We start from the raw sequence: 72089 nt of genomic DNA, 5'->3' as shown, positions 1-72089 counted from the left end.
ATTTCCATAAGAAGACAATTTGAAAATAGGATAAAAGGTAATTTTCAAACAAGAAAAATCTTTATACACATGAAGTCTTATTAAAACCAAAAGTCTAACCATATACTAAGGCTTTGCGTATAAACTCAAAATCCTCCCTAGGAATCACAATTCTATCCAAGGGTTTATAATCTCTAATCAGCCTGTATTATGCTAAAGTACATGGTTTAGGGTCAAGATAGTGTATAATACTAACAATTATAAGCCACATAAGTACCATCGTCAGAGAGGTTTTCCCAGAATCTTGATGTCACACTTCAATAATTATAATACCATAGGAAGCATTGATGTTTAGGAGTTAGAAAGAATTGGTTTATGCAATGGCGCATCAAGGTGGGTCAAGAGTGCAGATCCCATGAGAGAAGATGTTCAAAAGAGTCAGCGAGATGACCATGTCAAGTTCCTTTATGATCTCTGGTAATTCTTGAAGTTCTTTTTTCTCATCTCATATAAATCCACATTCCCTTAATCACTCATTCCTTAGATTCTGTGACTAGGTTAGAAACCACCCAACCACTTAATCATATAATGTGAGTATTAGATATTTTGGTTTAGGCTGTGACTACTCAACTCAAGCCCCCTAGCCCGCACTAGGTAGTCATGCAAGAAGAGAGGCACACTAAACTTCTTGAAAGAATAATAATTTACTTCAAGAATAATTCTTATTATTCTTAAAAGAATAATAATATATAGCATTTACTTTTAAAAAATGAAAGAATAATTATCACAATCATAAACAATCCACTGATCTAACTAGTTCCACAAAAGCTATTAGATGCACTGGGCTTTCACCCCATTATCCAATCTGCGGATAATCCTTCTAAGGTATCTTAACCACACATAGCACACAAAATTTTGGTCTCAGATCTCTAGGAAGGGTATATCTGGTATACGTGCTCTAAATACCCAGAGTCTCATAACCTCGGTGGTGCTTGTAAAAAGAAAGGCCCAAAGATAATTCTTTGCACTAGAATTGCCCAAGAAATCTATAGACCCCTCTACACTGGCTCAATATCACCTAGGGATTTGACAAACCCCTACACTGGCTAAACAACTATAACACAGATCCCCATCCTTCTGAGTTGAGTCAAGACTCAAAGGACCTTCGTATGAACTCCCAGTGGATATAACAAACCAATATAACTGCCTGTGAGGTACCATCACAAGGGATATCTGTGCACCATGGCATTGTATCATAAGAAATAACACAGAAAATAATGCAACATGATTCAAGTAACTTCATAAAATGCATCTAATCTTTAGCTAAAATGATAAACCAATCCAACTCAGATAAGACACTTTGCCTTTTTCTGGTGGTTTCTCTTATCCAATCCAATATCTTTCCCATTAGGGTTTTCACTGATTTCTGGTCAATAATTTCTCATATCATTAGACTATCCTTTCATTTTAGTCAATATGGATTTAAACATGTAAATTCTTGATTCCTCCTTTAACAGTTTTCCAAATTAGGCCTAACCTCTCAATACTAAGCCTTGATCTTTTACCTCGTTTATCAAGGGTCATCCATCCTTAATCATAAAATACTGTAAATTGTTCTCGGATCTTTTCATTTATCATCTCTCTAGATTATCCTTTCAAAAAATCTAATCATCTTCTATCTCTAAAACCTTTGAGGATTATAATGAATCTAAAAGGGAATTCTTATGATCATAAATAATTCTCTTTAATTACGATTAATCCATAATTAAATCATTAAACCTATGTCTTTCTTATTTCACCTCAAAACTAGGTCAATCCTACTTTCTCTCACTACCGTGTCAATCGTCATACTCCTTAGAATTTAATTTTAAGGGTCATCTTTTTATATTTTTGCGTGTAAATTTTCTTAATATTACCAAACAATTTCACTTATGCATAACCTTAATCTTGATTTATGTAATTTAATTTATGTACATCTAGGCATAATAGATTACTTTAATCTATGTATCCCCACCAGTCTATAGACTGATCCTTTTTACATGTACAGATGTCGACCTCAGACCCAGAAGCCGCAGAGACCCCCACTGATAACACAGGGTAGTGCTACTACGGGCTCCCCGATGAGCTAGAAGAAGAGGCCAACACGGGGACCAAAGATGAACTACTTGGGCCCATATGCCCAAGCCTTCCATGGTTCCATCATCAGCAACAAAGGAGATCCATGGTTCCATGGTTCCATCATCAGCAAGGAGATCCATGGTTCCATGGTTCCATCATCAGCAAGGAGATCCATATACGGCACATGGAAAGGTGGCGCTACAATACCACACGCCAGAGTGCCTCCAGATTCTGGAAGAGTCAGAAGTAAAGGACAAGCTGGTGAAGGTGGGCCTCGGCAGAATGGCACAAGTGCTTTCCAAGAATATGGACACGGGGCTTTGTGCCAAATACATAAAGACATATGACAAAGCCACCAAGCAGGGAACAATAACGAAAGCCGATGGCACCACAGAGCATCACTGAAGATCTAATTGGTGAAGCTCTGTAGCTCCCACCACCAATCAAGATACACGCCCATGACTTTGACAAGATGCCTCTCGATGCTATGTTGAAGAAGAGCTCCTACAACTCTAATGGAGTTGAATATGAGAACATCAGAGATGAAGCAACAAAGAAGGCATGCAGGGCAATGTCTTTAATCATGCAAGTGAAGCCAGTGGACCGATACAACAGGGTACCACTGAACAGAATTGTGAAAGTCCATGAAGAGAAGGAGGAAGACTGGGCATACTACATACATCGAGAAACGGAGAACTACCTCAAAGCCCATCAATCCAAGATATGCAACCCATACCTCATGATACAAGTCCTGAACCATGTGGCTCAGAGAACCCTTCTAACCAAAACCAGAAGAGCAAATGCAATTGGTACTCATTCCAGAGTAACCATCACTGACTACTTTATACAGATGCAAGAGAGGCAAGCTGTCCTCGTGGAAACAAAAGCTATAATGAAGGAGATCAAGAAAGGAAGAAAAAAGAAGACAGAAAGAAAGATGAGGGGCATCATTCCAGATGTGGCTGAGAAAACCCAACGGATTGAGGTTGAGCTCGCACAAGAGATCAAATCGTACCAAGAAGTACTTGAACAGCAAGAAGCCACTATCAATGAGGCCACACAAGAAGAAACATAGCAGATGACACCTCCTCAAAGCCCAGCTCAGCTAATAATCAAAAACCTATCTTCGCTCAAGGATGTTTGGAGCCAGAGACTGGAGCAGAAGCAATGCCAAGCTGAAGAACCCCGAGAGAGCTTGAAGCAGCAACATCGTTCCCGATGAAAGATCCAGCAGTGCCACTGGATACAGGTAAAAGACCAAGAGATGAAGATACACCCAGTCCAAGCAAAAGAAGGCGTTTGGAGGACGAAGAAAGAATCCTAGAGTTATCATTCCTACACAAAATAGACTATGAACAATTCTTGTAGGAAAGTGTGGAAGGCTTGGATGGGCTACTGAATCTACTGCATGCTAGACTGGAAGGGGCAACGGACACAAGTACAGTACTTTGGGAGCATGAGCAACGAGTATGGTGGTGCCACCTCCTTACAACACATATGCATCATGATCGTAATGCTGCACTCTGGAAGCTGTTGAAATATACAAGTGAATAGGGTGTGTGCGGGAAGAACAAGCCCTTAGCAAGAGGCTATAAAAGAGAATCTAGGGGTTTTCAAGGGTTCTCTACAAGGTGGTGAAGACAGTATTTAATTTCATCAAGTCTAAAGTGAGATCCAAGCTCTGCATCAAATTTGCAGGTGACTTTGGTAAAACAGAGATTAAGCATTCAATGTTTGATTAAATCTTGTGTTTCTTGGCTTAATCCTCTACTAGACTAACTGCTATTGATGCCTTTGAAAGGAGTTGAGCTCAGTTGAACTCTAAGGCCCCAGATCTACACTCTCGCATACTCTGTTTTCTGCACACAAAATAGAGGATTATTTTGCTAATCAGTGATTAATCAACACTATTTATTATTTTTTGGTGCAATTGAGGGTTCAAATTAACCATTGGGTATCTGATACAGATCCCTATAACTTCACATTGCAATTCGGAGATGGTTTGATACTCCAACCATTCAGTACAGATTTGTTACCCTTGGTTTTATGTAATTTCTGGTGAATTTATGCTGATAAATTTATTGTAATCATCACCTAAATACCAGATTGAGTTGTAAAAGGGTAGACACTGCCCTTGAATCTTGAAATCATATCAAGAGGTAAGACCCCTTCACATCATCATGAGCACGGCATAAGAGATAGTCAAATTTAATGGGGAGCAGTTTTATACATGGCAAACAAAAACCATGTATCTGCTCATGAGGAAAAATCTGTGGGGGCTAGTTGAGGGAAGAGATGAATGCCCAAAGGTGAGTGGGAAAAATGAGTGAAAGAGCAAGAATGAGAAAGCATTAGAACTTATCGCACTCAGTTTAAATGATGAAATCATTCATCACATCACAGGGATACAATGGATAAAAGATGCATGGGATGAACTCAATAAATTATTTGACACTTAAGCAAAAAATTCAAAGATAAATCTGTTAATGCAATTCTACAAACTGGATATGAAAAAAAGTGAACCTTTAATCACACTTGAACAAATACAAAAGCATTAAGCAACAAATACACTTGAACAAATACAAAAGCATTAAGCAACAACTGGTAGCCATTGGCAGCAAAAAGGAAGAAGATGATGAGGCACTAGCAGTGCTTCTGAAGAGTGTGGACAAAGGTGAATATGAAAACATTGTAGCAACCTTAAAGAATGTACCTGAATTGAAGCTGCACGAGATAGAAGGAGCTCTACTACAGTAAGAGACCAAGGTCAAAGAGAAGAAATGGCTGGGCTCAACAGCTAGAGAGGAAAAAGCATTCTTCACCCGAGGAGGATTCTCACGAGGACAAGGACGAGGACGAGGAAGAGGCAGAGTAGGAGGAATAACCTTCACTTGCGACAACTGTGGGAAGTCAGGACGACACATGGCAAGAGACTGCTACAGCAAACCCAGTGGAGAAGGAACGACATCAGCAAACTTCATGAAGGCTCCTAATAAGGAAGTGGAGTCAGATTATCTCTTCTGAGAGAGAGAGAGAGAGAGAGAGAGAGAGAGAGAAACCCCACAACCCAATGTAACCTGCCCCAATAGAGTAAAACCACCTCTGAGCCACCGATGATGTAGGCCATGTGGTAGATGTATATGTGAGCACTTTAGTCAAGGTCACGACGGATACTTGTAGTAGCCTTGGACACATAGAGAGAGAGAGTGTCAAGGACTATCAGTTTAGGGACTTGAGGCACTAGTCGCGGACTACCAAGTAAGAGGGAAACTTGGTATAGAGTCCAGGTGTGCTAGGAGTATTCACTTGAGGGGAGGTGTTAAAATATACAAGTGAATAGGGTGTGTGCGAGAACTGTAAAAGAGAATCTGTAAATGAGTGAGAAGCTGTGAAAAGGTGAGATGTATCTACTAGGAGAGAATAAAGGGTAGCATGAGAAGATTTATGATGTGTGGAGATATTCTGGGAAGAGCTGGAGAGAATCAAGCAAAAGAGGTGGAGTGAATCAAGGAGAGATCAGTGGGATTAGATGCTTGGATGTAAACTCTATAAATTGAGACATTGGCCTAATGAGAATTTGTTGATTTTTGATTATCCATGCCTACATTAAGCTATCAGTTAATTTCTCACTAATCTCATCTTAATCATCGTTTAATCTCTTTGTTTATGATATTGATTCTAGCATTTGATCCACCATAGCTTATCACATTGCTGCAAATTTAACAGAAGCAAGTTCAAGAGTCCAACACACAAGTACATACCTTAAAACAACACATGACAGCAGTAGAGGCCACACATCAAGATGTGATCATGAAGAGTTTAAAGGCCACCGAGGAGCAAGAGGCCAGGTACAATGCGCTGGAAAACAATAATTTGGTTCTCAGCTAAACTATTGTCCAAAGAATTAAAGAGAATACGGATCTTAAGGCGCAGCTGAAGCAGGCAAAAGAGCAACTTCAGAAAGAAGTTACCCACAACCATGAGCTAACAACAATTCATGCCCAACAAGTATACAAGAGCTCCAGCATACCTCCCAAGCCAAAGAAGAGGAGCTACAAATCCAGATCCAGATGTTATTCTGAAGTCTAAAGGAAGCAAAAAGCAAAGCTACCCGCTTGCAAAACAAGAAAGGGAACAGACAAACAAGGCACATGCAGAGAAGGTGAGAGCCCTTAATGATACCATTAGTGCCAATTAAGTTGAGATGTAGAGAATCGTGATTGCACACCAAGAGAAAATGGTGCAAGTCACCCAATAGTTATAAGACAGTCAAAGACTCGCTGCCGAAAGACTTCAAAGAATCACAAAAGCTTAGGAAAGGGAGGCTACTGCCAGACGTGCGTAGGAGGAAGTAACAAGACGCTTCAAGGAGTTGGATGCTACTCGGATGGTTCGAGAAACAGCCATATCAAACCTCCTCAAGACCAATGACTCCCATCTACAAGAATTGGAAAGACAACTGGTCATACAAAATCGAAGTCAAAGACAAGATCCTACAGATGAAATGCGCCTACTCCTTGAGTGAGACTCGAAGATAGGTCAGTTATCAATAACTCCTCGGGTCCCTCCTCAACCTCTTACTCTATTTTTGTCTACACTAACCCTCTCATTTCTTCAATATGATATAAATCTTTCTGAGGACCTAAGCCTAGGTGAACTAACCCTCATTAAGCAAAATACTAAGCATGATGCTGATCCCACTATCATTATGGGAATTTTGTGGGGGGATGTAGTATTAACTAATCCACAGGATATTTACTTTTATCCATTGCATTCTATTGTGTTAAATCTTTATAGTTGGTGTCGAGTACTCTAAAACTCTGAAATCCTAGACAAATGTGTCAAAAAATTAGACTTGTTTGTTCCAAATGATATTCTTGAAACACCGGCCAACTACGAGGTGGTAGCACAAAGTTATCAATGGATTATAAGCCATGGGTGGCTGGAAGTCCACAATACTCACCAGCACTTAAACTTATGTGAGTCTTCTTTATGTCACCCTTTCGGTATTCTAAAACTATACCATAATATCTACAAACATTTAGAATCCATGTTAACCAGTGTTCTTTACACTTTTGATAACACCCATATTAAATATCCTAACATAAGTCCTGAGGATATCACTGAGCTTCAAGATTTTATGAAATCCCACAAACCTAGCCACCCACCCCCAGCTCAAACCATGGTCAGGAAGAGACACCAACTTTATCATCCATCTCCACTTACGTAGTATATTCTAATGTAGCTAGTAAACTACTTAATCCATATCCTAATGCACTGCCTACTAACAAGTCTCAAGCCGACTACATTTTTTCTACTCACTTATCAACATATAGAATTTTCCACTAACCCTCTCGCCCCCAAGGAGATACCAGCACTTGACCCATCTCCCCCACGGCAAACTCAGGAGGTACAACATACTCTCTCCCAAGACAATATTAAAGCTTTTACTGATGATACCATTTTGGAGTCATTGTTTGGTGCAGAGTATGAAGGCTTCATATACGAGCCGAAAATCCTCTACTAAAGCCAAAGCTAATGTTCAAGGTGTTAATGCAAATAACAGCATTTGAGCCAACTCAAAGGATTCTACCAGAGGCCTACTCCGATGTCACGCCAACAAAACAACATTATGTATCGTACCCTCTACGAGCACCTCGCCCAGATTTAGGAGAACTACTACCTTTGGCTGGAGAGGGTACCTTGTGGTCTAACGTCGCACGGCAGACCAAATTAGCCAATCCACAATTGGCCGACCTGCTAGAAATCTGAGTGGTTCTATTTATGATCATATATTTCTTCTACAGTTGGAGGAAAGCTCACCTAGTCCATACACGAGGGGGGTATGCAACAATCATCATAGATGATGCACACCCCAAGCTAGAAGATTTTGGAATATAGCCAGAATGGAGAAAGGAATTCCTCACAGTTCTAGAATATAGCCATTTATATATGTGTGCGCCACCAACTCAACGAGTTGATCCCTTGTACATGCCACTAAAGAGAAGATGGACTTCACTGGAGTTTCAAGAGGCCAAGCAGTGAGCCTCGCATGTCTGTTATAACTTCCCAATCTTTATGCCAGCAACATTTATAGACATAAGGGAGCAAAGAAAATAGACACTGACTTGGATACAAGCATGGCGGCGTATCCCGACTCAGTAATAGTGGCCAGTGTTAGATTCTTAAAATTGCTCATAGTCTTGATTGATCAACCCAAGGAACCATATGATGGATATGAAGCTGAACAACTGCAATTCGACATGAATCAAGGTCCATCTAACAAGGGCATGATGTTGTACTATCATCACCTAAGATTTCTTCCTGCCTACATGCATGTCACATTCGAGGACATGGTGGACACAAGGTTCTGGACATCACACTCAGCATTTAGAAGAACCCTCAAAAGCTTCAATCACACCAAAACTTTTACCGTCATGAGTTTGGTGACTAGGTCTTTCGACCTCAGTAACAGGTTCTAAGGATAGAACCTACATCAGGTAGGAGGGATGTTAATCCCATTTTGGATTAACAAGTATGCTCCTCCAATAGAGGACATTAATAAGTGTCATGTAAAGGCACTATGAAAGTTGGACATTATGAGATATTGGCCACCCAAGGCACTATGAAAGTTGGACATTATGAGATATTGGCCACCCAAGGCCTTAGTCAAGTAAGTTTTGGGCGCCCAAGTGTGAATAAGGACCAAATGTATATAAGGCATTTTCTCATAATGAAGAGACACAATCCCCCTTTGTGCTATTGAGAGCTCTTCTTTGTGTCTTGAGAGAGATTGAGAGAGATAATTCTAGCATTTGTGACTCTTCTATGCTTGTATGTTTCATGCTTGTGTGGGAGAGTGAGAAAGAGTGATTGCCTTATGTGACGGTGCGAGCGACTCTACGGTGACAACGTGGAGGTAAAGCTTAGAGGTTTGGAGCTTAACAAGTGAGCTTGGAGGCCTCAAGGGACTCAAGCTCGAAGCATTGGTAAGTGCCCTATGACAGTTGGGTTCTATTGCTCTTCCTTTAGGTGAATACATTGAGTTCTTTCTTGGGGGTGTGGTAGCCCATAACACTATCCCCTTTCCTTGTGTGTCCAGCTATTGTATTTGGGCAGTCTAGAGACTTCTTCTACCTATCCTCAAGTTAATCGCTTTCCTGCATAAAAGCTAGGCTATTTGTGAGAATTTTTCCCTTGAGCTACTCCATTAAGTTGAAAGTTTATAGATGCTATAACCCCATTACTATGAGATGCAAGTGAGTAGAGATGTTGCTTTTGATGAGATGAATAGCTAGTATACTCTAGTGAAGGATTCCATATAAGCTAATGTAGCGAGAGAAATGGAAAGCATCAATCACATGTACTTAGTGGAGCTAGAGAGGCCTCTAGTAGTGGGTCTATTGTGTTAGACCTTGTTCGGAAAGGTTGAGGTAGAGAATGAAGCAACAAAAATCAACCCCAACAGTTACTTTGTCGAGTACAAAGGTAGATTATAATGGTGCTTCTATGGTAGCATGTGAAGTCGCTTAGTTATAGAAGTTACTTGGGTGAGCCCATGAATAGGGTTATTGTCATAGTATTATAACAACATGAGGAGCATACACAGTTGGCAAGTAGCCCAATGTATCATGCTAGGATGAAGCACATTGAGATGCCTTATCACTTTGTGAGAAAGAAGGTTTTAGCAACTGATGTGGGTTTGGTGTATGTTGTTGGCCCACATTGCACGTCCCATAGAGCCACCTCAAACATGATGGAAGGCCCTCCTCAATCTCCAATCCCATGGACACCACACACCCATAAAGGGTGGTGGAGGGATGAAAGGGACCTTAGAGTATTCATATTATATACAAATTTTCACACATGGATTGGATTAGTATATGGGATAAACCAACGCAACTATGCTCACATCATTGGAAGAAGAGCCACATGGTAGTTGTAGACACAATCAACACAACTATGCTCACATCATTAGAGGAAGAGCCACGTGGTAGCTGTAGGCGCAATTAACATCTCCCTGATGGTAGATTGTAGCGATACTTGTGACACGGGGCCTCAGAGGTATGAGGCAATAGATAGTCATGCTACCCGCCGTGACACTATGTAGACAAGCAGTTACACTCGAACACAAACAAACTTGTCCACTTCATAGTAGTCGACTTATAACTTTTAGTGCCAACCACCAAAGGAGCATAGCAACCAGCATGTAGCACATACAACAACCTCCACAAGCTCTAATACCACTATTGGCACACTAAAGGAGCACGACAGCCAGCATGTAGCACACATAATAGCCTCCATAAGCTCTAGTACCATTGTTGGCCCATGTTGTGCATGTCCCACATAGCCGTTTCAGACACGGTAGAAGGCCCCTCTCAACAGCTAATCCCATGCACACCACACACACCCCTAAAGAGTGGTGAAGGGATGAGTGGGACCTTAGACCGTTTATATTATATATATTTTTTCACACACAAATTGGATCAACATATGGGATAAACTAGCACAACCATGCTACATTATTAGAGGAAGAGCCACGTGGCAACTATAGGCGCATCCAACATATGTCAGCATAGAGGATTAGGCAACTAACATCTTCACAAGGCATTGGATATAGAGAATCTCCACAAGTTCAAGAGCTTAGGGCACGGTTTGGACTTGAGCTCAAGGAGGAGTGTTGAGATAGCAAGCTCAACAATTAGTGTGGATAAAGGGTGAAATGCTACATAAAAGATCCTTTTACAAAAAAGGATTGCTGGAGACTTATCAATAAAAATGCAAGTTAAACCCATGGATAGGTACTCCTGTGTGGTACACCACAAACAACAAAAGGTACTTACACCAAACGACTGGGCATATTATATCTGCAAAGATATGAACAACTATCTCCATGCCCACTAAAGCAAAGGGGTAAATCCATACCTACTCACAATTTTAATCAATCATGTAAGTGATATCCCTCTACCCCATAGAACGAGTGGAAAATGATGGTTCAACATTACGGGATCACGAGCCTCATGAAGAGAAAATTCAAGAGCCAGCTATTCTTATTGCCAGCACCCAAGATATTTTAGAGAAACTGGGTGTAAAGATCAAGTTTAAAAGAGGAGGGTAAAGAAGGCACCATGAGGCCAAAGACACCAAATCCCCAAGAAGCACCAACTCCGAAAAAGAAGAGGAAGCAGAGGTAGCATAAGCAAGTGTTTTTGACAAACACTATCTCCCCCCTCTACTTCAATGCAATGCTTTAATGAAAGACTACAGCATGGAGGTCACCATAAAGGTTGACCATCAACAAATAGGTATAGAGAATATAGCCTTATAGCTAGAGCTTATCACTGGCACAAGATGCAATTGGTGCACAATAAGAAACTGAACAAAGAAAAGTAAATACAGTGCCCAAGGTAGGTTTGCAAGCAATGAGAGTATGCCAATACATTTACCTCAAACAGCATGCATGCCCATCATACAGGCCAATGAAGTAACTATAAGGGTGCCTATACGTATGCCCATCATCAAATGAAGTAACTATAAGTGTGCGTAGAGTCCAATGAAGTAACTATAAGTGTGCCTGTATGTATGTTAATGCACATAGATGTTCTAAAGGTCACAGTGTAGATGCAAGTATGTATGCCATCATCACAAGAAGTGAATGTTAATGAGTTACCATATAAGTTAATACATGCCTTAACAATTAATGTAACCAAGGAACATATGCAACCCACATTACTCATACCGACTCCCATCATGTTCATGGATGCAAAGTATATCACAAACATATGACAAAGATGGAGCTTGGAGAGACCAACCATTTGAGACCTGGTAGATCGTCGTAGGCGAGGGATCTGCACACATGTTTTAACTCCGTGACATGCTTCTCCTAGACGAGCCCTTCCTTCAAAGAGGAAGAAACGGCCTTTAATCGTCAATATCATCTTCCAACGCCTGGGCCAAGCTAGAGGAGCTTTTATCATCAGAAGTACAATAGAAACGTAAGGCGCTATTCTCTAGAGAGGTTGATGGGAAGCTTAAAGAAACTGGCGCATGAGAAAAATTTATTTATCAGGGGCATAGCAACAATAATGCTTATTCTTATTCTTTTGATTGTCCCCAATATACATAGCCGTTTACACTCGGTATTAGCTTTTGGTCGGAGGGGCCAAAAAGGAGGGGGGATTCATTAAGCCTCCGTCCCCAAGTGTTGTAGGCTTGGCCACCTATCCATTCTTTCTGCCCAATCAAAGGGATCTATGGGTATTCTTCCTTTCACCCGTACAAGTTTTTTTCCATCCTATTTCCTATTCATGCTTTGAGTAGTTTCGTCTATCCGCCTCTCCAGACACAGTATCTTAAGTATCGATGATGGTGAACGTAAAGTCGAGTCCTTGTTTGTAAATAGGCAGAGCGAGGTTAGCTCGGATGATGAAGAAGATGCTAGAAGAAGGAAGATATTCAATTCAAATCTCAAAAGCGATGGCGTTGAATCTACAACCCAAATGCCGAGAACGTCAAAGGCCATAGGCAAAATGCCAAATGCCAAATGTCAAATGTGAAAGGCCAAATGCTGAAAGCCGACTGTTAAATAAAAAAAGTTGGTCTTTAAAAGCCAACTGCTGAATGCGAAAAGTTGAAGGCAAAAAGCTGACTGCTGAATGTGGAAAGCTGAAGGCTGAAAGTTGACTGCTGTTGAATGCAAAAAGCTGATGCCAAGCTGAATTTTTAAATGCCTAAGCCGGATGCTGAATGCAAAAAGCCAAACGCTGAATGATTGATTGGGCAAAGCCGACAGACACACTTCTTTGACTTATGTAGACAAGCTGCCCCATAGAAGTCACACAAGGTTTGATGACCTCAATGTTAGAAGGTATTAAGCACTAAATAACATCCTCTTATGAAAACATGATGAATATTCATGGATCAAAATCAAGCACTACACAAACAGATGATCAACTTTATGGATTCCTTCAAAGAAAAAGACTTGAAACCCATAAAGGCAAACGAGGAGAAGACATTAGCATAAGCCTAAGCAATGGAACTCCAAGACCAAGCCCAAGAAATTAAAGCTATATCTTTCTGATCTACACCTTTCTAATCCTACTATATGTCTATATTCCATGTTGGTCTACACCTTTTTGATCTATACCTTGTTGCTGATCCCACAATAGTTATGACTATATTCCATGATGATCTATACCTTTTTGATTTTATTACTATCTTAATTTTCAATAGTGCTTCATTTTCAATCTTGGTGTAGAGTACTATAGAACTCCACCTTTGGATGATAGAGAAGATTTCTTGGAATTATCTATTCCAAATAACCTTCCATCTATGCCTTCAATATTAGATATTATTCAAGTTAGTCTAGATAAATTCTAAACACAAGGGTGGCTAGAAGCATATGGTAATCACTTGTTTCTTAAGCTTCATGAAAGTACTCTCTACCCCCCACATGGCATTATAAAATTGTAGCAATACGTTTACACAACCATGCATACTTTGTTAGTAAATGATTTATTTTTTTTGGAATATAAAATATGTACAGTTTCTAAATCAAAATGAGTGGACACAACAATTAGAAAGCTTTTTTGACTTCAAAAAGCGGCCACCACCACCTAGAGATGAGGAGGGGAGAGAACCCAGAGGACATGCTTGAATACACTTACCAGCATGCTACTTAGCAAGTTGCCATAGGTTAAGGTGATGTATAAAGTTTTTCCTCTTATAGATTATGAAAGAGGTGATGCACTGTCAAAGCTAAAGTTATTGTATAAAGCTCTCATGGAGATTACACCATTTAGTCTACCGATAAGGATGTATCCAGACTTATAGAGACAATCCACCAAAGAAGCAGCCATGGATGCCATATCCCATCAAAGTAAGGATGTATTCAGAGGCTTATAGAGACAATCCAAAGAAGCAGCCATGGATGCCATATCCCATCAAAGCACATAGGCCAGAGAGGATAGAGATAATGCCAATGGCAAGTGACGGGACTTTATGGAAGAGAATGTGGCGAAGCACACGAGGTTAGCCAATTCGCTAACTGCATGACTTGTTGGAGAATTTTTTCGTCACATATATAATTATGTATAGCTATAGACGATGGAAGCGTATGCATCTTGTACATATACAAGGAGACTATGTAAGCATTGTGGATATGATGGCGTATCACCCACCTATTAAGGCTTTTAGATTATAGCTAGCATGGACAAAATAGTTCCTTTACATAGAGGAATTTGCTTGGATTTATATGCATGCAATACCAATACTCTTAAGGGTTGATCCCACATATATGCCCATGAAGATCATCTCCCCCTTGGTGAATTAAAACGCAAGTTGGAATGCATTTTCTCCACATCGACGACTCCTACACAGCTTGGACTCCAATTTTCATACAAATCACCAAGAACCAAGGCAATCCTAGCCTAGTTATATCCAACAAACAATGGTACATAGTATACCTAGAAAAATAGATGACACTGCTTATAAATTAAAGCTTCCACAAGGTAGATAAGATTGCTTTTACAAACTAAAGGAGGCAAATGCATTCATTTTAGGTCCTTGAAGAAGAGAAAGTTGCTTACAAATTAAAGTATATAAAATATATCAATTTTTCTATGTGGGTCGTTGAAGAGAGCTAGACAACAACGATAATCTAGTAGATAACAAAACTCTTGTTAAGTCTATAAAGCCACCTAGACTTCCACATTAACCATACAAGATTTTTGATGTGAGCAAGACATACTCAACATGCTAAGTACTTAAATATCTGGTAAAAAATAAAAGAAGGGCCATAGAAAAGCTCAAACGATGAGCAAGTAAATCAAACATGAGATTCCATTATGTTATTTCCAAGCACATGATTATTCATAAGGAGGAATAAGTGTTACACTCACAGAATTTCCGACAGATAGATGCATAAATAAGAAGTCTACAAGGCTAAACTAGCAATTGAGATGGCCAACGTGAGTAGGAAAGGCCCAAGGGTTGCCCAAAGGTATTTGACTGAGGTGACAAGAAGGGCATCCCAACAAGGGTTTATGCCCTGGGAGGAATGGCCACAAGGCAAGATATGCAGAAGACATGAATAAAGAAAATACTCAGATGGGAAGTTTGAGACTAGAGCAGTGCAAAAAAGATCATTCTATTATTGGATGGTGAAATGAAGAGAAGAGCCCTCAATCAATGTTAATATTACTGTTGATTAAAGGTAATCCACTAACTAGGTCGTGAAAAGCTGATTTGAGTTAATTGATTGCATGTGTGTGAAGAGATGATGCTCAACGTATTACTTTGGACTAATTGACCTACCTGGCCTACCTTGATGGTACCTTGAGCTAGGGTTTGCAAAATTGCTCAATGACATCTCTAACCCAAAACTCACTTATGGGTCAAATATTTCTATGTGCCACACACATTAGTAGGTGCAAGAGACATCCCCTCTTGCTTACCTTGTTGATGTGAGTTGCACGGCCTCCACAGTTCATCATTAATGTTAGGTACTCCAGAAAGAACTCATCAAGCCATTCTACATGGGCTAATGCAAGACTTCAAACTACTGGTTGGACCACTCTTGTGAGAATGTCGGGGATACTCACTTTATGTAAATATTACTGTTGATTAAAGGTAATCCACTAACTAGGTCGTGAAAAGCTGATTTGAGTTAATTGATTGCATGTGTGTGAAGAGATGATGCTCAACGTATTACTTTGCACTAATTGACCTACCTGGCCTACCTTGATGGTACCTTGAGCTAGGGTTTGCAAAATTGCTCAATGACATCTCTAACCCAAAACTCACTTATGGGTCAAATATTTCTATGTGCCACACACATTAGTAGGTGCAAGAGACATCCCCTCTTGCTTACCTTGTTGATGTGAGTTGCACGGCCTCCACAGTTCATCATTAATGTTAGGTACTCCAGAAAGAACTCATCAAGCCATTCTACATGGGCTAATGCAAGACTTCAAACTACTGGTTGGACCACTCTTGTGAGAATGTCGGGGATACTCACTTTATGTAAATATAGGTTCCATCTTATTTCCCAAACTCAACAAAAACCGAAGGGCAATCTTAACGCCATGATAAGTCTACTCACAAAGACTGAAAACATTAATGCTTTAAATCATGGACTCCATCATGCATAGCTTGGACAATATTCTATGATGTCCCCACATATGTATGTCATCAGCATCAAACACTCTCCTTGTGAATGAATCCCCTTATAAAGCATACATAAATCAGGGCGCTATTCATATGGCTTTATGCATTCGGCACCCCTGCCCAGACCTGTCTAGCCTGTCCAAACCTATCCAGACGGGCTGCCCAGCTGTCTGGCTTGTTCATCTTGGTTGCCCGGCCATTTGGCTTAACTGCTGACTGTCCACATACGTGTCTGGCACCACCTGGCTTTCAGCCTAACACACTGCCTGGACAGTTGTGCACACTACAGCTCCAGGCGAGTTTACAAATCTTCACCCTGCCTTACTCTGCAAGACTTCACACTGACCTATCCTGGCCTACCATCATGGCAACACACTGCTCAGTGCACATCTCTAGCCCAAAACTCGACGGATGTGTCCACATGCCACCCAAGTACAGTGGGTGCACATGACGTCATCTCCCGTTAAGACGCTTTAAACTACATTCAGAAGGCAGATAGTATTACGAAGCTATATGGACTTTGTAAACGCATGCTGAGACAGCTGAAAGAACTTCAAGTCTACAAAATAGGAAGAATACCCAGCTTACTGGTCCTTCAATTTCCAGCTTCAGATAGCTTCGCCTGCAAAAAGATTCAGTTCTCTGTGAGAAGTTTTTTATTTGCATGCAATTAAAATACAAACAGCAGTTTCTTAAGAGGATAAAAGCCAACTCAACAAGTTGAACCAGAAAACATGTCGATTTACCACCTGAAGTTTGCACACCGATTGCTTCCATGCAAAGCAGAGTTCTTACTCAAGATATGTGCTGAAGCCTCCCAGCGACCACCTTTTGAAACACTGTAAAGCAATAAAAGTACATGAGAGAAATCTCACAATGCATATTACATTCATATTCATATAAACAGTACACAATTTAGCTCTGCAACAAGAACACCCACTACAGTTCTGGAATAGAGTTTCTTCATTTGTTAGAAGTTTCCTTGTTACCGTGTTCTTCAGAACTGTTCTTAAACCCAAATGACAACAGAACTTAAGTTCGCCTTATACCTTCCTGTACGACTTGAATGCATATTTGTGACAGAAATTGGAATCATTGCAAAGGGACCTGGAGAATGGCCTACATGGGATTAGAGGAAGCTAAAATCTGAGATATCAAAAGACTCCTAGGCTTACAGGAGTAAGAAGCCTAAAGCCACAGAAACATCCACAAGGCCCATAATGTAGCCTTATACCTTACTGTAAGATACTTGAAAAACAAAAAGCATTGCAAAGGGGCCTAAGGGACTGCCTACAGGGAATTAGAGGAAGATAGAATGACCATATTTTCAAGTCTGCGTCATCGAAAGACTTTAGGGTGACAGGAATAAGATGCCTAAAGCCACAGAAACATCCACAACTTGGCAAAAAGTCACAAATGAAAATAAAAGCAGTGCTGGTACTAAAAGACTAACAGGTGATGATGGTTGGTCAACAATGGAGATCGATGCATCTCAGAGGACTTTAAAGATGACCACTAAGCCTGAAGTCTTCCATGCCACCAACTAAGCCCTTCACCTCTGTGCCCACCTGTATGAGCCAAAAGCTGTTCCATTATAGGCAGTGGCATCATTAAAAACTGGGCATACAAAAATACGTGGTGTCAGTTCTCAGACCTAAAAGCCATGTAGAACAGTTTGCCCAGAAATGTAAATGTATGGAATGAAAGATTCTTTCTAGTTTGTTGCCAGCTGCTCAAGTAAAGTCAACAGGTGATGAGCATGCAAGCTAGCATGAGCAGGGCATAAGACTACGATAAAGAGGGATACGAAGAAGGGCATCAGACGTGATTCACATGAGGTTAAGAAGCTACTGTGATTTTCTTTGCAAATAGAACGGAAGGAAAGGCACCCCTTCAGGGCAGGAATATACAGGACAAGAAAATAAAAGAGTGTTCTGCCAGTTGGAAAAGCCCACAAATGCAGCCTTTAGGTGACAAGGAAAAATGCGACCATCTGACAAAGTCAAGTTGTGGCAGATTCGTGGCCTTTTCTCTACCTTTCTCCAGATAACAAACACATTCAGCACAACTATATGGCATAGCCCACTCATAGCTTAGGTTGGTGTAAGAGCCCTTATCAACACAGGCAGCACAAACAGAACCTCATCTACCCACTCATAGCTTAGGTTGGTGTAAGAGCCCTTATCAACACAGGCAGCACAAACAGAACCTCATCTAGGAGCAACACATTACCACAATTGTACTTACATTATAGCAGAACCTCATCTAGGAGCAACACATTACCACAATTGTACTTACATTATAGCAAAATAAAGTCAAAAAAAGAACTAGTCAACCTTGGAGTTATCCCTAACCTGTGAAAATAGCAATCTATGTTTTCTCTTAAAGCTGAGGGAAAATCTTACATGAAGTCATCCTTGAACTGCACCTTTCAGCTCCCCGAGCTTGAGATTGCTTCAGACAGCTGCACTATAGCATGTACAAGTTGTAGGCAAGCCTAGAAGATCATATGATGCAGAAATGATTGCAATATAAGAGCCTGCCCAATATATGGCATGGTAATCCATTAAGATGACCACAGGTTTGTTCAAGGTAAAAGCAACAGAAAGAGTCTGGTGTCACTCTCTAGTCCCGTAGGTGGGCCATAGAAGCAGAGTCTACTGTAATTGAAAGGCTAGCTGACATGCTTATAGAGATACCCTCGCTTGAACCTCCTAACTTTACCACTTTATTACAAGAATTCAAATAAGTTATGCCCAGGAGCATGTATCTGATTGTAATTGACTCAATTCCTATACAACATAGGCTGGAACAAGCTTGAAAGGTACCAAGGCTCTAGCTTTAATTTAAATTTAGGCAGCAAATGGCAGGTGCTTTACAAGCTGTTCAACTAACATGGGGACTACTAAACCATTTTCAAATCTGTATTGCTGAGTCGGACCTCAATATCTGTGCTGCAAATGCGTGCAGCAAAAGGTTATGGCCCTTGTTTGACTGCATAAAGAGCTAGGACTGTATCACAAGTGTACAATTTAAAATGTCGGCCTGCAACCGTGAACTTAAACTAGTTCAGGTGCATGACATGTGAGATAAGCCACAAGAAGTCCAACCACATAGAAGGCAATCAAGGTAAGCCTAACACACGTAATGAGCTGTGATAGCTGATGTACACCATGCAATGTTTCAAAACAGCCCAGCAAAGAAACTCAAGGCTTTAGATGACTCCTCAATCAAATGTGCAAGGACACAGAACATTTGGCATTTTAAAACACCAATAAACCATAAAAGTACCTCTGAATATTTCTCAACTGCTTTTGAAACTCAACTTTGGAGTATGTCACTCTTTCCCACAAGCTGATGTCCTTCCGTAGCCTTGACAGTGAGAAACTCAATCACTTACACTTTTAATCATTCTAAAACCTAAACAACGCATTCTCAGTGTAAACTCAATCTGAAGCACACGTGCACAGGGCTGCAAGCTGGATGCTAACTTTGCTGGCATAGCATAATTGCTTCAATGCATAAGAAGACAAGGGGCTTTGAAAGCTAGAAGAGCTCTAATAATATCTCCACTTTTGGCTGCCATGAACCTCACTAGCTCCATATCTCAGTGTTCCAACTCTACGCCAAGAAGTTTTCAGCCTGCAGGGTGACCACGTAGCGTAGCCTTTCTATAGAAGCTGAACTGATGCTGCTCACACTTAGAAGTTCAGATTATTAAGAAATATCAGTCAGAAAGAGCCAGGGACATTTAACACTGAAGACATTGATATCTCTATGCTTCGCTTTCCCTACTCATGAATCACTGGCTCCATATCCCAGATCACATCTGGAATATAGCAACTCTACACCAAAAAGTCTTCAGCTTGCATGGGTGACCACATAAGCCTTCGAATGGAAGCTGTATTGATCCTGCTCCCACTCACAGTACAGATGGTTGTGGAATATCAGTGGCTATCATGCAGAAAAAGCTGGCAACATTTGACATCGAGCACCTTGACCTTCTCAAAACTACTAATTTGAACGTCAATGTACAAGAGACCGATTAACCTTAAAAACTATCTGATTTAAGAAATGGCGATTTACAAGATGGTTAGAAAACGTAGAGCTAAAGAACATCAGGCAACCCAAATCAGCAAACTGACAACTGTACATCTTTTCAAGGTCCATCTTAAAGCTGTTTGCCTTGACTTATAACCTTGATAGATGATCACAAACTGTGAACTTGTTAGCCTGCGCTCACAAGCCTATCAAAAGCAAAGTCCTAATCCATCTTGTGGTCTGACTACAACAGCATTACAAGCCAAGAATATATTTACATACTTGCCCAAAGAACACTAAAGAATGTGAAAATATTTACATACTTGCCCAAAGAACACTAAAGAATGTAAAATCATACAACAGAAGGCAGCCAGAGCAAAACATCAAGCTTAAAAATCAACCAGAAAAGATGCTGAAAACCCTACATCTTGTACCGGATTGTGAAACTGTTAAAAAGTGAGTGCTTGGCCTCCAAGTACCAAGAGAACCTTACTTCTATTTTTATTTGTACATCTCTATGAAAGTTCAGATTCGGAGTACCGTAAGAACCATATCTTCAAAAATTTCCTTTCTTTGTTTAAACTCTCAAAAAGCCCTCTACATTCTAGCATAGCATTCCATTCTCTTGACAAGAAACCTGGTTCCTATTTCGATTAGTAAATTAAGACATACACCTCAAGCCCTGTAACCTATCATTCTAACAGATAAAGCAAGACATCCTACAGATCACAGAACTCGATCTGTATCATTCTTGATTACTCTACTCCTGCATGACTTGAAGTAATTGACCACACTTTAAGACATCCTACAGATCATAAACCTCAATATGTATCATTCTTGATTACTCCCACATAAGTTGAAGTAATTGGCCACACCTTGGTAAGCTCTAGGTACACAGCATCTTGCTCAGCTTCTCCCAACTTGTACTCATAGTAGCACAGCGCTTTGCAGACACGTTAGTCGTAAACACCTCCCCTGCTTGGAGGTCTGGTATAGTTACGAGAAACCCATCACAAATGCCCTCTTACCACCAAAACTATGCCAGTCCATACAAGACTCTGATACCAAGTTAAGAAAAACACTTATCTGGGTGAGTACAAACTAGGTGAAACAAGAAGCACTTGCCCTGGAACATAGCACATAGTCCAAAACTACCGATAGAACTGGAGAGCAGTTCAAAGTTTTAAAAGCACCAAAAAAAACATGATATCCTATATAAACTATCTCAGAAGTGGAGAGGAACCGAATTAGTACAAAAAAGCTGACACTAGATTTGTATCTCCTGCTTTGCTAAGCTGGAGCGAGGCTAATGGGCAACTAGCAAAAACAGAGTCCCATTAGCCAGCTCAGACAATGCCAGCATATGGGGCTGCCCGGCAGAACGAAATGTGCCATTCGTTCTCTAGACCTTGTCACCCCTTGTCCAACCATGGCACACTCATTCTTGCCACCGAGCAATGTCCAACAAATTGAGTCATTTAGAAGGGCAAAACTCAGCATTGACAAGGTTGCAACACCGTTCTTGATCTTTTGCCTAGGAGAAGCAAGCCAACACATTGAGATGTTCGCACCCCAACTTGCCAGCTACCCATTTTCAAAGCCGTTGACAGCAACATTGGAAAGTGTTGGGTGGCAATTTTGGAAGACCACAGTGGTTAGAATGCCACAAAAGCTTGGCTTTTAAAACGTAATGTGAAGAAATTGTGAGCACTGCCATTAAGTGCAGTGTGCCATCGCCATTGTGTTGCATCTTCAACCAACTGGTCCTCACACTGAAACCTTGCACTTGCGCATTCATCAATTTGATCCTGCTCACGCCTGTGTATGTCTATGGAACACAACTTACCCTATGACATGGCATGATGCATGGCATTTGAGAGCCGGTTTCATTTTCGTTTTGGGGGTTGATGTTTTCATCCTACTGGGACAATTTGACAACTAGGGCCTAGGCACCTCCTGCAATAACAGAACTGTTGTAGCCTTACAACAAGGGCATCTTCACTGCTGCTGTGGCTTACAACAAGCCAAAGAAAGTCAAAATCAAGGGGTAGGAAAATTGCAATCATGTAGCTCAGCACTACATGCTCAACAGCTCCCTATGAAATAGTTCACATTGCCAGACAGAACTAAAAGTGACGAGAGAAAATGAAAATGAAATCTGTATTAACATCTTCGAAAGGCCAAAATGACCTATGAGACCAAAAGTTACAATAATCTGGTCAGATGAAGTACAAATGTCAGTGGTGTGAAACAGAAAAAAGTGAGAAAAGATCTATAGATCTAGAGATCAAGAGTAACATGGGAAAATGGGAAAATGAGGCAGGATAAACTAGATTTTTCAAAAGAGTTCGATTCAGGTGCTTTGGGAGTATAATCTTGCATGAACCCAGCCTACTATCAAACGTGAAGGCCTTTCTCAGATTCAAGGTAATGCAAGAAAGCTTTACCCTACACAGCATTATTTAAAAATGTAGACAACGCATGTCTTCTTAACACAAAATACAACCACCCCATCCTATTGAACTTCATAAAATGCGAAGGGCCGTACAATCACCAAAAAGCTAGGATAAACTAGATCTTTCAAAAGAGTCTCCATTCAGGTGCTTTGGGAGTATAATCTTGCATAAAGCAGACTACTATCAAATCTGAAGCCCTTTCTCAGATTCAGGTCATGCGAGATAGCTTCCCCACACAGCATTATTTAAAATGTAGACAACGCGTGTCTCCTAAACACAAAATACAACCAATCACCAAAAACCAGGCTAGAAACCTTTGCCCAATCACCAGGGCAGCAGAAACAAGTACTACAAATCTCCTGCTACCACCCCAAAACATCCAGCCCATTGATATATCTAAGTATCCAGACTCCAGCTGGCATGTGAAATTTTAAAGTGAACCTGGTTTAGTTTTAATGGCCCTCACTGTCTCTTGCAAGCAAACCCACTTCCCAGGGTGCAGCAGGTCTGATATACTGTTCTAGACCGGACCGTGTGTGGAGGAAAGCAAGATATAAAAACATATATGTTGCTTCTATTAAAAAGCGAATTAAAGAAAAGCAACCTGACCCATATAAATATGTGGCTTGGGAGCTCTCCACACCATCGTTGCACGGACTGTTTCATCTGCCTGCGTCATCATCTGTATGACCACATGCGTTGTCGTTGCACGGACACCGGTCGCTTGACGTCATTGTTATATCGAACGATCGACCGTGTCGTCACCGTACGACCGCAGGTCTACTATACTGTTCTAGATTGGACCGGTATTGTGGCCACTTTCACCCTTAGTTCATAGCCGCTTCTCGAGCAACGTGTCCTTACAGCAAAGGAGCTTACATGCGCAGAGTGGCAGACACGTACCATTGCTGATTATAGATTTTGGATTTACAGACAAAGACGTCTTGTAGTAGCATGACATAGAGAGAGGGAGAGGGCTATAGCGGCTTATGGGACTCGTGAGCACTCGAGTACACCAGTAGCACCAGCTCATGATCCTGCCTTTGAGGCAAACAAGTGTTGATTTGTTGGTTTGCTTTGGCCAGCTAGTGCTCACAGAAATCTCATTGCTGAGAAGACCGTTGAGGATACAGACTTTCTGGCAAATGGTTGACTGGATAGGATCCCTAAGGACAAGCCTTCGGGTGAGTCAGAGCAGGCAAGAGACCCTTGTGTTGAGCCAGGGCTTTTGGATCCTGCACGCCATGAGACAGTTGGCATTGAGGACCTTTGGAAAGCTCGGGGGGCATTGGAATCTTATACTCAAAAGGAATCACTCTCAAACAAGGCTCCTTATAACACATGATAATGCTCAACAATTGCCTTGCAAGCCACTACACAAAACAAGGACCAGAGTTTCCATAGCTTCCAAAGTCCCAAAACAGCTTGCCATGGTGAGATATTAAAATAACTACTAATTCCTTGTTTCTTTACTATCTGCCAAGCTATGTTTATTTATGTACTAAATCAGGTGATCTATGAACTGTTATGGATGAAAAATGTTCCGATTTTGCCCTGCCCCTCCCACCAGAGGTCTAAGATGTTACGAGGAGGAGCAAGAGATTTATATGGTCCAAGGAGACCTTTACTCCAGTAAACTACTTAACAAAAACAAGAAAAGTTGAGAAACCTGAAAAATATAACCACATTGACAAAAATAACAGAATCACGTTAACATAACTAGCAGCTTAGATCTGTATCATAGTGACACATTCACAATTCCAAGAATAAAGCACAGTGAACCTTAACAAGTCTTCATAAATAGAGAACTGATTACAGTGGTAGAAAAGTTATCCAATTTTAAAAAGCCTGCACTGCTTGCTTGACACTACATCAGAACTACGCCCTTCAAAGATGCTAAGCTAGCACTTCTACTGATATTTAAATCTATCATACCAAAACAAAGCTAGAAAATAAACAAAAACTGCAACAGATTTCTCTTTCAGAACATCTGGAGCAAAAAACAATCTCCACCTTCACTTGAAATCTCTGCTTAAAAAAGTTTAACGACAACCCATGCCCGTAGAATATCTTCCAGCACTATGCTGCAAGTCACTTATCTGCAAGAAAATAAGCACGAAAACAATATGCCTTCAAGAACACTGAAAAAGAAACAGCTATAGAGTGGCTCAACAAATAAAACTCCAGAAGAGCTTCTCGTACATCAAGCAATCAGCTCATTTTCGGGTATGAGGTACGCCGCCACGCTGTGCAGCCTCATATGCACCCCAAGGGGGCACAGCTCCACCACCAAAAGGCCCACCGCCATCAACAGCCGAACCCATCTGCAACTCGCAAAAAGAACATGAGACCAATTGAAAAAAACATGGACTACTAAAGTAAAGTTCTCCATATTAGTCACCTGCCCCATGCCATATCCATCTGCATAAGACGGTACCGAGGAGTATCCAGCTTCAGGCCCATAGGCTCCGCCATACCCACCAGCTGCACCCATTGAAAAGCGATTGTTAAACCCCAGAATAGGAACTAGGTTTAAGCTGAATACACATGTGCGTGGATTGAGTGTGGGTAGCAGGAGACTTCAGGCTAGTACTGAAACTTAAAACAAAGGGGCCCTCCTGTAAGAGTACTCTCACAAGGAAGCTACAAGCCATCAACTCAGATAAGCATAAGACTACAGGCAATGACATCCCTACCCCCATACTTAAGCACAAGGTATGCATAAAGCAAAGTTCACTTTATGTTACACAACCAAAAGCGTTCACATCTTCTCAAACGTAAACCACCTTCCTTCCCCGACTGAGAAAAGCAGACAAGATGAAAAGCTGGCAGCACCTACCCCGAACCTTCTTTTCCATGTTCGTAAGCTCTGCCCTTAACTTCTCCACTTCTCTAGCCATGGACACAAGGTTCTTCTCCATAGCAGTTCTCTGCTCCAGCAACTCTGCATTGGCCTTCTTTTCATACTCAAAGGCAGTCCTTCTCATCACACGGCAAATCAGCCATTTGTTATTACAGATTTCATGTGTTCAAAATTGTGCCGTACCAGTTTCCAGGTTAACATCTCAAATGCAATAAAATATATCTAGGGTTCCTTTGCTGGGGGGACATACCTAACTCGTTGAATCTCCTGTCGAAATGTTTCAACTTCTGCTTTCATTGAAGGAAGCTGCTGAGCATCAGTCTTGCTCCGGTGCAACTCCTGAGTGAGCTGCTGCACCTGTCCATTCAACTCTTGGCGGCTCACAAAAAGCTTCTGGGCATCAGCTTGAACTTTCTGCAAATCCACCTTCAAGGGCTCAAGAGCCCGAAGTTCTGCTTCCATTTTAGCTGATTTCTCAGCAATCCCTCTAAATTGTTGCTCTTTCTCAGCCTGAATCCCAGCCAGCACTTGCTGGAGGCGCTGCACTTCCTGCTGAGCCGCAGCCAGCTCCTGCCTAAGGGCGACATGAGTGGCAGCCAACCTTTGATTTTCAGTGAGAAGCCTCTGAATCTCTGCATGCTGCATAGCAAGTTTCTCTTCCACCATGGCAGGCGTCGGTGGGAGAAGATCAAACCCAGGCCGCATTCCCGGGCCAAAGCCTCCAGCACCTGCACGAGGACCCCCAGGTCCTCCGATGGGGCCACGACCAGGGAGCATGGGATGAGGAAGCCGGCCTCTGCCTGCCATGAGCGTCCTGGAAAATTACCTGCACAATGCAAGCTATCATTACAAACACAAAAAATTAGACCTCCAGCATAGAAACACACATGCTTTTGAGATATCAAATCATGAAAACATACTACAGAAAATGAAACCCCATATAACCAAAGGCAAGATACTGTTATGTGCTGAGTTAGAAAAAACAAAAATGCTGAAGTTCTATGAACAACTCTCTTTTTTATTCCCCACCCCCGATTGGCCTTAGGCCCAAGATCCTCCCATAGTTACCATTTTTCTCCGCCCATAGGCGTTTTTTCTCCCCCCATAGGCGATGTCGCCAAGGAAGCACCATGTGGGGTTTTAAACCCAAGACCTCTTGGTCCTAGACCAAGATCTCTACCACTTGAGCTATCACCTCATTGGCTTCTATGAACAAGTCTTCAGACCATTTACTCCATAAATTAGTCAAGCTTAGGCTGCATGACATGGCATGCCAGAGAGGAAGTGCAAATACATGTATAAAGATGCCTTCACAGTCATCGGTAAATGGCATGCCCGAGAGTAAGTGCAGGTAAACGTGCATAAAGACATGTTTATATTCACAACAGTAAGTGAAGGGACATGTAGCATTAGCATGGCAATTCTGAGAGTAAGTGCAGGTATATGTTTAGAAGCTGCGTTTACAATCAAACATGTATAGCAACCCAAGAGAAAGTGCAGGTACATTTGTAAAGATGCATTTGTGATTATACATGCATGGCATGCACAAGCGTAAGTGCAGGCAGATGTATAAAGATGTGTTTGCGATCAGACAAGCATGGCAAATATGTATAAAGATACACTTGCAATTACGTGTATGGCATGCCCGAGAGTAAGGGCAAGTACGTGTATGAAGATGTGTTTACATACCCAAAAATAAGTGCAGGTACATACATGAAGATTTATGTAGAATCGTACAGCCACAGAACAAGGCTGTGGAAACGCGTGTAGCCTAGCGGTGAGGGGAGGGGTCAAATCCCAGCAAGACCCCATTGGTATTCTGGCCACCTTGTGACCACAAGTTGTCACACCTTTGAGCGGGAAGACCCGGGCACGTACCAATTGCAACTACAGAAGGATCTCATAATATAATAATAAAAAATTTAAGAACAAGGCTGCAAAAATCCACAGCCATGCTAAGATCTCTCAACGTGAAGGGCAAACCAGGCTATAGCAAAGGGTAGCCTTGGAGAAAAAAAACCCTTTGGCATTTTCTATTGTACGTACATAATATAACCATTTCAGCCTGCTAGAAAAAAAAACACCAAAAGAAAACAATCACAAATTGCTGCAAATGCGAGAAAATTTTGTCAAAATAACCAAAAACCTAGTTTGTTTCGTGATTACGTGATCAAAAACCACTAAGAAAAAACTAAACTGGGTTGGGGTGGATAAATAAGCGTTGCCAGAAAACCCTACGTTATGGTGGACAAGCTCTGCACACGAACGGAAAGCAAAAAAAACCTAACCCTACGAATCAACACTTGCAAGAAAGTCAAACCAAAAGAGCTCTCGGAGGAGGGGGAAGACACTTACAAGAACCTTGCACTTAACAGGCTATTGCGATCTGAGCTCTGTGCAGCAGAAAAACATAAGTGAAAGAGTAGGGAAATAGGTTAAATGGATAAATAGGACTTCTTTCTTTGAACCTCTCTCATTAGCATTTCTTTAAGCACACTTACATTTAAGGAGGTTTACATCCCCCTATCATTAGCATTTCTTTAAGCATACTTAGGAGAGAAAACAACAACATATCAATAGAGGTCTCAAACAAATAACCTCAAAAGAAACCAAACATATATTCTCAACTCCAACAAGATCAACCAACAACAATAAGATCTAGAGCAACAACTTGCAGGCTTCAACCATCCAACACAACTGGGAAGTGTTTTGAGCAATCCTTAATCTGGTCCAAGTTCTAACAATGATGCACTCTGAGAGGTTCTGGGACACCGCTTTCCACACATAACCCTTTATCACCTTTGCAATCCCTGCTCTGGACAGTTCTAAGTCTCCTCTACGATCCTGCTTCTCAGAACAAGCCCACTACAAGCTTTTTTCATTTCACGCAATTGCACAATCTCCATGCATACCCTCAACTACTCTACCCAATCTTGTCGGTGATTCACCATGCAACAGTCCTAGCTTCACCTAACAGCACAGCAGGCGAATAATAGCTAGTCTACTAATATGCAGATATCCATGCAATAATCCTATATTTCCTAAGGTCCCTAACCACACCCAATTGCTATTTTCTTCTCTTGGGTTTGGGGTGGACATTTTTGAATGGAGCTGATCATTCAAATTTGCAAGCTGATAAGTACCATTCTCATAAATGTGCACAACCTTGAAGGGACCTTCCCACTTGATTTGGAACTTGTTCTCGAAGGTATTATCTAATTTGCTATTGTACCTAAGCACCAAATCTCCCTCTTTGATGCCTTTATCCTTAACTATCTCATTGAAAAGCTCAGCTCTCCTATTGGATGTAGTGGTTCAAAGCTTCTTCTCTAGCCAGTTGTAGCTCCTAAAGATCCAACAACTTCTCTTCATACTCATCTATGCCCCTTTCCTAGTGTTTTAGAAGAAATTGCAAATTGGGAATTTCAACTTCAATGGGCATTAGGGCTTCCTTCCCAAAGACTAGGTGGTAAGGTGAAAACTCTGTAGTAACTGTCCTCACAGTTGTCCTATAAGCCCACAGAGATGAGGATATATGTAAGTCCCATTTCTTGGGATGCTCTTCCAGACACTTGGTTAACATGGTACACAACTCCCCATTGAATCTTTCAACCAGCCCATTAGAATGTGGATAGTAAGGAGTTGAAAACCTGTGTGTGATATGGAACTTTTGCATGAGCTCTTGTATGATCTAGCCTCTAAAACCAAACCCGTGATCTATCAACAATTCTAAAGGCATACCAAATCTTGCACAGATGTCCTCAAAAACAAACCTGGCCACTTCTTTAGCATTAATACTCTTTACACATCTAGCCTCAGCCCATCTAGTTAAATAGTCCACTCCAGTTAAGATGTAGGTCTTGCCCCTAGCAGTTGTGGGTAGAGGACCAATTGCATCTAAACCCCACTTTTCAGAAGCTCCATATGATACAACGGTTTTCCTTGACTCATGATGCAACACCCTTCTGCGTTGTTTCTAATAGGGCTCATAGCTTCTACACCAATGATAAACATCCTTCCTCAAACTAGGCCATACATAACCTCTAGTCAAAATCTTCCTCACAGTTAGCTTCAAGGCAAAGTGTCCTCCCCATACCCCTTCAAGGCAAAGTGTCTCCCCATACCCCTTCATGGCATGAAGCCATTATGGCAAAAAATATCTTCTCTGATTGGAACCCTTCTCAGAATCAAATCCTTGCCCTTCATATAAAGTTGATCATTCACAATAGTGTATTGCAGAGCCCTCCTTATGAAGCCATATCTTTGTTTTTTGGACAAGCTTGAAGGCACCATACTTGTGTGCAAAAAATCTTCAATTTCTTGTAAGCTCTCTGTTAACCCATGGCGGACATGGTGACGTACTATATTTTACGTCATTAATTTAAATATTCTGAGTCATGGGCCGGGCTTGTCGGCACCATATGTTAAGGATGAAGGGATTGGGTGATCGCCGATGAGAGGCGCACCTTGGATATCAGTAGGATAAGGGTTAGGGTCGGCCGGCCATGTATGGGCGCCCAAGTGTGAACGGCCAAGTCACCTATATGAGTCAAATGTAACCCTAAAATCCTCATTCTCATGTGTTGTGAATACAAGAGTGCTCTTGCCTTATCTCTTTGGTTTCCTTCTCCTGCGTGTGTGTGTGTGTGTGTGTGTGAGAGAGAGAGAGAGAGAGAGTGATCGAGCACTGTGTAGCGGCACGGCGGCGGAGAGGCGGTAGAGCGGCGACGGCGGCTCCTCCTTCACGGCTGCGATGCGAGAATCCTTCAAGGCGGCAGCTAAGCGGTGAGTGACACACCCTTTGGCATTCTGTTTTGAGCTTCCTTCCCTGGTTGTATGCTTGCAGCCATTCGTGGCTCGCATACGGTGTCTGGCAAGTCCCCAGCTACGACCTGTGCGGCAAAAGCGCACATTTTTGGAGCCGCTGCCGGGGAGTTGCCTTGCACCAAGCTCCAGTTTGCAGCTCGGCTGCTGCGTGAAGTTTAATCTACACTGTAGGAAAGCGACTGTGTGTTTGTTGTCAAGGCGTTTCTGTGTTGCATTTCTGTTTCTTTTGTTATAGTTTCGCTCCGCGTGTGGGCGTGCGTTCTGTTATCTGGTTTCTGCGTGCGAGAGGGATTTCTGAATCCCCAGATCTGTGCTGTGTGTGCGAACTGCGCCGCGGCCAAGACTGAACCTTAAGGAAACCCTAGAGAACTTATCTCACAAAAAAAAAACAGAAAATAAAAAATAAAAAAATTATAAAAAATAAAAAAGAAAAAATTAAAATTTATTTTCAAAGAAAGAACCAAACATGTGGAGAGGAAAGATTTTCTAATTGGAGAAAAAAAATTTGAAAAGAAAGAACCCCAATTGACCCTCGACCACGACCCCGACCCCGACCCCGGTCTCGGTCTCGGTCTTTTGATATATATATATAGGAGAGTGAGCCTCCATAGCTTTCTCTCAAGTGAGAGCTTATGGGAAGTCGTGCCCTATATGTAGCCCACTCCCCAAGGAGTAAAGTGAGCATGTGGGATAAAGCCCTCACCCTTTCCTCCACAAGCAAATAGGCTTTTGCCCCTTCCCCCCAAGGGAAACGGACTGTTTTGAGGACTACAGGAGCTCTAGATAGGCGAACACGGTGCTGTAAAGCACACTAGGATCCTTTGAACGATACGCTCGTTTCGAGCTATCATACGCCCTAGTCCAAGTTCGACTGTAAGTAAGGGGGTCAAAAACGGGTTAAAAACAACACAAAAACAAGTAAAAACGGGGTGCGAAACACCTAAGAAACCACTTGTGTGAGTTTCAAGGGTAGTTACAACGCACGTAGGGTACCCACGTCACATGCATCTATGTTCTGGTCGGGTACTAGAGCCTGAACCACTAGAAAGTGTTTCAGTTTATGCAGGCTCACACCATCCCTCCACGTTGGCATCTTGGCCTTCGGCTGGAACCCAAGGGAGTGCAACCCAAGATCCACGAATAGTGGATAGTGACTCGTCCTCTGACTCAGAAGCCATGGAAGGGCACCCTACCAAGAATCCTGAGGAGACAAGCCAAAACATGCCAGTGTGGGCCCCACAACCCGGATCTAGCATGTTTAGTCGTCTAATAGAGACCTTTAGTAGAGCTACACGCTCTGAACATGCGACAAGCGAAGTAAATGAGGAGGGAGGGGTAGTAGATTCGCCATTCACATCTTATGTAGACCCTACCCTCCCAAAGAGTGTCCATGTGGATATTCTACCCACTTCGTTCAATGAGGGCCCTACTGAGCTACCACATTCCGATGCTCTTCCTAAAGTAGAGGTCCCTAGAAGCCAATCCATAAGAAGTGACATTGCGTCCACTTCAAGAGAACCATTTGGCACACCAAGTCTAGATGGGATATTTCTCAATGAAAATTGGGAATATGATCTACACACAGAGACTCTAACTGACCTATACACAGGTTACACATACCATGTAGGTTGGTTAGAAGTCCTACGATCTACATCTAGCGCCACTAATCTAGAGGAGCAACAACACATGATATGTGAGGTGATTCATAGAATTATCCAAATTGAGAGGCAAAATAGGGGAGTGGACCTAGTTTCCACTGGCCCTATGAGGTTTTTGGATACGGGCAAGGCCAAACAACCAACCCTATCACAATTGGAGACCCCCTCGGTGAGTCCCATATACCCTTCATATGTTGTTTCGCCTGGAGTCTCAATGCAGGTTGAGCCCACGAGCAGTAACTTTACCTTTCCAACCTTGGCTCAACTTTCCATTAGGGAATCCGCAATGCCTACCCCAATGATGAGCATAGCTGAAAGTGCACCTGTTACCGCTGTAGTTAGTACAACACCACTACCTAGTGGAACAGTACCTACAACAGTGCATGGTAGTGCCTATCGGCCTTATGTACCTATTGCTACTCATGCTCATGTAGCTCCTACGCCTCTTAGTAGGCCAATGGCATATGCTCCACGACCGCCTTATCACCACCCTTATCCAAGAGGAGCTAGGCCTAGCCACATATCATATCCTACGTCATTTGCCAACCTACTCAGACCAACGCCAACTCCTATCAACCAGGCTATCCCGGAAGTGCCTCCACCAGCTATGCCTGCTCACCTAGGTGATCTCGCAGCATTTGCTCAGACGATCGGACGATCCATTGCAGAAAACATGCGGGGTATGCCTGAGAGAGAACCTAGAAGCAAGGCAGTGCAAGTGGCTAAGCTCACTCAAAACTTCAGTGGTAACGAGGATGTTAGGAAGTACATTGAAGTCTTTGAACACGTGTGTGATTCCTTGGAAGAGCACAATGAGCTGCATAAGTGTAAAGCCTTAGGCTTAACCTTAAGTGGGAAGGCCGGAGATTGGTATCGAACCTTAAGGGTTGAAGAGCGCACTCACTACCCCACTCTCAAGAGATTGTTCTTGAAAGAATACATACGTGAGGGTGTGCTTTGGGGAGTAGCATCTCAACTCCAAAAAGCTGAATGCGAGGAAGGGGAGTCAGTGAGAGACTTTATAAGTCGATTGAAGCATCTAAATTCTCGCTGCACTCCCGATGAACGCTTCAATAACAACCAACTCCTCGATAGATTCATCCGAGGATTGCGCCACGAGGACATTTACAATGGCCTAGTCATTAGAGGTCTTACAACGTGGGAAGCAGTCACTGCCAATGCAATCCAGTTAGAAGACAACTTGATGATTGCAGGTAAAAAGGTGTCTTCAGAAACAAATTCCGTTAGTTCGCAAGTATCTGGGCACGAGCCAATGACGGTAAAACCAATTGCCAAGGAGCCCAAGATATCTGAAATGTCTGTGACCGACCTTACTAAGGCTCTCCAAGAATACTTTAGGGGTAATCGAGCTCCTCAGAATAGCCATATGTACCCAAGAAGAGAGCAACAATGGTGTTCGGTGTGCTTAGGACCACATAGCACGAGTGAATGTCCCACATTTAGAGTCAAATTCAATGGGAATTGCAATGCATGTGGTAAGTATGGCCATCAATCTAAAGATTGCCTAACACTTAAGCGAATGTTGGCAAACCAGGCACCACTAGCTTGGTCAAACACACCTCAAGTACCCGCGCTAATGCCTGCACAACCTATCGAGCAACCGTCACAGCACATAGTTCCAAGGAATCCTAATGTAGTCCAGTCTGTGCCGTTACCACCGCCAGTGCTAGGACCACAACCTCCACATCCAAGGATTACCCCAATAAACCAGATGGGTTGTGAGTCACATAGTGCATGTGGGGATTATGAAGAGGAGATAGACCCTACTGCTCCATATGGGATTGATACGTTTGAAATGATTCCCCAGTACTACATGGAGGATCATTTCGGGCAAGTCAAGCCTGTATATCAAGCGGCTGCTCTCGCCACAAGAGGGCAAAACCTTAATACCTTGGCGAGGAGACCACCTCTTCAATGTTACGAGTGTGGTGGACCGCATCGTGTAGCGGAGTGCCCTAATAGGCTACAGAAGATCGCCACTCAAATGCAACCAAATCAAGGGAGCACATCGGGAATGCCGGTACTGACATGTAATCGTTGTGGCATAGATCATTTGATCGCTCAATGTCCACATAATCCTAATGCACCCAAGATTACGCCATTGAATTTGGTTGAGGTCACCAACCAAGCACGAGGAACCACACCTGTTGTACCCGCGAATGTAGTTACACGGTCAATGCTTCAAAATCAAAACTACATTCTTGAAGAGAGGGATACTGCATCAATCGCTCAGGAAAAGAAAAAGAAAACACGACGAAAGAGATCGCTTAATGCCACGAGCTCCAAGCCCAGTTCAAAGACCAACATAGGGACAGGAGACGACCCCGTGTATATGAATGACCCTGAAGATGATTCTGATTCAATAGAAACCATGGGGACCAAAGCCACTACCTTAAGGGAGGAACCCACTCGGGAGCTCAATGAAGGAGAATCAAGCGAGTACAAAAATAAGGGGAAACAGAAGGAAACTTCCTCGGCCCCACAACCAAGTCAGTTAATACCCTCTCGTCCACCCAACCTGAGTGACACTCCCCAAGACAAGCCACGTGGGCCAAAAACCCTCAAGAAAAAGATTGGAACTTACCCAAATCCAGTTGAGGAGATTGAACAAGTGCAACACTTAAGGGGTTTGGTGGAAGAAACACAAAGAGAACTGGAGCCAAACCCGAGAAAAATCAAAATTCCAGACACAGTGTTTCCTACGCAAGTTCAACCTCACAGGAACCATAAATTGTTAGCGATACCTAGTATCATTCGGGAAGAAAGTGAGGATAGGACATCAGGAAGTGGGCAAACACCCTTTTTTCTTGAACGAATGTTTAGTGAGGGAATGCCTGACCCCATCGAGGAGGAAGTGATTCCATCTTCACCAGTCCCTAGTCAAGGGGCGATGTCTCGAAAAGTACCGCTGAATGTGTCCAAGCTAATGGATTTCATGTCCTCCGAGATCAGAACCACGATCATATCCAAATTATACGGAGATCCTGAGCTATTCTTAGCTCTTCGGGCATTTCTTAATGGAGAACTAAAGGCGGGGTTACCACAATTTGCAAATATGGATAGACCCGACACGCTTCAAGATGAAGGGGAACATTGGGATCTACAACCCAACTTTGATGAAGATTCGGTCGTGGAAATACCTGTGAACAAGTTGGGACAGTACTTTGAAGGTGACGAATCTAATGCCACCCTCCCCATTACTACCAAGGGATTAACTCTAAAGGGAATCCTTGATGGTGGTGCTGGAGTGAGCATTGTGACTAAAAACTGTTGGGAATCCATGGGGAGACCTCACCTCGAAGTCACAAACATAGTGGTTAAGATGGCAAATGGAACTATTGCTAAACCTATTGGAATGTTAAGGGACCTTAAGATCAAGGTTCTGGGATACAAGGTACGACATACCTTCATTGTAATGGATTTCTCCAAGCATCCTATGTCATATCAAATGATCTTAGGACGTCCTTTCATGAGGGAAGCACAAATGGTGCATGACTGGTCGAAAAACCATGTCTATCTACAATTCCAGGACTCTGTCATTCGAGTTGATCTTGAGAATGGTCGTGCGCATCCCTTAGGAAGCAAGGTTATCATTGATAATCGATCGGATACCACTGTTCACTCTGCCCCATTAAGGTATTGCTATACATGCAAAAAAGAGACTGATGATGGAAAAGATTCTCCTTATATGGATGTTCTACCGGGTATGACTGAGTCGGATAACGTGGATTGGGTACACCTAGCGGCAACCATAGACACATGGGGAAATAGAGGCACAAGTTGGGTAACACCTGAGGGGCATGATATGCCACCGTTAGTGCCAATAAACATGATAGGTGTTATGCACTTGACTCCTGATGGCGAGAACGTGGCAAACTCCACTGACACTGAAAGTAGCGAAGACTCTGACCAATGCAACTCTGAGTCTGAATCTCAAGAAGAAACTGACCCTGAGCCTGATGGGGGGAAAGAATCAAATATTCACCCAAAGGTGGGAGCAAGGTGCTCAAGGCCTAGGACAGTGACCTCCTGCAGTTCATCCGAAAGTGAAGATCGACCAAGTGAGTCCGAATCTGATAGAAACACAAATCAAAAACTTGGTAAGAAGAAAACGAGACATAAGCGCCAACGCTATCGAGCTAATGTACGAACTGCAATAAATAAGGAAAGATCCACTGCAGAATGGCTTAGTTATGTAGGAGCCATTGATGCTCATCGAAAGATAGCTGATAATTGGGGACAATATCTCCAAAGTGTCATGTGGTGTATTCCGCAACCTCATGACGTCGCCCAATTAGAAATTAATGAGAAGCCAAAACTAAGTCGTACTGCAAGAAGGCGGCAAAACCAAGAGTTGGCTCAACAACAAAAGGAAGCGGAATTGAAAGAAAAAAGCCTGGCACAACAAGAACCAGTAGACTTACACCCCGCACCTGAGCATTTCAAATCATTCACCACAGGGGAACGTAAAGTAGTCTACACAAAAGCCCAACGAACGCCTACCAATGGGAGTAGCGGTGTCTACGATGGCCCTGCGGTAGTTAAGGAGATAGACTTAGCAGATCCGGGTGAGGAGTCTAAACCAGTTTATATCGCTCAAGACCTCACCAAGGCGGAAGAAGCTGCACTTACAAAGCTTCTTAAAGAATTCAAGGACATATTTGCTTGGACATATCATGATATGAAGGGTGTTCCACCCTCGGTGGTGCAACACACGATTCCAATGATTAGCACTGCTAAACCAGTCCAGCAACGTCCCTACCCAATGAATCCTAAGTACGCAAAGATTGTACAAGAGGAAATTGAAAAGCTTGTAAAATGTGGATTCATATACTCTATTGAGCACTCAGAATGGGTGTCTCCGATAGTCATCGTACCAAAGAAGAATGGGAAACTTAGAGTGTGCGTTGATCTCAAAAAGGTTAATGCAGCCACCAGAAGGGATCATTACCCCTTGCCATATTCTGAACATGTGCTTGAAAGAGTAGCAGGCAAGGAGGCATATAGCTTTTTAGATGGGTACTCGGGTTACAATCAGATCACAATTGCAGTCGAGGACCAAGCTAAAACAACATTTATCACGGAGTTTGGAGTGTTTGCCTTTCGCGTCATGGCTTTTGGCTTGACCAATGCACCTGCAACATTCCAACGATTGATAAACACGGCTTTTAAGGAATATCTAAGGGACTTCTGTGAAGCTTTCTTAGATGATCTTTGTGTTCATTCCTCTTGGGACGAGCACTTGATGTGTTTACGAAAAATATTTGAAAGGTGTAGATTATATCGCATCTCCTTAAATCCTTTCAAATGCCAATTCTGGGTTAAACACGGAGTTATCTTAGGACATATAGTGTCCAAAAATGGGATTTCCACGGACGAGAGTAAAATCAAGGTCATTCTGGAACTGCCACCACCCACCAACTACAAGGGAGTCCAACGCTTTATGGGCCACGTTGGTTATTATCGAAGGTTTATTCTCTTCTTTGCTGAGATAGCTCGACCATTGTATAAGCTTCTCATCGAGTTTATCTGGACCGAAGAATGTGACCGTGCCTATGAGCTATTAAAGAAGGCCTTGGCGAGTGCTCCAATCTTGAGAATGCCTAACTGGGATTTAATCTTCCATGTGCATATTGATGCATCAAACTTTGCTATTGGGTGTGTTTTAACTCAACCTGGAGAACACAAGCTAGACTACCCCATTAGCTTTGCCAGTCGCCAGTTGAATGATGCTGAGATGAACTACACCACTACGGAGCGAGAAGGGTTGGCAATGATATATGCAGTAAGGAAATTTCGTTATTACCTCCTTGCCACCAAGTTTGTTTTCTATGTGGATCATCAAGCATTGTTGTATCTGGTAAACAAACCATGCTCCACAGGAAGAATCACACGATGGCTATTGATTCTTCTTGAGTTTGATTTCACTGTTGTTGTGAGACCTGGCAAAAAACATGTTATGGCTGATCATTTGTCTCGCATACCTAATGGTGAGGCTCCTACGGGGGTTGATGATGACTTACCGGACACTTCCCTGTTCATGGTGGAGACAATGCCTGAATGGAGTGAGAAGATTGTTAACTTTTTGGTTAATGGCTTTCCACCCAAGGAGCTTCGTAAAGATCTAGCTCGAAAGCTAATCAAAGAATGCGAACCCTATTGCCTGATAGCCGGGACTCTTTATAAAAGAGGAAAGGATGACGTTCTTAGGCGTTGTGCCCGAGAGGATGAGTATCTATACATTTTGCAAGAGGCACATATGGGCGTAGCCGGTGGTCACTTCTCAGGCGACTTAACTGCGCGAAAGATCTTACAATCAGGGTATTGGTGGCCCACTATGTTCCAAGACGCATCACTCTTTGTGAAGGGTTGCGATGAATGCCAACGATATAAGAAACCCCAGAGGAAAGATCAGATGCCCCTACATCCGATCAAAGTAAACCAACCATTTGAAAAGTGGGGTTTAGACTTTGTAGGTCCAATTAGCCCAGCGGCCCGAAACACACAATCTCGCTATATTATTGTGGCCACTGACTATATGACCAAATGGGCTGAAGCGAAAGCGACACGTAAGGCAGATGCGAGGACAACAGCCAAGTTCCTCTTTGAAAATATAATCACACGCTTCGGTTGTCCTTTTGAACTTGTGAGCGACAATGGGACACATTTTATAAATGAAGTGATTAAGGAGCTCACAACAAATTTCATGATATCCCATCATAAATCTACCCCTTACTATCCGCAAGCGAATGGCCAAGCCGAGAGTACAAACAAGACATTAATCTCTGTTTTGACAAAGACAGTTGAAGCTCATCGCACAGATTGGGATCTAAAGCTTACGACAGCTTTATGGGCCTATCGTACTGCATACAAAGTGGTTATTAATTGCACACCATTCAAAATGGTATATGGCCAAGAAGCAGTCATGCCGTGGGAATTTGTCATTCCTAATCTTCGTGTTGCTACTCAAGAGGGTTGGGATGGTAATCCCTTAGCAGAGCGTCTGTATATCCTTGAGCGGCTAAACGAAGAAAGACAATTGGCTGTATACAATGCCCTTGTGGAGAAGGATAGAAGGAAAAAATGGTTTGATCGCCATCTAAAGGACAAGGACATCAAGGTTGGGAATAAAGTCCTGATGTATGGAGTGCGAAACAAAAAGAAAAAGCTCAAATATGCTGGTAAGGGACCATATAGAGTATGTGAAATTACCCCGCAAGGTACCATTAGAGTGGAGACTCTCGACGGAGTTGAAACCATTGGATTCCTTAATGGGAGTAAATTCAAAAGGTACTATGACCCCCTGAGCCAAGAGGAGTTACATGCAATCCATCAAAAGAAGGCAGCTAAAGAACAGGCTGAGCTTAAAAAGATACAAGCGAGAGTCGAAGCCAAAGAACGTCAACAGCGTGCTAGGAGACAACGAGAAGCCAACTTGGGAATTACGCAAGTATTTTTCGAGGAAGCAGAGGAGGATGCACTAGAATCTGACCCACCTCTAAGATACCCAATTGAGTTACAGAGTCCTTACGGGGAGGTGCTGTATAATGCATTATTGGATACAGGAGCTCAACACAATTTGCTATCATATGGCGTGTGGTGTCAACTGGGAAAACCACCTTTATCCAAGAGTTCTATCCAAGTTCAAGGAATCAACAAGAAGAAAATCCCTGTCTCAGGAATTCTGCACACTCCGGTTGCTTATGACAAGGGAACCATAATTCAAAGCTTTTTGGTTATGCCTGCTGGTACCATGGAAGGGACTGTAATCTTAGGGCGCAAATGGATGATGGCCACCAAGTGCAATATCGATTGGGCAACCAGACAAGTCACAACGCAAGAACCAACACTAGGTCTGACCGCTCAAAATCCCGCACCTAAGTCATCCACTCAAATATTAGATAATGAAAAATCACAAAGTCCAGTGGCAGAACCATCTTCGATTGTTGGCCACCCCTCTAACGATTCAACGCCAAGAGTGGAAACTGTTGGAATTTCATCTTCATACGCTGGCTGCCATGTCGTTGACCTCTCGTTGAATATCCCATAAGCTAATGTGGCCTCCTCCAAGCACCATATAAATAGAGATAAGGGGGCTCCTTCCCATTATCCCTCCACCTTTATGGTGGATATAGGGATGAAGGGAGGGGGAGCCCCCGGCCGGTTGGGCCTCGTGCGTCATCGCGTGTTTGCCGGCTGCGCCTGTTTTCAACATGGTATCAGAGCCTGTCTCGCCATCCTCTTCGTCGTCTGCTGCTGTTGCTGCCCCGTGTGTACAAGCCTGGCCATGGACAAGCCAAAAGTGTGCGCCTCTGAGCCTAAGCCCGCCAGTAGAACCTCTGAGCCAAGCCGTGTGTAGTCATGGGTCAAGCCGAAAATTGTGAGCCTCTGAACCCTAAACTCCTCGTGCCTCTGAGCCAAGTCCTGGTGTAGAGCCTCTGTCGTGATGGATGAGTGTCACCAGCATTCGATGACGGGAGGGTGTTGGAATTTCATCTTCATACGCTGGCTGCCATGTCGTTGACCTCTCGTTGAATATCCCATAAGCTAATGTGGCCTCCTCCAAGCACCATATAAATAGAGATAAGGGGGCTCCTTCCCATTATCCCTCCACCTTTATGGTGGATATAGGGATGAAGGGAGGGGGAGCCCCCGGCCGGTTGGGCCTCGTGCGTCATCGCGTGTTTGCCAGCTGCGCCTGTTTTCAACAGAAACAGGCAAGGTGGTCCCTAAAGCTTCGCTTACTATGCCAAAGAGTACATACAAATGGGTCCCCAAAGCTTCGTTATAACAGCTACTTCCCCTGCTCAATCTCGTTCAGCCACCAAGAAGCCTCGTAAAAGGAAAGCAGCTACCCACCCGAGAAAGGGCAATGTAACATCGCGATGGATCCCTAAAAAATTATTAGTAGCCCAAGGGTACTACGAGGGAAATGACCAGATTTGGGTCCCTAAACATAAGCTGAATCCCTCTACATCACCTGTAAAACCTTGCAAACCAATTGTTACCACCCCAATGACAATTCAAGACCGTGGTAAGGGAAAAGTAATAGAGTGCTCCGCACCACTTCCAGAGTTAGTTTGGATTCCCAAACGATATCGATCATTACCACCTAGCTCAGGAAGGGGGGAGCCACATGAAGCTTCTAGCTCCTCATGCCAGGCACACACTCATATAGAAGTTTCTACATGCTCTACACCTACTCTTGTCAACACCCAACAAAAAACCGATAAGTCTACGTCTCCCCTTGTAATAGTATCGTCGGAAACCATTTCCTCCATTCGTCAATGGGAGCGTACACTACCATCTTTGCAATTGGATGTGGCCACAAGGGTCATAAAAAGCTATCTGCCCACATCACAACCTATGACCCGCTGGGCAAATTGGTTCCAAGAGGCTGCAACATCATTGCAAATAATATGATCTACCCAAGGGAAGGGGGAGCATGTACTCACGCTCGACATTCTAATGCTTCCTCCTTAACCTTCTCCCCTGACCATGTAATTGCCAAATTCAAGGGGATGTATATATATAGCTTCATACATTTAAAAAAAAACAAAGAAAAGAAAAACAAAAAATAGTAAAAAGAGCAAGAGCACAAAAACAAGAGAAATATCCGTATACAATCAAGAACTAGATTGACCTGTCTCACAAACCTACTGATGCTATATCTGTGTTTGCAGATATGGCAGATGCACGATCATCATACACTTCATCCACTCCCGCCTTTGATGAGAGGTATCATCTGTACCTTTCTCAGATATTTCACATGTGCTATTCTGTAATTGAAACTGAATGGGATCATATAAATGTATTAGCCAGAGAGGAAAATGTTGAGGAATTAGAATGGCTAATTCGCCTATTAACCATGACTGACCCCTACTCCGTAGAGGACATATCCCCGATAGCCCAATGCTTTCCTTTTCCACAAGATGACTATCCTCGCATGGTTACATTCTTGATGAGTCTATGTGGATGGGAAAATGAAAAGGAAATATCTGACAATGATGAATGGACGGATGAAACTCATGGCACTACTGAGGTTGATTTTATTTATTTGGATGATGCGGATAGAGGCTTAGCCTTAGGGCTAGAGCCAGGACTCTACAACATCCTCTTACCGTATCCTCAGTAGTAGTGTGGTGACTGGTAGGTAGGTTAGTGTTTTCAAGTTTTTTCTAGTTTAGATTCTTTAAACGAGTCTTGAAATTTTCACACTGATGTGCCTCTCGAGGTATAGTGCTTGTTAGTTGATTGTACAGGTTAAAAAGTTTGAGGTGGGTTCGCTTTCAAGTCCTGAGACTGTCGCAACGTTCATCAAAATATATCTACATCAAATTGCAAGCTGTCTCATCAAATCAAGGACATCTCCCATTACAGGTGTAATTCTTCCATACCCACTCTCTTCCGTTTTTACTGTTCAATTAATTTCATAAACTATAAGGCATGACCACATGGAAATTGTCAATGTACTACTTAGTTTTTGAAGTTGCTTGCATGCTAGTGTAAATCATTAATGAGCTTAACTTTATTGGAAATATTCCTAGGCAGCATGACGTCTTTAGTTAACCTTGGAATACGATTGTCTTAGGTCTAGGGTCAAACCATCTTAATGTTTGAACACCTGGCTGTGTGTGTGTTGACCTCTAGGACATAGCTTTTACCCCTTGTCGAAAGGATGTAAGAACACATTTTAGTTCAGGAGCGAAGATCAAAAGAAACTTAAAAAAAAAAAAGCCTACAATAAATGGCAATACAAGTCTATGATGTGCTTTAATGTTGGCCTATCGCCTTATTGATACTTGGTAGGCGAGGAGTATTCTACTCCAGACCGATGCCTTGGTTGGTAGGGGGTAGCCTTGCCTAAAGTGAGCTAATAGATTCCTGGATAATGCCTTGTGTTAAACATGGTACCAGGATCGATGTTAGTTTTGCCTTAGGAAGGTCGCCATTGTGTATAAAAATTGTCATGTGCAAAAGAAATAAAGGCAAAAGGCTCCTGTAACTCTGATGTTTTTTGTGTCCCTTGGCTCGTGGTAACTACTTGTTCTTAGAGTAGACACAGTATGGTCATCTGTTTATTTATTAAGCTTGGTTATTTTCCTTGACTTAGGCCAGTTATAAACCTTGATTAACCTTTGACACCTTGCTTACTCTTGATTTACTTTCAATAATTTTAAACTCCTGTTAATTTGCTACACTAGCTCACTCATGTGACCCTTAAACTAAGTTCTCCTAGCAACATCCATTGTGGTCTAACATGCTTGAATTTATACACTTTATATCTTTTGAATTCCAGCATACCTTCACTCTACTTCCCTGTTTTGCAGACGGTCTACCACAACACCCTCTCGAGCTTACCATACCATAGCTTCCGAGGACGGAATCTACATCAGGAAGAGGGGCATGTTAACCCATGGCGGACATGGTGACGTACTATATTTTACGTCATTAATTTAAATATTCTGAGTCATGGGCCGGGCTTGTCGGCACCATATGTTAAGGATGAAGGGATTGGGTGATCGCCGATGAGAGGCGCACCTTGGATATCAGTAGGATAAGGGTTAGGGTCGGCCGGCCATGTATGGGCGCCCAAGTGTGAACGGCCAAGTCACCTATATGAGTCAAATGTAACCCTAAAATCCTCATTCTCATGTGTTGTGAATACAAGAGTGCTCTTGCCTTATCTCTTTGGTTTCCTTCTCCTGCGTGTGTGTGTGTGTGTGAGAGAGAGAGAGAGAGAGAGAGAGAGAGAGAGTGATCGAGCACTGTGTAGCGGCACGGCGGCGGAGAGGCGGTAGAGCGGCGGCGGCGGCTCCTCCTTCACGGCTGCGACGCGAGAATCCTTCAAGGCGGCAGCTAAGCGGTGAGTGACACACCCTTTGGCATTCTGTTTTGAGCTTCCTTCCCTGGTTGTATGCTTGCAGCCATTCGTGGCTCGCATACGGTGTCTGGCAAGTCCCCAGCTATACGACCTGTGCGGCAAAAGCGCACACTCTCCCTTCTAACATAGCTGGGATGGGTCACAATCATGGCATATATGTCCAAACCCTTGCCTAACCCCCCTTTTGCTAATGTATCTACAGCTTGGTTGAGTTCCCTTTTCACATGTTGAATATGTACCTCTTGAAATCTCTGTAGCATCCTTCTTATTTGAAAGCACCATTCTTTCAACTTGGGGCTTTCAACTTGGGGTTCTTGACTTTCCAGAGAGTTTGAAGTTGCCTGATGACTAATAAGTTGTCTCCTTTGATGACAAGTCTGTTAATTCCTCTCTTAAGGCACTGTTGAAGTCCATACTCTAAAGTGGCATACTTAGCTTCATTGCTGGTCTGCACTTGCAACTTAATCCCTTATTGACATACTACTGTACCTTCTGGATCCAACAAAACTACACCTCCATTGGCTACCCTTGAGCTTCTCTTAAAAGCTCCATAAAAAATAGAGTAAAAGCATTTTACAAGTATGCTTCAGGGTCCTTCCACCTAGGTACCTTCTTCTTCATCATTGTCTCTTCCACCTAGGTACCTTCTTCTTCATCATTGTCTCTTCCCTCAATACCAAAGGATTCTGTCTATATGTTAAGATATCTGCCAATGTAGCTCTTGTGCTATCTTCCACTATACAAGTGAACTGAAACTCTTATAGCTGAACCAACCATTTAGATAATCTCTTAGATGGAAGGTCATATTGAATCAGATGAGGAAGTAGAGAGTAATGGGTCAGTATAGTGAAAGGCTTTGGAAGTAGATAAGACCTGAATTTCCTTAAAGCAAACACCACAGCCACCATTACCAGCTGAGCTTGAGAATAAGTCCTTTCTTCTAATGTCTTTGTTTTGTTAACAAAATATACTAGTCTCATATAGAAATGTTCTCTTCCCTGCTGTAACAGTACTGCACCTATGGCATCTTCTCCCACACTAGGATTTACAAAAAGCTCTTTACTCCAGTCAGGGGGGGCATGACCACTGGCAAAGTGCTCAAAATTTCAAATTTCCTTAACTTGCAGAAAGGCCTCTTCTTCTTGTCTTGCCCCACAAAGGGATCCCTTTAGGATGCTTGTTACAATGGATATAAAGCTTGAGACAGAAGATAAATGAATCTAGACAGGTATCTTACCTTATGTGTGAATGTCAAAAGTTTCTTCACATTCTGAGGTGCCTCCAGTAAAAGCAAAGTTTCTACTTTTACAGGATCTACCTCAATTCCATTCTCAGAAACCACATTTCCAAGTAGGGTTACCTTAGCTTGAGCCAAATGACATTTGTTAGGATTCAGCTGACCACCCAGATTATCTAGCCTCTTCAGAGCCATCCTTAGCTTCTCACAATGGACCCATCTGCCCCCACTGTAGATACAAAAATCATCAATAAACACTCTGATGAAGGACCCTAAATAGGGCTCAAACACCATGTTCATAAACCTTTGGAAACTAGCAAGAGCATTTGTGAGCCCAAAGGGCATAACCCTGTATGTAAAACACCCCCATGGAGTGGTTTTCTTCTGATCTTTTGGGGCAATTGAAATTTGAAAGTATCCTGAATATCCATCACTATATCTCTCATGCCCAGCTACACTATCTAAAATTTCATCTTGGAAAGGCAGTGGATAATGATCTCTCTTGGTCACAGCATTCATAGGCTTAAAGTCTACACAGACTCTCCACTTTCCATTCTTCTTGGGAAGAGTGATCACAATTGGAGAAGCCCACTCAGAATTGTCCATTGGAAAAATAAACCCTCCTTTCCAACAGTTTGTTCACCTCCTCTCTCAATACCTATTGCTGCACAACTCCCAATCTTCTCAGTCTTTGCACAACTGGTTTAGCTTCTGGCTTTAACTGTATCTCATGCTACACAACTGACACCCCCTTACTTGAGTATAAGAGGAAATGAAAAGATCTAGAAATTTCTGCAACATAGTAAGATACTGTTTCCTCTCAACCACTGCTGGATCCTTAGCAAGCATTTTCTGTAAGACTTCTTCCTTATCTAACTGCACTTCATCCCCAACTTTCACCTTCTCCCCTTCCTCTTCACATAGTTGGAGAGATATGCACATGGTTAGAATCTGGCTTCAACAGTTGAACTTCCCCCTCATCATCCTCTGAGCTGTCCTCCTCTATTTTTGAGTCCTTTGTGGAATTGATTTCTTCATCTTCATCTTCTGAGGTACTACTCTCTGGAATCAATTCTCTCCCCTTGGCCATGTCATATCTGACTTGTTTCCTGGTAGGCTAATCCAACCCCAAAATAAGGTGTCCTCTCCACCAATCTTGTCCTGCTCTCAGTGCTATCAACCATGGTCTCTCCCCAAAATCAATGGGTATGCTTCTGTCCTGCCGGCATGACATGAACATCTAGCTTAGCTTCCTGTCCAAGAATATTCACCTACAGCCTCTTTACCACTCCTAAACATCTGACCTTTGCAATATTTGCCATTCTAACTTCAAACTTAGAAGGTGCACTCACCTTTAGCCTTAAGGCTTCCATAGTCTGCTAGGTCATTACACAAACCTGGGCACCACCATCAATGTATACTTTGGGAACTTTAAATTTGTTCACCCAGGCATCCATGACAAGAAGATAATCCTTATCTCCTTTAACACGTACTATATTCAGCTGACCTCCTTTCTTCTCATTCCTAGGGAAACCCTGGTGCTGACCAGTTTGCTCCATGTTCTTCTGAGTTTAGAGCACAACTGCAACAACTAGGGCCAAGTCACAAACTGGGTCCCTTCTGTTGGAGATCCCTCTTTAGATCATACTCTTTCTCTTGAGCCCCTAAAGGAAATCTTGCATTCCAATATGCCTCTTGGGTTTGATCTTCCTCTTACCCTCTTTAAACTAGTCCTCTTGGATGGTCTCGCTTCATCTTCACCTTCTGCATCCCTAGTTCTTTTGTTGGCTAACATGTTAGCTTCTTCATCCATACCAATAAGATTAACCTCACCTGGTCTAGGCCCATTTGTTGTGGCTGTGGCTGAGAACCTGAGGTCCGTGTGGATTTGGAATCTCCTCTTCCCTTCTCACATCTTGCCTTTCCTCCCCCCTAGGTGCCAGAGGATACACATCTCCTCCCATTCTCCTTGGGTAGGGATACTAAGGAGAGATATGACCCCTTTCCATACAATTGAAACATTGGACATTCATGTTAGGTCTTCCTCTGCCTTTGCCTCTCATTCCTCCTCTCTCTTGCCCTGGGGGCATTTCTGCCTCCTCGCAAATAACAATAAGCTTAGATTCAAATTCTCCATTTGCTGAGTCAACTGATTAATACCTTGCATCAATTAGTCAGCAAACAACCACTGGAACTGGAGTAGTCCTCCCTTCTTTTGTTCTTCTCTCCTGAGTCATAGCAGGTATGCCCTCAGCTCGAACCTCCCTTTGCTTCTAAGCCAACCTCTGAAGCTTCCATTCCTTCTCTCTTGCAATCCTTAAGGCTTCATTAAAGGTTCCTCGTCTTTTTAACTCTACCTTCTCTTTCAGATCAACATGAAGGGATTGAATGAACATATTCTTTTTAAGGAGGACAGGTGGGTGCTCTGCTCCCAATGAAGCATCCCATCTTCCCCAAAAATCCTCAAAATGACCTACAAATCTATCAAACACAGCAAATAGACTATGCTTTAATTTTTGTATGTCCTGCCATATAGCATTCGGGGATTCACCCTTCTTATAATGCAGTACCAAAGATCCTTTGACATCCTCGTATGCCTGTCCCTAATGTGGCTGACCTCTCCAAGTTTAGAATCATCTTTTGGCATCCCTCTTTAACAACATGGACAATAGTGTCAATTTGTCGTCATCTCTGTCCTTCCCAAAGGTGAAAGCTGCCAGCTCCATCCCGGCCAAAAAGTCCTCTAGATCCTCATTAGCATGACTGTGAAACACGGGATAAGACATCATTACAACCATCTCAACAACAACTGACACTTCTCAGTTTTTGCCAAAAGTTTGAAGGGTGCCTCGAAAGCCCTCCTTTGTGGAGGCACTAAAACAATGATGTGTCCGGGAGAACCTGCCTTTATAGCCTCATTCGAAGCACACCACCGAGGGGAGGAAACTATCACCTACACCGCAACCCAGCAAAAAATCACCAAAAGAGGCACCAATACTCCCAGCTGATGTCCCCTGACCCTTAACTGACATAATTGACACAATTGAACACTTCAACACCCTCCCAACCTCCCTTTTCAATCCAGTCGCCGACTCAAAACTATCCTCTTAGGTCAGCTCTCACCTCTAGTATCTCTAATCTTCTAACTAAGAGCTTCTCCTAACATCAATTGAACACTTCAACACCCTCCCAACCTCCCTTTTCAATCCAGCCACCGTCGCCAACTCAAAACTATCCTCTTAGGTCAGCTCTCACCTCCAGTATCTCTAATCTTCTAACTAAGAGCTTCTCCTAACATCAATTGACTCCCATCTGACTAAAATAGCTTCTAGCTGGCCATAGAAATAGCTATAAATTGTCTCCAAAGTTCTCTACTTGTCTCCTGTCAGAAATCCATCCCCTAGTCTCTTAGTATGTCCTCCTACGACAGCTAGCCTCAAAGCCTTGTGTTATATCCTCTCAAAATCAGGCAGCTGCCCTTAACTGACCACCACTGGCTGACAAGAAACTCTCTGAACTGCCACCACAGACAAATGAGATACTAACTGACTACGTGCTTCCAAATTCTAATGGCTTACCCCCAGTCCAAAATGGGTCCTCCAGTATCCTCTATAATCCTCTAGTGTTAGCGGACCTTATAGCCACAATCCCTAGACCTTCCTGGATAACCTACCGACCGACCTTTCTTTGAACTTCCACTTGTTGAGTTATGCCTTAGAAATCTGCCCCAAAACCATCTACCTCATAAGCCTATAGTAAAACAAAGTCTTCCCAAAAAGTCTATAGTAAAACAAAGTCTTCCCAAAAAGTCCACAAACACCCACACACCCTCAAGTCTCTCTCGACTTAAAGAGATATCACACAATTAACTCTTTTCTGACTACAATCTAGCACCTGCTGCCTCCAAAGTGATTGTCCCCAACCAACTAACCAAACACCCACACACCCTCAAGTATCTCTCAACTTGAAGAGATATCACACAATTAACTCTTTTCTGACTACAATCTAGCACCTGCTGCCTCCAAAGTGACTATCAACCAACTAACCAAACTGATCAAGTAGATGCAAGTATCCCTTTCTCTAGAGCCTCAAAGCACTTAAACACCCACACACCCTCAAGTATCTCTCAACATATCACACAATTAACTCTTTTCTGACTATAATCTAGCACACCTGCTGCCTCCAAAGTGACTGTCCCCAACCAACTAACCAAATTGATCCAGCAGATGCAGGTATCCCTTCCTCTAGAGCCTCAAAGCACTTAAACCCAGCCAAAATCGAGCCTTAGAATCTCTTAGCTGCCAACAGGTGTCTCACTACTTCCACAAAAACCCTGTCAGACTACAAAACCTTTTGATTTCTAACAGCTGTCCTTTGACAAATATCCAACTGTCAATTGAGCCTCAAAACCACTCCCCTTAACTCAAACAAGTCAAATTAAGGTCCCTACACCACTTGTTGACCTATGTGATATACAACGGATTATGGTTGACCCCTACACAAGCTAATTGACCCAGCACATACTCAACCAAGGTCAGCTCTTCACTCATAGCCTTACCTTCAATAGATTTCCATCCAAACAACATTGATTGAACCAAAAGAAACAAAGAATTCTTCACTTCCACACAACTTGACCTTCTGTGAATTGAAAGAAAACTGTGCAACTCACAACAAACTCTGAGAATTGAGTAGATAAGAGAAAACAGACTTTGAGAATTGAGTAGATAAGAGAAAACAACAACAAATCAAGAGAGCTCTCACACAAATAACCTCAAAAGAAACCAGACATATATTCTCAACTCCAATAAGATCAACAACAACAATAAGATCTAGAGTAACAGCTTACAGGCTTCAACCATCCAACATAACTGGGAAGTGTTTTGAGAAATCCTTAATCTGGTCCAAGTTCTAATAGTGATGCACTATGAGAGGCTATGGGACATCGCTTTCCACACAGAACCCTCTATCACCTCTGCAATCCCTGCTCTGGAGACAGATCAAAGTCTCCTCTACAATCCCTCATTGCTTGCTTCTCAGAACAAGCCCACTGATAGCCAACAAGTTTCATAGCAAGTTTCCAACAAAACTAGCTTTCCTGCCACTCTCTTCCACAACACATAATACTCTCTCAATGCTCTCACGCACACAAGATTTTTTCTTTTCACACAATTGCACAACCTCCATGCATACCCTCAACTGCTCTACCCAATCTTGTGGGCAATTCACCATGCAAAAGTCCTAGCTTCACCTAACAGCAGCAAATAACAGCTAGTCTACTAATACGCAGATATACATGCAATAATACTATATTTCCTAAGGTCCCTAACCACACCCAATTGTTATTTTCTTCTCTTGGGGTTGAGGTGGACATCTCCATTGAGCATATCCCTTGGGCCACAAAAAAACTATCAACGTGCATACCACATGATGGACATACCATATACGTTAGCATACCACATGATGAACATGCCATATACATTAGCTTACACATGATGGACATACCGTATACTAGCATGATGCATGTTCCCATCATGTTCAACTCTCTGTCTCTCTCAACTTGTCCCCCCTTTATCTCTCAACTCTCTGTCTCTCTCAACTTGTCCCCCCTTTATCTCATGAATTTTTTCTTTCATCCTCTTGTTCCCAATCCTGCTTCTCCTTCTCCTCCTTCTCTTAGCTTGTCCCCCCTTTATCTCATGATTTTTTTCTTATATCCTCTCCTCCTCCTCCTCCTCCTCTTCCTCCTCTCTCTCTCTCTCTCTCTCTCTCTCTCTCTCTCTCTCTCTCCCAATTTTTTTCCTCTATGTCTTCTCATCCAATTTCATATTTTCTTTGATTTTCCTTGGAGATGCTTTTTCAATGAGCTTCCAAGGCAAAATGGTGAGCTTTTCTAGGTGCTTTTTTGTATAAAGAATTGTGTTTGGAATCTCACCATTTTAATATTCATATTTATGATATATGCATGCGAATAGTGTGCTAACGTCACCAAAGCAAAAATGCTTTATGAAGTGGTAGACTCATTGGGTCTACTCTGGTCGATTTAAGTATAAACATGACCATATTTTTGAGTAATTTATTCCCATTTTGGGTTTCAAGCATGTTAACCACTCCGGTTAACATTACCTTTTACATGGCTACACTCCTTGTAATCTATCTTTTGTAACCGCGCAATGCACTTATTGCATATGAGACATGGGATGACCGAGATTATGGCTTGTGTAATGCCGATCATGAGGAATAGTTGTACATAGAGCTAGAGAAACTAGGAAGACTAGTTTTGGGACCCCAATTGTAAATGGGTGGCCAACCATTGTAATTATGAGCTCTTATATACAGATCATTTTATGGAATATGAAAGGGGACAATCCCATTTGTCTCATTTGAGCTTGCCTCTTCTCTCTCTCTCTCTCTCTCTCTCTCTCTCTCTCTCTCTCTCTCATTTTAGCTTGTGGATACATGTTAGCTTGTGTTTTCTTGCTTGCTTACATGTTTGATTGTTGGTGTATGTAATTAGGGATGGTAATGTTCTACTTTCTCTTCTTCTTTATTCTCTCCTTGCTATCTACCAAGTCCCTTTTGCATGCTAGTTGCATGAGGTGAAGGTTGAGCTCTCCATAGCTTCCTTCCTTCTTGCTCTCTACCTAGCCATTGTATCTCTTCTTGGGTGACACAAGAAGAGGTGGAGTGAGCCCCTAGCAGCTTCACATTAAGGAGTTAATCCTCTTAGGGTTGGCTAAGTGTATGTTCTTTTTTCTTTAAGTTTTTATCTTAGTTTAATCAATAAATTAATCTCAATTTGTTAGTCTTAATCGTGAATTGTGGACACTAATAGATGGCTAGAGACTAGCTCTAGCTCTCTATTGAAACAAAAACACAAAAAAAATTGAAAAACCACCTGAAGTAGTAGGAGATTGAGGAAAAAACTAGGAGAAACTGCATTCTACTGGTTGATTATGAGAAGTGAACATCCGTTCGCTTTATAGGCCATGCCCGTTCCATCTTTGCCACGTCCGTTCCCTTCCTCAGGCTGACCAAATCTAGTAAGATTTTTTGGCTAAATGTGGTAGTTGTATTAAAATGGGAATATTTGTATTAAATTAAGCATTAAGTGCATTTAATCAGGTGGGTGTGACAAAACTGTCAGACCTATAGCCTTAAATCCCTAGAAAAATCTTACAAAATTTCCAGATCTGACAGTGCCACTGCTGTTCTCTGAAAGTGCCACATCCATTTTGAACGTGCCACACCCGTTCCCTTCTCATTAAGAAGCGTACACCCATTCCAGAGCTTAATTGCAAGTATCACCTCCATTCCAAAAGTGCCATGGCCATGCCATTCCCTCTGTCTCTTGATTTCGAAAGCGAACGCTTGTTCCTTTCTTTCTCTGAGAGCGAACGTCTGTTCCATTTTGCCTTTGGAAGTGAACGCCCGTTCCTTCCCTCATTTCAAAAGCGTAAGCCCATTCCTTCCCCTTCTGAAAGCGAATGTCCGTACCAGTTTCCCCTAAGAAGCGCACACCCGTTCCTTTTCCATTTTCGAAGCATACACCTGTTCCACTTCAAAGCGTACGGCCATACACAAAAAAAAAGTCTTTTCACAAAGAGGTTCTGCACAACAGTTCCACATTTCCATGCACCTATGATCGGGTAGATTGGTGCAAAATAACTCTCTTTTCGACAAAGTAAGCTCTCCTGAAGCTCCTTTGCTTATAAGGTCGGACCCATCGGTCAATACCACGTGGAGTCAAATGGTGCTTGTCTTTGATAGTACTAGCGAAAGTGAAGACCACCCAAGCACAGGACGAGGAAGTCCTATCTTGAGATAGGATAGCCTGAACTTCAATGCATGGATAGACCATCTATCCAAGAGCAAGCTCCTACCTCTCCCACACATTCGTAGAGAAGCCTTGCTTTGAGGCTCCACACTTTTACTGTGGAGGGAAACACACAGTCAGAAGAACCGAAACCTAGGGTGAGAGGTATGGACCAACCACAAGAAAGAGAGCCCACTCTGTCTCTAGATCCTAGAGCAGAAGTAGGGCAAAATGAAAGCCAACAAACCCAGATTGAACCACCAATCTGGAGACCTGTGCCTATCTTAGGTGTGGCTAATCCTTATAGGGCCCAATGTCCGGTACAAAACCTAGGGCTAGGTCCATCATCCCAAGGACCAAAAACGTCTCACTAAAGGGTCTACCGGCGCCCTGTCCAAGGTGTGGGCATCTAGGAAAGGGTTGGAACTTATAGGATTTGCGGGAATGTTAGACAAGGGACCAAAGCTCGGTGGAATCGAAGTGATAGGGGGTGTAAAACCTGATGACACGCTTGTTATAGGCATGGCCAATGGTATTGGGAGGTGAATTTGTGGCATAGATCTCAATGGCTCGAAGATGTCAGCCATTGGGTTTAGTCCTTGTGTAATCCTTGACAATCTCTCTATCGTGGCAGAGTTAATAATTAAAGCATAGGTCTTTTCATAACTTGGGTGACCTACTAAAGGGATATCATGTGCTTCAGAGAGGATTTTGTTTCTAATCTCCTCATTGAGGGGAATGAACTTCTATGATACAACATGCATCCATCCTTCAAGATAAAACCTTTAAGCTTTGGACTCATGCGATTTGAATTGAGAGTTTTCACAACTAGCTGAAAATAAGGACCTTGATTAAAAAGACCCTTAAATTGCTCTGCAATTTGAATTGAGAGTTTCCATAATTGGCTGAAAATAAGGATCTTGATTAAGAAGTTCCTTAAATCGCTATAGAAAAGGATTAGAGGGCATAGATATGGCCATACTAAAACTTTGACAACATTAGCTAATACATTTTCCTTACTAGTAAAAAAATTAATCTTAAAATCAAACTCTTGAAGTTGTTCAATCCATCCCCTTTGCCTCATATTAAGAAGATCCACTTCAAGCTTTTTTGATCACTGGTCAATTGAAATCTACATCCTAACAAGTAATGCCTTTGGAGCTTAAGTACATGAACCATATCCAAGAGCTCCAAATCATGGGTAGGATAATTACTTTCATGCAACTGAAGAGCAACAGGATGGCCTTCTTGGCATCAAGACAACACACCAAAAGCAATACCTCTAGCACCGATCTCACCACCTTAAACGACTCATTGAATTTTGGAATAGGTTGACTGAAGAAAGTGGTGCAGCTATCGTGGCATCAGTGTGCTTGTGAGAACCACCATGTCCACTCCAAGTCTGCAAAGCTATCCCTTGATGATCAAGAATTTTGTTGACTTTAGCACCAATGTGCTCTTTTGATTAGAGTTAGTTCCTTTGGCATTTCTCCTATGGCCAAGTAGTCCATGACTTCTTGCCACTCTGGTTCTATTGTCGAGGCTGAGAATAGCTCCGCATTTGGACACTGATAATTCACTTGCCCTTCCTTGATCTCTGTTCCGAATGGCCTCGAGAGGTAGTCAATGCCATAGTGTGTTTTCTCAAGCTTATGGATGATCTTAAAGTCAAATTCTTGTAGAAGTAGCATCCATCTCAGTAGCCTTCCTTGGATCACCACTTTGTTGATTATGTACAATAAGGCCTAGTGATCAATATAGAACAAGAAAAAGTTTCCCAACAAGTAGTGCCTAAATTTTTGGACATTATAGACCATCTCCAGAGCCTCACACTCTATGGTGGTATAGGCCTTCTTGCTATCCAATAATTTCCTAATTTTGTGAAATAAATTGAGAAATCAACCCTGCTCTCAAGATGGGTTAGATTTGTCCCTATGGCCAACCCCAATGCATCTACATAAACATGGAAAATTGCATCCCATCTAGGTTGTCTAAGGATTATCCGTTGATAGCCATTGCCTTGAGTGTTTTGAATGCCAATTCCTCACACTCCCCCCACATAAACTTGATATCTTGTTTTGTGAACTCATGGAAGGGAGTAACCATTTTTGTAAAATTTTGGATAAATCTCCTATAGAAGCTTACATAACCTACAAACGACCAAACTTGGGTGTCTGTTGTCGGGGAACTCATTTTTTCTATAACTTGAATTTTGCTTGTGGATGTGAGAATACCATCTCGAGATATGATGTGGGGATGTGAGAATACCATCTCGAGATATGATGTGAACAAACTTGTACACACATAAGACATACTTGAACAGATTTAGGGATATTCTTTTCTCTTGGCATCTGAGGAATATCTTCTTTAGATACATTAGATGATCCCCCATCTTTGAGTATGCCATAAAGTCATCTACAAAAATCTGCAAACATTCCATCATGGTGTGACCAAGGAATTCCCCCTTGTACACACATAAGACAAACTTGAATGGATTTAGGGATATGCTTTTCTCTTGGCATCTGCTGAGGAATATCTTCTTTAGATACATTAGATGCTCCCCAAAAATCTTTGAACTTATGCAAAAATTTGAGAAACATTCCATCATGCATTGTTGGAACATGGTTGGGGCATTGCATAAGCCAAATGACATTACTTGGTACATGTATGCCCCCCATTTTGTGATGAATGTGTCTTTTCTCCATCTTTTGGGGCTATTGATAATTGATTATACCCACTATATCCATCCATAAAAATGTACATCTCATGCCTGGCTACCTCATCTAGCATCGTGTTAGAGTGAACGGCAAAGGAAATGGATCCTTGACTGTTTGAGCATTTAGTTTCCTATAATCTACACGTACCTTGAGTTTTCCATTTTTCTTGGGTACTACCACTACGGAAAACAACCATTCACTATTGGATACTTCTGAAATGAACCCTGCCTTTATGAGATTATCTATTTCCTCCACTCTTTTGGCATAGTTGGGGTTCACGCAATAACATTGTTTTCTCATCGGTCTTGCATCTGGCTTTAACGGAATTCGGTGTTGCACATCTCGGGATCTAAGCTCTTGAGGTCTGTGTTTCTCAAGCAAAGACGTCCTTGAACTCGTGGAACAAAACTGCCATTTCTTCCTCAAATTCTGATGGTGGATCTTTGTTCACCATTACTATTTTAGGATAGACTTTCTTGGAACCTCAGTTTAGTTTCTGAGTTTCTTGTCGCTTGCCTAAGATCTTTGTTCTCGGCCTTCCTTCTCGGTCATTTTCATTATTTCTCTTACCCCTTCAATTGATTGCTATAACCTTTTGAGTTACATTTTTTATTGTTCTAGTCTGCTACTACTGTTACCATAAATAGGTTAATTTCTCCCATTAGTGGTAAATTTCCATTACCATCAGCTTTTTTTCAATATAGTCCCTTGAATCTTTCCTTCTTTCTACTTGGAATTTGGTGTCTTGACTTCTCTGCTATAACTCTGTAGAAGTTGTGATTAAGCCTCCTTGCTTTTGTATAGTTAGCTGATTTTTATCCCAGTCATGCAACACCCTTGTTGTTCTGAGCCATGGCTTTCCTAAAAACATTGGGTAAGAAGTGCCCCTGTTTAGCACTATGAAGGTTATGTTGAACTTGATACCCTAAATGTTCTCTACAATCCCCAAAGGTTCCACTATATTGAGATTTGCCATCCCGATTTTAAATGGTGTCTTTCTCATTTTCTTTATCTTGAGCAGCTCATTAATGATGTCCACCCTAGCTCCTCTACCTATTATGACCCTAGCCACTTCTTTTCCATCGCATCTTACCTCGATAGTTATGGGTGCATCATCTTGGATGGGGGTGTAGTGTTGTCCCGCTGAAAAAATCTCGGGATCCTTTGGTAGCTCCCATTCTTTAATCATTGATGCCTTTTCTTCCTCTCGGGATTTCTTTTAAGAGCCCCTTTCTCTTGTAGGTAATCGAGATAACCTAGAGCAATTTTGATTAGCTCCCTGAGGGTGATGGTGAGCTTGAGCCTTTTAAACTATTCCCATACCTCCTCATTCTACTCAAGCCTTTTAAACTATTCCCATACCTCCTCATTCTACTCAAGCCTCCTTTCTTTTGTGTTGGTGATTCTACGTTCATTTCTTGCATGTCCATCTCTTCTACGTCTTCTTTTGAAGAACTTCCATTCTCTAATGAGCTTTCATTGCTTCTTATCATGATTGTCTTTATTGACTTGAGCTTTGGGTGCCATTTCTTTACTCGTGTCCTTAGACTTAGGGTGCATGGCTTGAGTATTTCTTTCTCCTTGTTTGTGACCCTCTGTCTCCAGATTTTTGCTGTAGCGATTTGGAAGCAAGTGTTAGTCTCCCCTTTCTTAACTTGATTTAGTTTTTCAAGGTATGAGATTCTGATAGCCCTCTTTTCTTAGAACTCCCTAGGTTCCTCCCTTTTTCTTGGAACTCCCTAGGCTCCTCCCTTTTTCCTTTCCAATTTTGTTCCTTTGGCTCTTGTGCCTCCCTTTCAACTCCTCGGAGTTGACTCTCAGGTTTCTTTTCTTTGGTCTTGAGACAACTCACTTTTTTGTTGTATTCTTTCCTTGATCTACTTCTTTAATTTTTTGTTTTCCCTGTTTGATCATCCTTCTTCCTTCTTCTGCTTATTTATTTCTCATGACCACCATTGGTACTTTTGTGTCTATTGTCCCTATTACCATTCCTTCTAGCATTTAGGGTCTCCACATGACTCATTTCTTAGGGTCTCCACATGACTCATTTCTTAGGGTCCAAAATTCTATTCTGGGTTTCTTCTCCTCTTCCTTGATCCTTTTGCTTTTGTAAACTACTTGCTTGTCTTTGCGAACTTCCTCAGCTTTCCTTTTATTGAGATTTCTTTCCTATTCTTTCTCTTTGCTGCCAATTCCCCTAAGTGGTGTTTCTATGCTATTTTAGTGACCTTCTCTTTTTGCCTCTAATGCTTGCTTTGTTTCCTTGACTGCCGCTCTGCTGCTCTCAATGTTTCTTTAGTCATTCCCATTCCCTTGTTTGGGAATAACCGAGTTCTTCGGGTATAGGAGTTCCTGAACCTTCCCTCCTTGGAAAGTTGTAAGGTGATCCCCCTGATCTTGGTTGTTCAGTAGTCCTGAACCTTGATTGCCGCTCTGCTGCTCTGAATTTTTCTTTAGTTGTTCCCATTCCCTTCTTTGGGAATAACTAAGTCCTTACTCTGGGTCTAGGAGTTTGTGAACCTTCCCTCCTTGGGAATCAGTAGTCCCTAAACCTTCCCTCCTCAAAAAGTTGTAGTGCTCCCCCTGGTCTTGGTTGCTCAATAGCCTTTGATACCAGTTCACTCGCTTTCTCCCTCATTAGAGAGCCTTGATTTGTAGCTTTCTTCTATAACCCTTTAGTGATTTTTATTGATGCTCTTTTTTTAAGAGTCTACTCTGGCAGCTTCATTTTCAATGTTCTGTTTGTTCTTTGTTCCTCTTTGTGGGATGTCTCGGCTTCCCCAGTTGCTTTTTCACTTGCTCGAGTAATAATTTTGGCTTTTGGTTCTTGTATTTCTTGAATCATGAAGTGTACTTCTAGTCCTTTATCATTTTCTTTTTTTTTTCTTTGGCATGATCTCTTTGTGTGTGAAACCCATTCCTTAAAATTTTGTCTCATAAATGAATCTAATACCTCTTTGATAATTTGTGAATATTTATGAGATTTTGTAACTCCTCTTTGATGATTTGTGACTACTTAGATCCAATAGGTATATTCCTCCATGGGTGGTTGGAAGATGAGGTTATCTAGTTTTGTTTAGTGGGCACCCTTAGGAATTAGGCAATTTTTTAAGAAGAATAGTCAATCTCTCTTAGTTAGCCACGGAGTTTCACTTCAAGGTCTTCTAATGAAACATCACATGAAACATTGGGCAACTAAAACTATAATCCGATCAAATATTCAATAATTTCAAATCCCCTTTTCTTTGTGAACAGGCCCTATCGGAGATTTGGACAATTACACTAAATGTGAGTAAATTGCCTATAACTTTTACATTATTACTTATATGATGTTCCCACTTTGCATATCACAAATTCACATAACATAGTAGTTTTTGATGTGTTCTACTATTTTTTATATTATTTAAAAGGCATTAGAATTATTTAAAAACATACTATTTTGTCCTCCCACCACATCTACCATTTAAAATGCTCAATTTGTATGGATTTGGTGATGATTAGATTGGTGAAGATTAGTAGAATGTGGATCTAAGGCAAGATTACAAATCTAACAGTTGGATTTTTGTAGATTTACTTTGTAAAATTTGTTATGACTATTAGAGGCCCATTAAATCAATTGTAATTTCATTCTAGAAACTCAAATATTGAATCTTTTAATCTAAAAACTCTAGGGATCAATATACTTGTTACTATGAATTTACTAAAAACAAATTGGCTTAATTTGAGTATGGGAAGATCAATTTTCAATCCTCCCAAGTAAAAATTCCCATATTGTGTCCACTCTTCCCTTTTCAAGTCTAAAACCAATCCTAGTTAGGTGAAATCTAGGCTTGGTAATCTTCAAAGCCTAGATATGATGCCATTTGTGAGGCTTGGGTGGGCACGAATCTTAAATGTGCATGCCACTTTATATCCACATTAGCTTCGAGATGACTAGGATGATGAGGTGGGAAGTCAACTAGGTTGACCATGTTGCCATGGAGGGTGGAGGTGGCAAGGTGAGGTGGCATGGGATAACGATTGGTCAGATTGTGCCTCGAGAGGATGGATAGATGAATGGATATAAACAGTGCTCTCCCCCAAGAATCCTTCACATCCCCAATGTTGTCCGATGAGCACATTGGTCATATGTTCATGGCCAACTATGATGACTTGACAGATTTGCTATAGGAGGGTGACGTATTTGCCATTATTGCCACTGATGGAAATAGCGAGGGAGTAGACTACTATCTCATGAATTGCACTAGACCAAAGTGCATCCTTGACCAGGATAGAGTGGATGATCATGATGAGTTTTCTTTTGATGTCCACAGCATGCAGGCCGGTTCTACCACCAGATTGGACATCGTCGGGGGAGTTTGAGTTCCAGTAGTGGCAGTGGGAGTTAGAGGCATTTTAGTACTCTTATCTAGTGCTTGCTACTAGGCTCACTCTTGATCGAGTATAAAGTCAAAAACACAGATTTTGCCTGCGTTTTTGGATTTGAGTGAATGACCATGAGAGAATTCTAGAGAATTTGAGATGAGTGGCAGGCACGGACCATTATTGATTACAGATTTTGGGTTTACAACTAGAGACATCTTGCAGTAACACGATGTCGAGAGAGGAAGAGATCGCTTATGGGACTCGTGAGCTCCCGAGTACACCAGCACCAGCTTATAATCCGGCCTTTGAGGTAGACCTTCCCGCAGACATTCAACAACCCCCACAGTAGCCGGCACAGCATCCTCGTCGACATGCACAACATCCTCAACGTGCACGTCGATCACCAGTCAGAGATGATGATATTGATTTGGTGCTCGTTGATATAGTGACTAAATTCAGAGATGACGATATTGATTGGGTGCTCGTTGATAGTGACTAAATTCAGAGATGACGATATTGATTGGGTGCTCGTTGATAGTGACTAAATTCAGACTAGCTGGGTTAGCTCACTTACATTGTACACTTAGATTTATTATAGCAGTGAGTAACCCCAAACTCGCTTGGGTAGCTCATTTACATTATGCTTTGATCTGACTAAACCCAGACTAGTTGGGTTAGCTTACATTCTAATGTACTTAGTTAAAGTTTATATTTTATGAGCTATGTCTTTATTGAGGATCATTGCATTTTGGTTGATGTTCTTGTTTTATGGATTTGTTAACACTATGGCTATCATATTGTTTGTTGAAAATCCTACTCTTTCCCATGCCATTGTACCCAAACATTGTCTAATGGTGACCAAACTTTGTGAGCATGTGGGGGGGACCCTCGCACATCCTCGATAAGTTTTCTCACCACCGAACGATGTTTGGGTTATCAGTTAGTGCCTAGTGTCAAATTCTCAAGTGTCTTAGTGCTCGAGAGGCCATGGAAAATCTCGCTCTTCCCCATGCCATCATACCTAAACATCATCCGAAGTGTGGAATTTTCAAGTCTCTTAGTGCTCCAGAAGCCATGGAAAATCCCGCTCTTCCCCATGCCATCGTACCCAAACATTGTCTGCTGCGATGGTGACCAAACTTTGTGAGCATATATGGGGGACCCCTCCACATGCTCACAAAGTTTGGTCACCATCGAATGATGTTGGTCTCTCCCCCACATGCTCGCAAAGTCTGGTCACCATCGTACAATGTTTGGTATATCAATTAGTGCCAAGTGTGTGGAATTTTCAAGTCTCTCTTATTGCTCGAGAGGTGATGGAAAATCTCTCTCTTCCCCATGCCATTGTACCCAAACATCGTCCGATGTATGGTGACCAAACTTTGCGAGCAAGTGGGGGAGGGCCCACATGCTTCATGCTCACAAAGTTTGGTCACTATTGGACGTTGTTTGGTATATCAATTAGCGTACCCAGTGTGGAATTTTTAAGTCTTTTAGTGCTCGAGAGGCCATGGAAAATCCCGCTCATCCCCATGCCATCATACCCAAACAACATCGTCCGATGGTGATCAAACTTTACGAGCATGTGGGGGGAGGCCACATGCTCGCAAAGTTTGGTCAAAATCGGACAATAATTGGTATATCAATTAGCACCTAGTGTGGAGTTTTCAAATCTCTTAGTGATCGAGAGGCCATGGAAAATCCTGCTCTTCCCCATGCCATCGTACCCAAACATCATCCGATGGTGACCAAACTTTCCCCCCACATGCTCACAAAGTTTCATCACCATCGGATGATGTTTGGTATATTAATCAGCACCCAATGTAGAATTTTCAAGTCTCTTAGTGCTCGAGAGACCATGGAAAATCTCGCTCTTCTCCATGCCATTGTACCCACGTACAATGGTGACCAAACTTTGCGAGCATGTTGGGGGGCTCCGCATGTGGAGGGGACCCCCCATTATGCTCGCAAAGTTTGGTCATCATCAGACGATGTTTGGGTTATCAATTAGCACCCAGTGGAATTTTCAAGTCTCTTAGTGCTCCAGAGGCCATGGATAATCCCGCTCTTCCCAATTCCATCATACCCAAACATTGTCCGATGGTGACCAAACTTTGCGAGCATGTGGGGGGGGACCTAGGTCTGGCACTTAGCAAAAAGCTATGAAAGCACTTCACAGCACCTTAAAATTGGAGCCGACATAACATGGGAAAGTTGTTGCTTTGGCATAATCTGGGTCAATCCCGCTACTTAGTATTTGCCACATTGTAGCGTAGGCTTACTGAGGTACCTAAATAACCATAATATCCCTCGATCCCTATCAAATGATGTATTGTGATCGCGAACAACGCTTTACAAGACGTGTGCACCGGTTGTGATGGAGCCGAGGGCCGCATGCATACCATGTACCGGACAGTCGACCTCATGATTGTGCATGATTTCGTCAAAAAAATGGTGATTACGGTAAGAAGGAAACAAATACCACTCTGTCCCTTATGCCGTATGAGAACCCTCGCCCATCTATTTATTGCGCTTTGCGATTAACAACATTAAAAAGACAAAGCGAAGGCCGTGTAACTTGAAGGACCTTTAACTCACATGTATATGGAGAAGAGAGAAAAGAAAAATACCCGAATAGACTTAGAAGTCATTGAAAGGAATATTTGAGCATGATTCTTTCGCGTTTCTCCTAGATATCTTTCCTGTTAATGCAACTAGGACCCCCCCCACATACTCGTAAAGTTTGGTCACCATTGAAAGATGTTTGGTATATCAATTAGTCCCCAATGTGAAATTTTCAAGCCTCTTAGTACTCGAGAGGCCATGGAAAATCCCACTCTTCCCCATGCCTTCATACCCAAACATCGTCCGATCATCGTGATGAAACTTTACGAGCGTGCTCACAAAGTTTGGTCACCATTGAAATATGTTTGGTATATCAATTAGCGCCCAGTGTGGAATTTTCAAGTCTCTTAGTGCTCAAGAGGCCATGGAAAATCCTACTCTTCCCCATGCCATCATACCCAAACATGGTGACCAAATTTTGGAAGCATGTGGGAGGGACCGATTGAATAGAACAACTCTTTACTAACTATTTTCCCCTCCATGGCACTTTACTTTGGTGGGACCAACCCCGATTGCTCGGGTAGCAATCAATATACATTGTTGAATGATAAGGTGGTCTTTTGGCTTGCTTCCTGTCACTCCATGTGTCCCTATCCCCATCAGTCTCGGAACCCTCCACATACTTGCAAATTTGGGTCACTATTGGACGATGTTTGGTATATCAATTAGTACCTAGTGTGGAATTTTTAAGTCTCTTAGTACTCGAGAGGCCATGGAAAATCCTACTCTTCCCCATGCCATCGTACCCAAACATCGTCCTAATGGTGACCAAACTTTGCGAGCACTTGAAAAGTTTGGTCACCATTGAACGATGTTTGGTATATCAATTAGCACCACCCAGTGTGGAATTTTCAAGTCTCTTACTGCTCGGGAGGCCATGGAAAACCCCGCATTGTACCCAAACATCGTCCAATGGTGACCAAACTTTGTGGGGGGCAATTCGTTTGTTGCATATTTACCATTGGCTAAAGTTACAGATTTTCAAGAGAAAGTCCATCTGGCGGCTCCACACCTCACTGGGAAGCCGTTACTTGGTGTGGCAGCATTGGTCGAGTCTTCATATAGATCTAGCCTTAGGAATGACTCATTACGTATGGGACACTTGTGTCCAACCTCAAAGCTAGGTTTCTTCCACCCCAATGCATGGCCAATGGCATGCTAGAAGATGTAGCTTTGGTTTGGTTGGTTTCTAATGGAACACTTAGAGACTATGTGTGGTGTCTAACTTCAAGACGCGATTTACCCATCTTTTTCCAACACTTCTTGGTGATTAAACTCACTCCTGCACCACCATCTAGGACTCCCCCCACATGCATGCAAAGTCTGGTCACCATCAAACAATGTTTCGGTTATCAATTTAGCACCCATTGTAGAATTTTTAAGTCTCTTAGTACTTCAAGAGGCCATGGAAAACCTCGCTCTTCTTCCCCATGCCATCGTACCCACCAAACATCGTTCGATGGTGACCAAACTTTGCGAGCATGTGGGGGGGGATGGTCGAATAAGTTGTGGTCATCGAGTCCCGATTCCCCACCAAAACTTAGGACATTAGCCGCCGGCGATTGGATTGGATGGATATGATTTGGAGGATATTTCCCCCTTTGTTTGGGATTTTTTAATCCATTGAGGAGACCTATGTATTCGGGGTCTGATTCACCTTTTTGGGTCCTGATGCAGCAACCATATTCTTATGGTTCGCCTCCTCCCCCACATGCTCACAATGTTTGGTCACCACCATTGGACGATGTTTGGGTTATCAATTAGTGCCCAGTGTGGATTTTTCAAGTCTCTTAGTGCTCGAGAGGCCATGGAAAATCCCACTCTTCCCCATGCCATCATACCCAAACATCGTCCAATAGTGACCAGACTTTGTGAGCATGGGGGTGTGGACCCCCACATGCTCGTAAAGTTTCATCACCACCATCGGACGATGTTTGGTATATCAATTAGCGTCCAATGTGGAATTTTCAAGACTCTTAGTGCTCAAGAGGCCATGGAAAATTTTGCTCTTCCCCATGCCATCGTACCCAAACATCGTCCGATTGTGACCAAACTTTGCGAGCATGTGGGGAGGGACCCCCCCACATGATCGCAAAGTTTAGTCACCATCAGATGATGTTTAAAATATCAATTAGAGCCCAATGTAGAATTTTCAAGTCTCTTAGTGCTCGAGAGGCCATGGAAAATCCTGCTCTTCCCCATGCCATTATACCCAAACATCCTTCGATGGTGACAAAACTTTGCGAATGTGGGGGGGGGGCACATGCTTGCAAAGCTTGGTCACCATCGGACGATGTTGGGTATATCAAGTAGTGCCGAGTGTGGAATTTTCAAGTCTCTTAGTGCTCTCGAGAGGCCATGGAAAATCGTACCCAAACATCATCCAATGCCATCTACCCAAACATCGTCCGATGGTGACCAAACTTTGCAAGCATGTAGGGGGGACCTCTTAGTGCTTGAGAGGCCATGGAAAATCTCGCTCTTTCCCATGCCATCATACCCAAACATTGTCCAATGGTAACCAAACTTTGCGAGCATGTGGGGGTCTGCTCTTTCCCATGCCATCATACCCAAACATTGTTCGATGGTCACCAAACTTTGCGAGCATGTGGGGGTTCCCCCACATGTTCGCAAAGTTTGGTATGATGGCATGGGGAAGAGCGCGAATTCCATGGCCTTCCCGTTCTTCCCCATGCCATCGTACCCAAACATCGTCCGATGTGGTGACCAAACTTTGCGAGCATGTGGGGGGAGACCAAACTTTGAGAGCATGTGGGTCCCCCCCACATGCTCGCAAAGTTTGGTCACCATTGGACGATGTTTAGGTACAATGGCATTAAGAAGAGCGGAATTTTCTATGGCCTCTCGAGTACTAAGAGACTTGAAAATTCCACAGTGGGTGCTAATTGATATACCCAAACATCGTACGATCGTGGACCAAACTTTGTGAGCATGTGCCCCCCCACCCCTCACATGCTCGCAAAGATGATGATTGGGTACAATGGCATGGGGAAGAGCGGGATTTTCCATGGCCTTTTGAGCACTAAAAGACTTGAAAATTCCACATTGGGCCCTAATTGATAACCCAAATATCGTACGATGGTGACCAAACTTTGCGAGCATGTGTGGGATATATGGCTACTATCGGACGATGTTTGGTATATCAATTAGTGCGCCCAGTGTGGAATTTAAAAGATATAAAATCTAAAAATAAATTTGGTATAGAAAATAAAAGAGACAGTTTGATGGAGTCATGATCAATTAGTGCGCCCAGTGTGGAATTTAAAAGATATAAAATCTTAAAATAAATTTGGTATAGAAAATAAAAGAGACAGTTTGATGGAGTCATGATCAATAGAGCATAATTAATCATCAAGATTAACCGCAATGCTAAAGTACAAAGATAGAATCAAGATCAACTGTATTGATAAAGTACAAAGACATCATCGAGGTATAAGAAATATGAACATGAGCAAATATGAAATGCCTCTAAAAGTACAACCATGAAATGAAAAAAAAAATACTAAGATGAAAGGAAAAAATGTCCACATCCTAGAGCATATCCACCGGTACTATCTATGTCCTCGAGCGCGCAACAAGTGTCATGGAGAAATGGTGGTGCATCTTGAGGGAGAGGTCGCCGAAAAACCTATGTTAATAAACAGGCCATGGATACAAGGGCAAGTAAGGCACTATCATGTAAGAAGACCTGCGGAACTCCAATATGCAGGATCAATTGCTTTGCCCTGTGCTGCCAATCCTCTCCATGATCATATGCTGCTCTACCTCATCTCTAGCACTCTACCTCAGTCATCCTGACCTACTCAAAAGGTAAAGCATACAAAAAATTGAATAGTTTCTCTAATTAGGTATAACTTAAAGAAATTTATAAGTTGACATTAATTATACCTCTTTTACATACAAAAAGAGAGACCTACCAGGTGGATGTCAAACTGTCTTGCCTAGTGCGCCTTTGTAGTGGCTGCCTCTTCCGTCTGTAATGCTGCTCTAAGGCGATCAATCTCTGATCTTGCCTCTAGCAACTCCTGTGTGAGTCTCAAGCCGATGATGCCATGGCTTGCCCAACAATACATCACATCCATTTAGTGGTGCAACTAAGAAATGTTCATTATCAAGGTAGCCCTGGATATGTATGCACAACTTCCCTATCAGTGGGGTAACCTGCACCTCTTTACCAACAAATGCAGCTTCAGCTTCAATCTGAGGTCCCATGTTCTCAACCTCAATACCCAAGGCAGTTGCTGTTTGTATAGAGATGAAGTTATCGGTTGCACAGTCATCAAACATGAAGAAGGCGGGCTGATCCTTGATTTGACCCCAAGCCTTGCATACCATCCGTTCTTGGGTGGTTGCAAGATCAGGGTGCCCAGTTTTGTCCACTCAGGCACCCTATAAATAGTAAAAAAACAAGCAGTTGTTTACCTTTAGTGGCTAATCTCTCTTAGTAAATGAAGGAATTTCGTTTCAAGTTCTTTTATTGGAACATCATATTCAAAGTTGGAAATATAGTTTCATAATTTGATTAAGCATTAGATAGTCAAAAGTCCTCATTTTCTTAGGTACAAAGTCAATGTATACACCCTGTCCCAAATTTGAACTGATTCCATAAAATGCTAATATATTTTACATATAAACTCATATGAGATTCCCACTTTGTACCTTAGATCTTCATATAATATGGAGCTTAACTTGATTTTTTGAGAAAATTTTAAGATATTTGTCTATTTTCTTTAAATATTTCAAGGTCTTTAAAGTGTTATAATATACGCCACTTTTTGTACCCACAATAGCTACCACTTAAAATCCTCAATATTGTATATCAAAAGAGTGGGTAGACACTGAGACATTAGTAGAATGTGGTGGTTAGTAAAAATTACAAATCCAATGGTTGGATTTTTAATGATCTCTTTTTCAAAATTCTTCCAGACTATCAGAAGGCCTCCAAATATTAATAATCTAATTAGTAAAATTACATTTTTGATGTGAATCATCTAAAACCTATAGGGACTAGTGTAATTGTAATGGTGCATCTATGGAAAAATAAATTGGATCACTCTTAGTATGGAAAGATCATTTGTTTATCATTTCATCATATTTTTGACGAATTTTGATTAATTAGACTAATTTATATTAATTTAAGTTATATTGGGTTAATTTAAGGGCAAGCGTATTTTCTATTATTTGCTTGATCTCATTTTAAGTACCTTGCCCCCCAAAATTTACCCTCCAAGCATTGTCCCAGTCTAGCATAAACTGGATAAAACTGGACACCCTGATCTTGCAACAACCCTCTTTTGCATCATGATTTGTGTTTACTTGTACATCAGGAATTGCATGTACATTAGCCTTGGTCTGCTTGTCTTCATCCTTAGGTTTGCGATCTGAGAAACCTAATGAAGCAATGAATATGTATAAATACCTCAACATTTGTCGGCATCGATCGTGAAAAAATAGATGCACCACGTGTGCTGGATGCTCTAAGTGGTACTACGCACATCAATCCCTACCTGAGCGCCTAGTTCCTCGACTGTAGACAAAGGTACAAACGGAGGATCTGGAGAAGCAACTACACGAAGTGTCGGTGGAGGCTACCTCCCCTGGCCCTATAGATGCCTCGACGACCAGCACCGCCGTGCCAGGCCGATGGTGGCTGGTATAGTTAACCTGCTCCCCTAGACAAACTCTTCATATAACTGCTTTGCAAAGTAGATGGGGATCTGGAAGTTGTTCGGCATCCTCCCATATGTGGCAACATACCGACTATAGATATGTGCTACCATATGAGGATGCGAACACCGCAAAATAGTAAGGGGCTTCCCAGCCCTAGGCCGCATCTCAACGACTATCAAAGAAAAGGTCCAAGTATGCTCCATCCCTAATAGGACCAAGCTCACATACCTGATGATATGTCAAGCCATGTGATACTGGAGCAATACGGTGATGTACTATCCACTCATCTAGATAAGGAACATCGTGAAGGCTATGAAGGGATGAGAGCATTTCCTCCAAGTTGACACGATATGTAAAGTAGATGGTGTATCTCTAGTACTCCTATGAATAGCTGCTAACTCATGGTCTATCTCTGCATTGAGGTCCACAATAGACGAGTGGCCCTCCTCATGTGACTCCATGCTAGACTCTAAGCCTAACACGGACGGGTAGGCTAATGTGAAAGGTCCAATGCTTAGTGCTAAGAAAATATAAATCTAACACTAATGAAGCTCTAAAACACAATTAATGCTAGAATCAAAGCCCACTAATTGCGCTTCAATCCAAGAGAGAGAGGAGATTGAAAACGACGTGAAAGGATGAGGGGAAACAAAATCTTAGTGGTTTTATAGTCTCGAACGAGGTTCGGTGGCGTACATTTTAGGGTTTGCAAGATGAACAACCCTGATGTATGCTTGATTTTAGGGTTGGTCCAAATGGCTTCGATTTGTCGAGAGTATCTCAATTGAGATACATGGATGGTTTTGATTTAAACTATGTATCTCGATTGAGTGCTATGGACAACTCCAATTTGACTACATATCTCGATCGAGATACAACAACAGCTGCTATCGCATCTCAGTATCTAGGTTAATGGATGGATCGGATTATACAACCTTATCTCGATTGAGATATGTTTATAGCTAAGATTACATCCCTATATCTCGATCGATATATATGAACGGATGAGATCATATCTCTATATCTCGATTGAGATACTTCAATGGTCAAAATTACATTTCCATATCTCGTTGGAGATACGTGGATGGTGGGGACATCATTATTGATTATGATGAATGTACATCTGAGTGGGCAAGTCGAGCAGGATCCACCGCCGTAGCATTGACGTGGATCCCAGTGGCCTACATATCTCGATCGAGATAGTGAGGTGGCAGTGACGTGTATTAATGACATGGGCCATGGTGACATGCCTTCTAATCAAGATAGTGAGGTGGCGGTTGATGGTATCTCGATCGAGATATGGGGCTTTTGGCTCAGGAGGGACATGTCATGTTTTAATTGATGGTGATATCTCAATTGAGATACTCCACCGAGAGTTTTACTCGTTGCGTCGATGTTCTATTTTCACTGAGAGTGAACAAAAGTGAGTACCCTCATCTTGCAACTAGCCCCATGATAGGGATCATGTGCTTGAATATCTCTCCCATCATATTAGTGTATTTTCAATTGAATTGGAACTCTTTTAGCTAGGCAATCAATCCCTCCTCCTATTTAAGCTTAAGCTCTTTGGCATGTACATAGATTTGGATCCTCTCCTAGGCCTATGAGTTTTACTTCCTTGACATTATTTGGACCATCATAAGAAGTATCTAGCTCTCATCACTAGCACTTCTTTTTTCTTTTTTAAAGAGCAGGAGTTAATCCTTGACCTTTAGACCTTGACATTTTCAGGTACTTTCCTTAGATCTTTATTTCCTTCGCTCTTAGCCCGTGCTTAGCTTCTACCTTAGCTTTATTTATTTTTGCCTTGTGGAATAAGGAAGGGTCACTTTCATCACAAGAGATGCTTCCTTTTATGGACAATGATTTAATTAGAATAGAGACATGTTGGAGCTCATTTCCCCATTGTTGGCAAAATGAAACGTGTGCCGTCCACTTCTTCGACATCCCAAAGCCAATGAGAGTCAGTTTCCATGGGGATTACATTATTATTCAAGATTCTTTTTAATTGCACTTATGTTGGTGTTTCTTTTGAGAACTAAGAAGAGTTTCTATTAGGAAACTATCTCATTCAAAAGTGCTCTCACTTGTAGTACTTAGTTCTATTTACAATCTCTCTCCCAACATGGCTACACTCAACATGTATATTAACATGATTTCCTTGTGTTATTGCATAACGAGTTTAGCTAGAGCTGCTTTGGAAGAATATGCATGGACTTTAAGAGCTTATTTGTATATCCTCTACAACTACAAAGATATAAGGTTGTTGTATGCTAATGAAAACTAGGGCATAATAGGTTGTAGGTTTAAATAACTATGTAAATAGGTGTAGATGAAAAGTGTTAGCCACCGACAAGACTCCCTAGGTAGAACTTGGCCTACGTGCCCATCCACACAAGAGAGATCTTTGTTCTAGGAGTCTTGTAGCATCATCAAACCTTAGATTTGTGGAACCATATCTACTACCTAGAGGGGATTAGAGAGTAGAGAGGAGGCACAAACCAAATAAATATAACTTGGACTATGTGCCTAGGAGTCTTGCAGCATCATGCAAACCTTAGATTTGTGGAACCACATCTACTACCTAGAAGGGATTAGAGAGCATCATGCAAATCTTAGATTTGTGGAACCACATCTACTACCTAGAAGCAGGTGAGAGGAGGCACAAACCAAAGAAATATTCATGTTCCATGGAAACATGAAGAGTTCACCATCTAGGCCCTTAAAAGGTGTGGCTTTGTAAGACATGAGTTGTTAAAAAAGAGGGGAGGGGAGGATGTGGCTTTGTGACCCAATGTCTTAGAGAGAGAGTGAGCGTGCAACCTGAGCTGAGGCAGTGAGCACCACTCACAAGTGCTTCACATGTCACGATGCTTTTGGAGCATGTGATTTTTATTTTAATGCTTAGCGTCTATCGTTTAGGGGATTTGATTTTGAAGTGAGTAAAATAATTAGGTTTTCTTTGGAAATGGGCACTAAAATTAAATGATTATACTAAGTTCTAACTAACCCGCACACCTTTTAAGAGCGAATGCCGGGCCGTCTTCCTATACTTTCCGTTGTGTGCTCCTTGTAGTTCCGAGACGCCAAAATGGGTTTCCCCATAATCCATAAGTACGAGAAATACATTAATGAATTATCAACCTAAATATTTTATTATTATGTTGTACTTGCATTTCTAACCTTGGGATAAAACTGTGAAAAAACCATACGACCTCCATATTCAAAATTGGGTCTTTGGGAGAAGGTGCCATACATCACTTCACAATAATTTATGTAAACACTAGTTGTATAGCTTGTGAAGGTGCCAGAAATCAACCCATGCAATTGGCAAGCTACAAGGCAATTTTTTTGCTATAAGGCTTACAACCTTAATCTTTGCTTTAAATGTTGCTCATACAAGTTGGGCACTATACATCAAGTAAATGTAAGGCTTACAACCCATTCACTCAAAACATTTTGCAAGCTATAACCTCTAATGTCAAGCAGTTGTTTGCAAGGCTTACAATCTCTGCATTTGCCATGGCTAATGTTAGCTTGGAAATAATTTGGCAGCAAAGTTACCCCTAGGAAGCCATGGTCACCCCATGGGAAAATAGTATGATACATGATTAAATGAATCAATTAG

At 42.1% G+C, this 72089-nt stretch overlaps 2 protein-coding genes and 1 long non-coding RNA gene across 5 annotated transcripts in view; all 3 read right to left on the bottom strand.

The window, feature by feature from the left end:
• Window positions 1–16188: 16188 nt before the first annotated feature.
• Window positions 16189–24859, bottom strand: LOC147629436 (uncharacterized). 2 transcript variants are annotated; one of them, XR_015267952.1, is made up of 6 exons: window positions 24774–24859; window positions 18669–21279; window positions 17313–17370; window positions 17013–17102; window positions 16843–16885; window positions 16189–16741 (listed from the first exon to the last, which is right to left on the bottom strand). It is a non-coding gene; the product is annotated as an uncharacterized LOC147629436 (long non-coding RNA). The 2 variants fall into 2 exon arrangements; XR_015267953.1 differs by lacking the exon at window positions 18669–21279.
• On the bottom strand, window positions 24538–28041 carry LOC147629435 (protein FLX-like 2). Of its 2 annotated transcripts, none has more exons than XM_086812711.1 (6): window positions 27979–28041; window positions 25874–26463; window positions 25600–25739; window positions 25162–25244; window positions 24963–25084; window positions 24538–24859 (listed from the first exon to the last, which is right to left on the bottom strand). In XM_086812711.1, exons 2-5 carry the CDS (start codon window positions 26428–26430, stop codon window positions 24977–24979), a joined length of 888 nt encoding a protein of 295 aa, XP_086668837.1. In that variant the 5' UTR covers window positions 26431–26463; window positions 27979–28041; the 3' UTR covers window positions 24538–24859; window positions 24963–24976. The 2 variants fall into 2 exon arrangements, with proteins under 2 accessions (XP_086668837.1, XP_086668838.1); XM_086812712.1 differs by having other exon boundaries at window positions 25874–26449.
• Window positions 28042–71593: 43552 nt separating this feature from the next.
• LOC147629434 (uncharacterized) overlaps window positions 71594–72089 on the bottom strand; it is a 5108-nt gene continuing 4612 nt past the window's right edge. Inside the window, exon 1 of the mRNA XM_086812710.1 lies at window positions 71594–72089. This exon is cut by the window's right edge and continues 4612 nt beyond it. The gene's annotated coding sequence lies outside the window, so the exon portion shown is untranslated.

Source organism: Cibotium barometz, chromosome 18 (assembly GCF_041138505.1).
Source record: "Cibotium barometz isolate CiBa-2024 chromosome 18, ASM4113850v1, whole genome shotgun sequence".
NCBI classification, from domain to species: Eukaryota; Viridiplantae; Streptophyta; class Polypodiopsida; order Cyatheales; family Cibotiaceae; genus Cibotium; species Cibotium barometz.
Note: the sequence above shows the minus strand (reverse complement) of the source record. Positions and strands in the feature narration are given on the sequence as shown.

What these genes read in the sequence shown, in the direction of transcription:
- LOC147629435 (XM_086812711.1), bottom strand. Translation starts at nt 26,430, where the DNA reads ATGGCAGGCAGAGGCCGGCTTCCTCATCCCATGCTCCCTGGTCGTGGC. An exon ending in CAGGAGATTCAACGAGTTAG is followed by an intron (nt 25,740 to 25,873) that starts GTATGTCCCCCC and finishes TGTGATGAGAAG; the next exon opens with GACTGCCTTTGAGTATGAAA. An exon ending in ATGGATATGGCATGGGGCAG is followed by an intron (nt 25,085 to 25,161) that starts GTGACTAATATG and finishes TGCGAGTTGCAG; the next exon opens with ATGGGTTCGGCTGTTGATGG.